Source organism: Tamandua tetradactyla, chromosome 14, assembly GCF_023851605.1.
Source record: "Tamandua tetradactyla isolate mTamTet1 chromosome 14, mTamTet1.pri, whole genome shotgun sequence".
In the NCBI taxonomy this organism is placed as follows: domain Eukaryota; kingdom Metazoa; phylum Chordata; class Mammalia; order Pilosa; family Myrmecophagidae; genus Tamandua; species Tamandua tetradactyla.
Genome location: NC_135340.1, coordinates 31,055,750 through 31,116,697, shown reverse-complemented (window position 1 = coordinate 31,116,697; position 60,948 = coordinate 31,055,750). Strand labels below are relative to the sequence as shown.

At 42.8% G+C, this 60,948-nt stretch overlaps 2 long non-coding RNA genes and 1 pseudogene across 2 annotated transcripts; 2 read left to right on the top strand and 1 right to left on the bottom strand.

The window, feature by feature from the left end:
• The first annotated feature begins 7,225 nt into the window (after positions 1-7,225).
• Positions 7,226-10,054, top strand: LOC143655741 (uncharacterized). The gene is made up of 3 exons (XR_013162241.1): positions 7,226-7,437; positions 9,578-9,709; positions 9,996-10,054. It is a non-coding gene; the product is annotated as an uncharacterized LOC143655741 (long non-coding RNA).
• A 12,354-nt stretch (positions 10,055-22,408) lies between these two features.
• LOC143654877 (large ribosomal subunit protein eL39 pseudogene) lies at positions 22,409-22,652 on the bottom strand (annotated as a pseudogene).
• Positions 22,653-24,920: 2,268 nt separating this feature from the next.
• On the top strand, positions 24,921-30,737 carry LOC143655742 (uncharacterized). The gene is made up of 3 exons (XR_013162242.1): positions 24,921-25,126; positions 25,219-25,336; positions 27,818-30,737. It is a non-coding gene; the product is annotated as an uncharacterized LOC143655742 (long non-coding RNA).
• Positions 30,738-60,948: the final 30,211 nt, after the last annotated feature.

Sequence of the window (60,948 nt, the reverse complement as noted above, 5' to 3'; positions counted from 1 at the left end):
AGGTCTGCTCCCACACCCACTTATGTGGGTGGCAGGCCTCAGTTCCTGGCTGCCTGTTAGCTGGAGACTTAGGATGCTCCCAAATGGATCTTTCCAAAGCCCTGCTCGCAGCCCGGCAGAGGGGAACGATCAGCCAGAGAGAGAAAATGAAAAAAAGAGAGACTAAGATGGAAAACTCAACCTTTTATAACCTAATCTCCGAAGTGACTATATTCATTCTTCCTTCGAGTTCTCAGCCACTTTGAGAAGTGTCTTCTACTTATGATTGTTCATTCCCAAATCATTCTCCTGAAGGCGTACTCCCACTCCTGAGCTCCGGAACTATTTATCCAGTGGCCTGGGTATCTCCTTGGAAATACTCCAGAACCCTCAGCATGGCTTTTACCAGCTCCTCCTTGGGTCACCTGCGAGCCTCATACCTGCTTCCACCTTGACCTGTGTCCCTGTGTATTGCATTGACTTGATTCCTCCACTAGGCTGTGAGCTTATTGAAGGTGGAGACCGTGCCTTTGTTATTGTGGTGCTCTCAAGGCTTGGCCCAGTGCCCCTGGAAATAGTTGCTCATGAAATATTTGGGCCCAGGTGGACACTGGGAAGAGGAAGGGAACCTGGAGCTCTACAGCCGTGGTTCTCCTGGAGCCAGCGCCAAGGGCTGGTCCGTGGGGGAGGTTACCTGAACAGCACCAGCTTTGGGACTGAGACCTGAAGTCTCTTTCTGGTGCTGTTATAAATGTCTTGGTGGGTTTGGCTCCAGCTCTGCCTCCACAGCCAGACATGCCTGTGGGCTGCCTGTCCTCTTTCCTGCCCACCTGCCCAAACCCCTTCTCCACTCCCCACTCCAGTGTAAAGTCTGGAGCCCCTCTGTGTTCAAACTCATGGATCCAGGAGTCTGGGTGTTTCTGTTGCATGACAACACCTTTGAGGGCAGCTGGATTGACAGGACTGGGTCCCTCATAACTGGTGTGGGCAGCATTCTATAAAATGAATATTAAATATTACTCAGAAAACAAGTCTTGGACTTCTGTCTCACCCCCCTCCCCACTTGTGGGTGAGGCCTCTCCTCACCCCTGCCTTTCTCAATTTAAGGGCTGTAAATTCTATGAATCCTGGATCCTGGAGCTTTTTTCAGATAGAACAGCAGTGCTGGAAACGTAGGCTGTTGCTTACTTATATCCTCACACTCAGCGACACACGCAACAGAGGGGCTCCTGAGCTGGACTCAAGGATACAGGAGCGCGACCAGGTAAGGCTGAGCTGGCATCACTATCCGTCCAGGGCAGGGATGGTGCAAACCTCTGAGATACTTGGATTAGGGTTGACCTGTCCATTTTCACTCCTTTTTAAAACTTTTTGTGATGATGTTTCTTTCTCCCTGGCTCTGTGTCTGCAGCTCAGTCTTTATTTCTTTTCTGGTTCTGTTAACAGAACTCTTATAACCACCCAGCTCAACCCTTCACCTTACCAAGGAGCAGACAGAAGCCAGAGCGGGAAGCAGACTTGCCTTAGATGGGGCAGTTTCTGTTGATGTTACCTTCTCTTTCCCCACCTCCAATGTTTCTCACTATTCCGTGTGTCTGTCTCGCCCCTGATCTTTATATTCTTTCCTTTTCTTTCACCCTTCTCTTCTTTCTCTGGGTCCAGGGCTGAAGGCCACCCATCTCCGAGATGGGAGTAGGTTGAGGGTTTGTCCATTGAGCGTACCCACACCCACTCGTGGGCATCTGAATGGCTGTCGGGCAAAGTGGTACCAGAGCTGGCAGTGCCAGGCTCAGGGGCCACTCCCAGCTTCCAGGACCTTCAGTCAAATCTGCCCTAGCTGACCCAGCTGATTTGCTTCAGAGGAGAGCATAAGTGAAGATGAGGGGAACGTGAGCTAGAGCTTGGGACCTTGGAATCTGTTCAATCTCAGGCCCTGGAAATGAAGGGCTTTGTGTGGGGAAGGGAGCAGGGAGACAGGGGATAAGGTCTGACTGGTCTTCTCGCTTTACTTGCAACTGTCAAGAGCTGCCTTACCAATAGGCATCGTTCTTTCAAATCAACACCAGGCACATTTAGACAAGCAGGGTCTGGTGAGAATTGCTGTAGTCTAGAGGGGGAACAGTTAAGACTTGCTAAGAGAAGGGAACAGCCCTCAAAATGCTATAACTCTGGCCTTCCAGCAGGGGGTGCCCTTTCCCGACAAAATGCAAGTCTTCTTGCTGCCCTCCCAGCCAAGAGACAGATTTCCCTGACACTGATGGGGGTTAATATGTGTTTGCGGCTGGGGGCTGGGGCGGGGGAGGGGGGAGGGTTCCCCAAGGCTATCACAGAGTTTAGAACCTGTTGTCTCATGTAGGAAAGGTAGGCCAACTAGGAACTGAATTCCCTCACCCCCTCCCAACGTAAGGCTGCAAATACGACCTTGCAGAAAGGAGACAGTGTATGTGAGAGTGAAAGTGCAGGGTGAAACCAATTAAGAGGAAAAAGGGAGGAGGAGGAAAAAGGGCCTGTTAGGGGTGTTTTTGGATATACGACATCAGAAGAGACATAAATTGGAAGCCATCCCAAAGGAGAGCACTTGGTTGCTTTCATGATGACACTGAGTACAGACTTATATTTAATCTAATTTTTTTCCCACAATACTTGAGCAATTCCCATTTGCTTATAATTTATAGATACTGACCTCTAACCTGAGGGAACTGGGTTATGCAAGTGTTGCTAAGGAACGAGGAGATGCAGGAAGTAAGGCAGGGGTTGCTTAGTAACCAGGAGTCCCTTGGAGATGGAGTGGCCAGAGCAGGTCTGAACTGATGAGGGGTCTGTGGACAGAGTCAGCCCCTCCAGAGCCTCCTGAAAGTTCATGTCTGTTGGCCCATAGCCCAGAGCTTCCAGAGCCTGCCTCTCTCCATCTGCTGGCACTGCACTGCCCGAAAAGTACACCCCCAACCCCTGAGTGTCCTGACTAACCTCTGGCGCCAATCACTCTCTCTCCCTTCCCCTCCCAGGCAGGAAGCCAAGCCATTCAGGAATGGACAGGCTCCCATGCCAGGTCCTTGCCCTGCCTCACACCTGCGCTTATCCACTTTGGCACACCCCTTCCCTTCCCGAGGGGTGTCCTGAGGGCATGGAATGCCAAGCTGCAGCCTGGCTTGGGCTGCCTTGGCTCCATGCAGCCACACAAGGGCATGGGGAGGCATTATCTAGGCATTCAGAGCCACAGAGCTATCTATCTATCTATCTACCCACCCACAACCCATCCACCCATCCATCCATCCATCCATCCATCTATCTACCTATCTATCTCTGTCTAGTATTTCTATCATTTGTATATGTCTTAATGAATCCCATGTAACCTCAGTCAAGAAATGGAACACTGCTATCACCTCAGAAGCCCCGTATTTTGCCCCTCCCTGATCAGAATCCCCCCTTTTACACCAGAAAGGCCCATACTCCTGACTTTGAGCTAATAACTGCCTTGCTCTTTTCTGTAGTTTTATCACCTGTTTGCTTTTCTAGGCAACAGTTATTTTGCCTGTTTTTGAAACTTATATGTGTAGAATCATACAATAGGTGTTCTTTTGTGCCTGGCTTCTTTCACTCAGTCATATCTTTTTTAGATTCATTTATGGTGTTCAAGATAACTACCGCCCATTAATTTTCATTGCTGTATAGTATTTCATCATAGAATTGTAGTGCAACTTATTTATCCATTCTACCCTTAATGGACATTTGGGCTTGTTTCCAGTTTAAGGCCACTGCAGAGAATGCTTCCATGAGCACTTATGTCAGTTTCTTGGTGCACACGTGACCATACTTCCCCAGGATGCGAAAGTGCAGAATCACAGCTGTATTTGTAACTTCCCCAGGTAATGCCAAATGGTTTTCCAAAGTGATTGTACTTACATTCCCTCCGGCAATGAGTGAGAGTTTTTGTTCATGGTTGCTTTTTCAGCTAGAAGCAGTTCATTAAAATTAATAATTGGTGTAATGATTTGTGTGAGGTCTGGCGTCCTCACCGGACTAGGAAGCTCCTTGGGGTGGGGGTGGGAGGCGGGGCCTGTCGTTCCCCACAGCATCCCAGAGTCCATGGCCTGGCATGCTGCTAGTGTTCATTGCTTGCTTATGGAATTAATGGAAAGATAATCCGCGTCTGTAGAATGGTGGGTCTCAAATCCCAATTTGTCAGTTTTATAAATGGAAATTTTGAAGGAGATGCTTCCTGACTGGAGGCTCATGTGTTTGATGTTCCACCTGGCCAGCCTGACTGTCTGCTCAGGCCTGGTCTGTCTGGAGGAGCTGTAAGTAGATGACCACCACACCCACTGAGTCTTGGTGAGGAAGAATGGCGGGAGAGAGCTGAGTTGGCTTGTCCTCTCTGTCTCTGCTCCGCCATCGGCTTCATCTTCGCCTGGTGCCTGACCCAGGATGGGGCCCACGTGATCAGCTGCAGCTGGGAGCAACAGAACAGGGCCCAGCTGCTGGGGGAGGGACTGAGTGCAGTGGGCACTGGGTGCCACATGCGGTGGGGGGTGGCCCGAAGACCGGGAGCAGCTGGCGGCCATAGGGAGAGGCCACCGGACTGGGAGCGCACAGAAGGAACACACAGACCCCTTCCCTCACGCTCTGCCCTTGGGCCTGTCAGGGACACTCTCCTATCACCCAGAGTTTGGTTTTCACAGCAGCTTGGGACCATTCCTGGTTAAGCCTGGTTAATGCCTACATGCCCCTCACACTGGGGCTGCTCTGGAGGGTCAGGCCTTCTTAGGCCATCTCCACACTCACCGTGTCCTTTGGGTTGGTCCCTCCTCTGCAGGGTGGAGCACTGTGGGAGCTTGACTCCCTGGCGTTCACTGTGGCAGTTAACCCCGGTGGGAAACATTCTGGGAACTAGTGAGTGGATCCAGGACAAGAGGAGAACAAACTCCCCACCTCCTCTCTTCTCCTCCCTTCCAGGTAATATCCTCAGAATGTGCTTTGTTTGTTTTTAAAACTGGTTCCTACCCTGCTTCTGCTTTCTTTTCTCTTCCCAACCCTTTTGTGTTTATTCATTCAGCAGATATTTGTTGCGTGCTTGCCATATGCTTGCCTCTGTTCCAGTTTCTGAGGATACAGCTGTGAACATATAACAAGGTCCTAGCTTTCCTTAAGAGACAAGAATTTGCATTCTTTGCATCCTTTAGTGGAGGCATAAATTGGTACTCATGCTCCTCTTTGGTGACAGGTGTCTGCTGCTGCAGTCCCCTGCAGTCCTGAGATGATCGTGTTGCACCTGGGGGCACTGGTCTACCTGTCAGCATTTTGTGGGCTCAGAAATTCTCATTCTCTTAACAGTTCTGTCCTTGTGTCCACAAGGGTCCAGGAGAGACCTTGGAAAATACTTGGACATCCATCTTGGGCTTTGTTATTTTCCCGTAATTCCTGTTCCATTCACACCCATGTCTTGCTCTCTATTCCCACTGACAGATGTCAATAGAAACTGAGTCATCAAATGGTAATCAATAATCAATAAAGCAAGTTTATTGAAAGAAATTGTTCGAACCAGGAGATCTCAAACACAAGTAAGAGTCTCAAATGGTTAATAAGTTACATTGGCTTATAAGGGTACTAGCAGATTTTCAAAGAGGAAGTTTCAATAATTGGTTGACATTTATGCTTCTTATTACAAAGGAGGGTCTTACAAAGCAGGGAATGAGCACAGATTGGTTACTTTAGTATACTTATTTGTTTCTAATAGGCTATCTCCACTGCACCAGAAACAGTTTATTTTCAATTGTTGCTTAAACCATAACTTTTGTAGGATACGTTGTTTTCTCTGAAAGCCCTTGCTTTATTAATTTTCAGAAGATCCCTGTCACTTCTCGGAAAGGCTGTTGCTCCTTCCAATGCCAATGCAGGCAGCCATTTTATTTCATATAACAGATAAGATAGAACCACAATCAAGTCTTGTTTATCTACCCTTGTTAGTGTCCCCTGCTCTGCCCTAAGCACTGGTCCAAAGCCTTTCCACTGGGCTAGCCTTGGTGTGTTCTGCCCTCCCCAGCTTTCTGAGCTCTAGTTTGCTGACATCTTTGTCAGTCTGATCCCCACCTTTATCTCTGCCCTTGGCTGTGCACCCTTCAGACCATCCACAAAGATGACCTGAAATCTGAGCTCCCTGCAGCAACTGCCTAGCCGCCTCACAGGCTCTTTAGCTTCAGTCTTAATGCCTCTGAAGGATTGTTTGCTAATAGGTAGCTGAAATTTCATTGCTGACAGTCTTCTAACCCTCCTGCATCATTTCCTTTTTAGTGTTTCAGTTCATGAGATCATGACTCTCTTTTTCTCAGAACTGTTTGGAAATCTTCCCTTCTGAAGCTGGGGAGGCGGGGGTTGGGGAGTGGGGTGGGGGCAGGATACTGACAACACCGAGCTGGCTTTCTCTGGTGCTTCCCTTTTGTACAAGGGCTTGGTGCTCAACGAGCAATTCTGCACCACTGGACAGAAATAGTTGATGGAGTAATTGTTCCCCAATCACATCTGCCATTATCTCAGAGGTGAAGTTGTCAGAAAATGAGCTTAGTATTTATCAGATGCTCTGTTTTAACTGAATGCAATTTTCCTGTGCCCATGTTGAGAATTCCTTATTACTCATCTTATCCTTGGGCCAGTTTGGAGACCTTTTCCAAGCAGACTTCCATCTTTCAACCTACAACTACAACCATATCTCCTCTACCCCTTTCCTTAGTACTACCTAGCACCCTCTTTCAGGCTCATGGAGCTCCACTTGGGACTTCTTGGCACACAGAGCTTTTCTAATAGGGCAGCTTTCTTCAGCATGAAGAGGAATCTCATCTTTCTCTTGACACAGCTCATGTTTGGCCCCCAAATCTGAGGTGGGGGTGGGGGACTCTCTTAGCCCATTGCCCAACCTGGCACTCACAGAGCTTTGGGCAGATATTTTGGGCTGGTGGGGCTCCATTTTGAATAGAGAGTAACCAGGGAGACCTTAGCATAACCTTCTTTTTAGACATTCTAGCTACTTCTTGCAGTTATGGGATTCATCCCTAGTGCTGGTAAAATGGCATCCAGGGGACCATGGCATCCAGGGGACCATGGCAGAGCTCAGATGAAGGGGTCCCACCCGTAGCCAAGGGGACAAGTGGGTGTGAGATGAAGGGTTCAAGAAACGGGACAGGCTTGGTCAGTTTCAGATGTGCAGTGTCATTCCGTAAAGGGGTGGAACACAGTTGACCTCATAAAAGGCAGGTCTCCACAGGCAGGATCCCTGGTGTCACTTCAGTCCCAGCTGGCGCTCTGTCCCAGCCCCGAGGCTCGGGGCCTCCATCTTTCCTTGCCAATTCCTCTCTTACTTCTCCGCTGCCCTCCCACCAGATGGAGTCTCGAGACAGAGTGTTAGGGGCCCTAATCTTGGAGCCTAGATCCAGGCAGGCTCAGCTCAGTGACCTAACTCCTAAAATGGTAATTCTCTATTGTGTCTGTGTCTTTGTTTTGGCTTTCTGATGTCCAGCACTGAGTCTACAGTGCAGCCACAGTGTGTGTGCAGGTCCTTACAGCATGCGTTTGTGTGAACATGTAACAGACATAGCCCAAATCACGTGCTGTGAACTGCAGGCGTCAACCTCACTCGTTTTTTCTTATTTTTCTACCCTTATTTTTCTTAATCTCCTTTTCTTTAGGTACATAATACCTATTCGATTTGTTTTATCCTTCTCAATTGTGAGTATGACTTAGATTCTGATGGGATGAGGCAAGAGCATTTATCTAATAAAAACACAGAAAGATACAGACAGCTCTTCCAGAAGTCTCCTTTGCTCCCAGCATTTGCATCCCCTTCACCTGCTCTGCCTCCAATCTTGTCCCAGCGGCCTCTACTTACAACCTCTACTTGCACAACCAGAACATAATGGAATAATATTTTATTCTATTATTTAATTTTCAAAAGGTTTGAACATTTCCTTCTTGCATCCCAGTCCTATACAATTTGCATTTGGGGTCCTATGCTCACAGGCTTGCCACTTTGCCTGCCTGGAAATTCAGAAATACCTCTTGCCCCAGTCAGAAGTCTCTGAAATCTGTGTGCATTTGGGTTTGCTGGAAAAAGAATGGGACCCACGTGTCTTGTGAGAATAGGCCCCGAGCTGACCGTGTGTGGGAGCTGACCCTCCCCCCCGCCCCACTGCTCTGGTTTCAGTTGACTGTGAAGTCTCCAGCCCTGCTGCTGAGCCAGGTGCGGCCCCACATGGAGAAGAGGGGCATGGCTGCAGGGTGGAGGTGGGCTCTGGTTGCGGTTGGGGAGACTGAGGTGCAGGAGTTCTGTCTGGAGAGCACCCAGGCCCTGTGGGAGGCGGGGAAAGACAGAAGTCCCTTTGGGGGCTCCACATTCCCACCTCTCACTCTGCCCTGCCTCACCCTTTGTGAGGCTACAGCTTCTCACTCCCGGGGCTGCAGGTGGAAGGTGCCGTTCAGGGCCCCAGGCTCTCTCTCCTTGTCCTCCATGTCACCAGGTTTGGGAGAAGGCTTTAGGTCCTTGACTTTGTGGGCTGCTCGTTCTTGCCCTCGCCCACTCCCTGCTCCTCTGACAGCTGGACGGTCCCCTCAACCCCACCTTAAAACCCATGACAGGGTCTGCCCCATCTCCTTCTATAGGGAGAGGCCCATTCCCGACTGGCTGACCACCCTCCCCGGGGTCCCTGTGACCCCTCCTCATTCCCTGGGTCTTGGTCTCCATGGACACTACCTCTGCTCCAGGTCCTATGTCTCTTACCGTGTTGCCCAGGACTCACGTCAGTGGCTTGGGTACCGTCTTCAGGACACAGCTTCTCCTGGGGCTCCTTCTTACAGAACATACCTTTCAGGAACCTTTAGGAACTGGTTGGAGGCTGTCCTGGGTAGAAGGGAGAAGTTCCCGGCTATCATTTCTTGTCTCCCCTGCCCAGTTTTAGACATTCCCCATCAGTCCCGAGCACTCACCAAGCCCACTTGCCCTCTCCCCCAAGCACCTGCCCCAGAGAGGAGCAGAAGAAGATAACGGCTGTGAGCATGGATATTGGGTCAGTGAGACAGAGCTGGAGCCCCAACTCTGCCATGCAGTGGCTGTGGTACTGACCTTCTTTGAGCCTCAGTTTCCCTACCTGTGAAGTGGGGCTAGTAATAGGACCTGCACTGTTGTTGTGAGGGTGGGGTTATTTAAGGACCTCAGTAAATACTGAGCTGTCAGCATCACGTCTCTTCTTGTGCCTGCTTGTCTCCTCACAGGAGGGGTGCTGTCATCCTGGCCTCTTCGGTTTCGGCTTACTCACCCTAAGTAGTAAGTGCTTGGTCCTTGTGCTCCTTTTGGGTTAAGGAGAGGGGCAACTTTCCTTTTCAGAGCCCCATGTGACAGTATGGGGACAGATTCCTGCTTTTATCCTGCTGCCTTGGGATGAGCTGTGCCCATGTGGCTTTGGCTCAGGTCCAGCTTCTGCCTCCAGACAAGGCCGGGGGCGAGTGTGTCTGAGCTCCGGGCTTGGGACAGTTGTGATGCTTCTTAGGTGAGTGCAAAATAGTGATACTTTGCCCCTGCGCCCCCATCCCAAACCCTCTCTTGATTCCCTTTCAGGAACTGGGCCTACAATGTCAGTAAGATGGTCCTCCTAGGTCTCACCAGGATACTGGCATTGGAGCTGGCCCCCATGGACATCCGGGTGAACCACCTGGTTCCAGGAATGACCAAGACTTACTTCACAAAGTGGTAAGGACTCAGGGGGCAGCCCCCGTCCCCCAGCTTGGCTCAGTGGAGACCCTTCCAAATGGCTAAGGGATAAAGAGTGCTGAAGCCTCAGATCAATGTCCTTATCGCTGAGGTCCTCACTCACCTCTGAACTCAGCCACACTTCAGTCCACTGAGCCTGAGAAGATGTTGCTTCTCCTGAGAAAGACAAACCTGCTATGGGTGCTCCGATAGGTGGCTACTGTGGAGCCCTGTTCACCTCTTTGTTGCAGCAGACCTGAGCCTTTCATCTCTTCCCTTTGCCCAGATGCATAAGAATGAGACTTTCTGGAACCAATTTAAGGGCAACCGGAGACTGCAGAGGCAAGTGGGGTTTGGAACTTCAGTGGTCTGGGTATAGCTGGGAAAGAGACTGAGTTTATCCCAAGAGTAGACCCCTTCCTTGTCTGCTGACCATTCTTTTTACTAAAATCTAGGTCAACACAGTCCTGGAGGATGCAAATGGCTCTTCTGAGTCTCCCCTACCCCCTGTCCCTCTATGACCCACTCTTTCCTGTGGCCTTTGAGCCCTAGAATTCCGGGGGTGGGAGTGGAGGGTGTGCTGGCTCTCCTAGAGCAGCAGAACCAGAGTCCAAGATCACTGATGCTGTCCTATTCCTTTTCCATCCAGGATTGGATAGCCTGAGGGCTGCATGGGGATCGTGTCCTTCCTGTGCTCTCCAGGCACCAGCTACATCACCGGAGAGTCCATTGTGGTGGCCAGTCTTCTCCTCTCAGCTCTGAGAATGCTGGAGAGTTGTGGAGCTGAGGGCCTGGCCCCACATCTTGGGGGTGGGAATCACTAGGGTCTAGATATAGAATGCCACTTTGGGAAATTGCCCATGGCAGTCTTGAAGAAGAAGAAAAGCCCTTTTGTATTCTCAACCTCAGGTCCTCTCTGCATGACTACCATAGATCCAGCTTCTGTGATTCAAGCAACACATGGGAGTATGTGGTGTGAGGCTGTGGAGCTTAAGAATTTCAGGGGCTGGGTCCTTTAGAGGAACCTTATGGGAAAAGAGGAGAGGCTCAGTTCCCCAAAGAATCCCCCTTCCTTATCTCTGTAATTCATGCTTTAAAAATTTCTTTCCTAATAAACTCAGATTTATCCTCAAGTCTCAAAGGTGGAACCAAGGCCTACAAGGCTGAGGATAGAGCCTCTCTCATCTCCTGCCTTCTTTTGTTACCCTGAGCCCAGCACAGTCCGGTGGTGGTAGGGATGGAGTGGGGTGTTTCACAGCAAGGTTTGCACTTCATTCTCTGAGTTGGGTCTGGTGGAGCCTAAGTAACGCTGTAGGGAGTGGCAGGAGGAGGTGGAAGTTTTCTGGGGTTCTCTCTGGGTTCTCCAGGCTAGTAATTCCTGACCTTTTCAGGATCACACAGGTCTTTCAAAACCTGAAAATAGCCACAGCAAGCCTTCATTCCTGATTTAGAAGAGAGCAGTCAATGCTGAAGTTCCTCCTAGGGGCTGGGCTGAGAGGTGGTTCTTTTTGGAAAAGACCTTTCCTACTAACCCAGGTCATATTCAGGGGCACCATCCATCTGTGTGTATGTGTCCAAGGCTCAGTAAAGTTGAGGAGAAATGGTGGCCTTCAAGTTAGTTGTGACCTACAAGTTACTTGTGACCTTCAAGTTACTTTTGACCTTGAGCAAATCTCTGTTTTGTCCCTAAATCTCATCTAGGCATCCTCTCCTATATAGACTCAAAGGGGGAACAGAGCCAAGGCTTCCCAACTGGCCACTGGCCTTTATTTCACTGGAGCTCCTCACCAGTGCCCCCTTTCTGTACCTCAATTAAAAAAACCGTCATTGCTTCCTACATGAGCCATATATTGTGCCTGGTATCCACGAGAACGCAAATATAAATAAGACCAAATTTCCTTCAGGTGCCTTGGGCATGGTGGGGAAACAGTAAGTAAAATTCTCATCAATATGTGAGGCAGAATTTATTTGTTTATTCATTCTTTCATTTAATAAATTTGTTGGGTACCTCTCTATGCCAGCAACGGTTCTGGGCACTGATGTGAACAAAACAGTCAAAGATCTCTGCGCTATGGAGTGTACATGCCAGGAGAAGGAGACTTAAATAGCATACATATTAAAGAAGGAAATTATTTGTATGTTAGTAGGTAAGAAGTATAAAGAAACACAGACCAAGGGTAATGTGAGGGGTTTGGATGGACAGGGCTGGGAAGTCTCCTTTAGAAGTGGTGGGGGCAATAAAGCCAGGGTAAGCTGATGCATAAGCAAAGTGTTAAGGTTGAGCAAAGGATCACGAATCCTGGTTAAGCTGGTGGAGGTGTCATTTGAGCTCAGACCCAAAATATTAAACATTATAAAATCTGGGTTGCTGAATGCTGCCTTTCAGTGGGGAAGTGTGGTGGATGGAAGCTGCATGCACCCCCCAAAAAACATTTTCTTAAATCTGATCCATTTATGTGGGTGTAAATCCACTGTAAGTAGGACCTTTGATGCGGTTACTTCAGTTAAGGTGTGACTTACCTCATTCAGGATGGGTCTTTATCTTATTACTGGAGCCCGTCATAAGTAAATGAGAGTCAGACACAGAGAGAAAATAACAGGATACAAGATGCTGGACAGAACCTAGAAGAAAAGGGAGAGACCAAGAGGGGCTGCCGTGGGCATTGCCATGTGACAAGCTAAGGCCCAAGGATTGCCAGCAGTCAGCCCCAGAATTCCAGTCTTAGGGGAGAAAGCATTGCCTTGATGATGCCTTGATTTAGATTGTCTCAGCTTCGTAACTGTGAGCTACTCAATTCCCATTGTTTAAGCTGACCCATGCAGATATTTGCCTGAGCAGCCAAGGAAACTAAAGCTGGAAGCAGGGGCCTAACAGGTGGGATTGGTGTTAATGGTGACAGGACAAGCACACATCTGGGCTCCTTGATATGTAAGCAGAAGCACTAATAAATATCCAGCAGAAGCACTGGATATTCTCTCTGCTTCCTGCTCTCTCAGATCTACTCTCCCCACCTTCTCAGCCCTACTCCATGCTGTGCCTGCGGAAGCTGATCTCGATACTTCATGATGGAAGCTCCTTTTCCCTCTGGCTTCCAGCTTGGAGCAGATTTGAGACAGGATATTTGTTTCCCTGAAGGGCTGCAGTGGGGAGTTGTTGTGTCCTTCTACCTAAGGCCACAGCCCCTGTTAGGCAGCACCCCACCCCCACCCGCCCAAATGATGGTTCCTACCTGGTTCTGGTGCCAGCTCCCTTCCCTGGCCTCTTCAGGTTAGGAACCACTGTGGCCAGTTCCTGGTTGCTTCACTGCCCTTTTTTGGTTCCTGCAATCTTGCCCACATTTTTATTCCTTCTTTAAACTCTCTCTCAATGACCCCTTCAAAAGTGAGTCTAATGGGGAGCAAGACCCAGGTCAGATTGAGACAAGACTGATAGGTTGAACTGTTGCTGTATTTCCATACTGGGTGGAAACCAGCCTTTGCTTCTACCCCCACCCCCAACCACTCCAAGCCTGGCTGCCCTGGCCTCTCCCTTGAGACCCCCTAGGCCTTTCCACAATTCAGCAGCCAAAACATTCATGGCTGGCATAGCAGGGGCCTCCAGAGCCTGTCCACTGCTCAGCCTGATGTATTACCCTTAGAGAGGAGGTGATCGCAAGGAGAGCCTTGCAGATGGCTGTGACCTGCCTGTGGAAAGGCTTCCTGGAAGCATCTCCCTCCTTCTGGCCTTCTGGCAGCCAGGCTCCATCTCCTTCCCAGGAACCCCATGGCAATTAGGAGAAACAAGGTCACATAGAGGTGAGAGGTGATTTCTCCACATTCAAGAGCAGAGAAGGCTTTTTTTTTTTTTTAACTTTTTAAAAAATTGAATAATATAACATACATACAAAGCAAAGGAAGAAAAAAGCAATAGTTTCAAAGCACTCTTCAACAAGTTCTTACAGGACAGATCCCAGAGTTTGTCCTGGGCTACCGTATGATCCTCTCAGATTCTTCCTTCTAGCTGCTCCAGAATATAGGAGGCTAGAAGGAATAAATATTTTTTTTGTCATCACAATCGACTTTTTTTGTGTGAAAAAATAACATTTATACAAAAAAGCAATAAATGTCCAACCAGAGACAACTTTTTATAGCTCCCTTGTGTCTCTGTCTGAACCTGTCTCTGGTGGGAAAGGGAGAGGGTTTTCCCAACTGCATAGGGCCTGGTTCCACTGCTTCTCCTTCCCTTCCCACTGTCTAGGTGTTTTCCTCCCCCATCCCTCATGCTATTGGGCCACCCATCGCTCGTGTGTTGCACCACGCTAAAGCCAGCTCCTCCCTCCGTTTGGACATCTCTTTTACACACAGGCTGCACTCCAGCTTGTCTCATGAAGTAGAGATGGCCCAATTCTCCCTGGGCTACCCAAGGAATGCATTTGTAGAGAAGCACATGTGTCCTGCTGTTGTCTGGGTCTCCCTGAAAGCAGAGCCAGAGGCAAAGGCTTCATGTGATTTCTGGAGGAGGCAGAAAGAGCCCGACTTCCAACGTGCTTCCCTCTCCAGGCCCTCAGGGAGCACACTGCTGAGGAAGGGTCTGTGAAAAAGCATCAAGGGGCTGAGAAAATTCTTCTGGTAGAGGTCCCACCCCAAATCTGCCACTGACTATGTGGCAGAATCCAGCAGACTCAGTTTCCACATTTGAGAAATAAGATACAAGGGTCGAAGAGGGATTTGGACCGACTGCTGGGCTGAGGCAATGTAGAAAGAATCAGGGCTGAAACAGAACTCTCAGGTGACTGAGAGTTACCTGGAGCCCAAATAGGTTTCGGTAGGTGAATTTGTAGTGGAGCTGGGCAACCCAGCTACATGACATTTACAGCCAAGCCCAGCATGCTGGAGTTGGGGACTGGAGAAGAATGGACAGTGAGGTCTCCCTTGAGTTACTTGTTGAGGCCTAAGGTTCAGGGCCAGGGTGCTCACTTGGGGGGTCCCAGGTAGGGAATCAAGATTCAACAGTGAACCAAGGGCATAAAGTCCCGGGCCTGAAGGTTTAGCCAGTGTTGATAGGGTCCAAGGGCCTGAAAGAGGCAGGAAGTGGAACAGGGGGAGGAGGGCAGTGTGAGGTGGGAGAACAGACAGGTAGAGCAGGACCAGATTCTACAAGTGAGGAAGTGATTGCTCAAAGTCTCCCCAGCTACCTGGGAAGCAAGGCAGTGAGCAGAGCCCTGTCACCATACTTCCAGCCCCATCATGTTCTGTGCCCTGCAGGGGCTGAGTGCAGAGAAGACAGTGAGGGAAGTCACCAGGCAAGATGGGCCAGCGCTCTCCAGGCCTGTGGGACAGGCATTAAGAGCAGAGCAAAGGGGTGGCATGGGCCCCCAGGGAGGAGTTGCAGAAGGATGGCCTTTGGAAAGTAGGACCAAGGGGCTTGCTGACCTTCCCAGAATGTCAGTGGAAGAAGGCTTTGACTTTCTTGGCAAGAGTGTGAGGCCATGTTACCAAGAGGGAAATCTCATTCTTTGTACAATGAGGGAGGACGGAAGTCCATGCATAGGGAGAAGAGGACTTTGCTCAGAGGGAGATTCTGTGTCCCTGTGATGTGTGTGTACATGTGTGTGTATTTTAGGTGTGCAAGTGTGTGCATGTGCATGGTGCACATGTGTATCTGTGAATGGGATTTGTGAGTGTGCATACCCGTGTTTGTGTGTGTATGCATGTGTGTGTGGATGATTGGGTGGGAATGAGTTCAGTGAGGGAAAAAGGTGTAGGGGGTGGGGGTGAGGGACTGGGGGACATGAAGGGCAGTGGGGGACAGGGTTGCACTTGGTTTAATGGTTCTTGCCCCTTTCTTCTGTTGAGAAATGTTTGGAAAAGCATCAAGGCACAAACTGCTGAGAGCCTTGGGTGGGGGGTGGTGGTAAGAGCATGCCCTTGATGGGAGGGGACTGACAGGACTGACAGAAGGGCCCTGACTCTGAACCAAGACCCTCTGCCTGTCAGGCCCTGTCACTTATGCTGCCCTCCTGTCTCGCAAGTGGAGACTGAGTCTCAGCCTGACTGAGCTGGGATGAGGAAGAGGGCCAGGACTGCTTGGTTCTCCCCATGGTCTTTTTCAGGCCAAATTTCCAGTTCAGAGGTGATGGATTGTGGGTAAGCTGACATGAGCACTCCCTGGGGATAAAGAACTGAGATTCTTTTCACCTGGACTGATAAGCGACAAACAAAAGATGACCAAGTTGGCACATCAGAGAGTTTCTGATGGCTTGGAGGTCTGAGCATGTGAGGACTGGGACAGGATGAGGAAATGGAGCTCTACTGGTGATGGAAGGCAGAGAGTGGTGCTAGTTAGTTTACAGCTCTCTCAGGTGTGGGAGGGCACATTCCCAGGATGGGCCATGCTAGGCAGATCTGGGGGAGTTAGAATATCTGACTCTCCGTGGGGAGCATTTTGCCATGTATTTATATACTTCCAGTTAACCTCTTCAGTAAGATCTGGAATAAAGTCTGGGGGTAATGGGGAATTCCAGGGTATTTGGGGGTGGCTGTGGGTCAGGATTGTGATAAACTGGCATGATGGCACTCCAGCCTGAGGGCTTTCTGTTTTGGGATCCACTAGGGTACCCAAACTTGTTTGGATATTGTGGCCCCCCTGGGACTGAAAACTGGTGCAAACTGCAGCCCCCGACCCAGTTTAGTTTTTCTTGTTTTCCCAGTCCACTGTGGTGGTAGCCTCCTGTCCCACCACGGTGCAGCCCTCACCCCTGCCCTGAGTATCTCGGTGTTGTTTCTGCCCATGTTCCTCTCTGGGGCTGAGCTCACTTGGCAGAGGGGCAGCTTGGGGATCAGTGCCAGCATGGAGAGTCCGGTGCCGAGCTGGAGCATGTTCTAGCGTCGCCTGAGATGGTATGGCTAGGCTGGAGAGTCAGACGTGAGGTTCCATGGAGCGGGGTTCTGTGGGGTAAAATGAGGACAAAAATGGATGAATGCCCAGGCCTAGGTTTGTCTGCCGCTGGCTTCACCAGGGGGCATTAGGTAAGTGTTCTAGTTTGCTAGCTGCCGGAATGCAACACACCAGAGATGGATTGGCTTTTAATAAAAGGGGATTTATTTTGTTGGTTCTTCAGAGGAAAGGCAGCTAACTTTCCACTGAGGTTCTTTCTTACGTGGAAGGCACAGGATGGTCTCTGCTGGTCTTCTCTCCAGGCCCCTGGGTTCCAACAACTTTTCCCGGGGTGATTTCTTTCTCCATCTCCAAGGGCCTGGGCTGAGCTGCAAGTGCTGAGATGAGGAATGCCAAGCTGCTAGGCTGTGCTACGTTGTGATCTCTCATTTAAGCACCAGCCAATTAAGTCAAACGTCACTCATTGCAGCAGACACGCCTCCTAGCTGACTGCAGATATAATTGGCAACAGATGAGGTTCACGTACCGTTGGCTTATGTCCACAGCAACAAGATTAGGTATGCTCACCTGGCCAAGTTGACAACTGAATCTAACTAACACAGTAAGTAATTGTTGATTGACGGAATCAATGAAAGATGGAGAATAAGATGGAAATGGAGGAAAAGAATGGTCATGGAGGGAGGTTCAGAACTAAGGCCCCAAGCTGCAAGTGTAACCCAGCTTCCGATAGGGCTGGGACACCAATCGAGGCAGGTGGAAGGACCTGAATGCGGTGTGCAGAGCTGGACTGTTTTGAGTGCCCAAGGTGAAACTAGCAGCAGACAAACTGATTCAAATTTAAAATTTCTATCTCTTTGTCCATGAAGGCTCTAATTTGTTGTTCCTAGGAAGCAAGAGTTTTTATGAGTCACAGTGGGTATAATGTGTCAACTTGGCCAGGTTATGGTGTCTGTTGTTTGGTCAAGCAAGCACTGGCCTGATTCTTAATGTGAGGATATTTGGTAGTTTTAACTCATTAGCCATTTGATTACAATCTACAATCAACAAAGGAGAATGCATTCAGCAATGAGAAAAGTTTTATCCAATCAATTGAAAGATTTAAAGAGAGAACTGATGGTTTTAGCATCAGAAAGAATTTCTGTCTGTACTTTAGCCAGCCAGCTTCTTTTGGGGAATTCATTGTAACCTTCATCAGAGTTCCCAGCTTGAGAGCTGCCTGCAGAATTCAGACTTGCCAATCCCCATGTTCACATTCCTATAATAAATCTCATAATATTTGCTGTATTTATTTACTTAAATATATTTACTATATATCTCTCGTTGTTCTGTTTCCAGCTAGTCTGTTTTAGTTTGGGTTTTCCTGACAGCAGAGACTCAGACAGGGACTTAAGGTCTGGAACTGCCAAGGGACAGAATGAGGGAACAAGCCAGGGAAGGGAAACAGGGATTCTGGGAAAGCCAACACATGGTGCAGAGGTCGTCATGGGTATGTGACAAGCTTTATTTCCCAGGACTTCCCAAGAAAATGTCCTCCATAAAAGTCTGTTCAAGTCCTATCCCCCAGTCCTGTGGGTGTGAACACATTTGTAAAGAGGGCCTTTGAAGATGATATTATTATTTAAATGTGAACTCTTTTGTGGATAGGATCTTTGATGATCCTTTTTAGATGAGGCCAAATTGAATCACGGTGGGGCTTAATCCAGTATGACTGAAGTCCTTACTGAACACAGAAGTAGAAGCCAGAATACAGTGGAAACTAGAGCAACAGACATAAGGAAAGATAGGGGATTTCCAGACCACACAGACTCCAGAAGAAAGCAAGCCCTGTCAATGTAGAAGTCCAATGATGCTGGATTTCTAGCCTCTAAAACTGGGAGACAATAAATTCCTGCTTTTTAGCCAACATGTTTGTGATATTTGTCATAGCACCTCTGGCAAATCAAGACAAGTACAGAATGCCTCCCAGAAGTTTGGTGTCCAACCCTAGGGAGGACAGGTGGAACTTTTTACTGTGGGCTGTCACCTCTCATCAATCCTGGATTGGCCTGGGGGTTATCAAGTCTCATATGCTGCCAATCAAAGAGGAGATGCCTTCAGCAGTGAAACGAGTTGAGGCCCACAGGAAACTGCCCACCCCAGCGGCATCTGTGATCAAGGTGAGGAAAGAGGTGTGAATGAGGGCACCGAAGTGTTCTTGCTACAGGGCTCTAGGAAGTAGTAGTCCATCATCTTAAATATGTTTAAGGAATAAAACACTCAACCCTTGTTCCTATGAGGCTCCAGGGAGAAACGAACTCTGTCCCCTTTCCAAAAATGACAATCAGTCCACTTCCTCCAAGGGATAAACAGTTTTCAGAATTTTTCATGGATGGTTTGCAGAAGCCAGATCTCAAATCTCTGATTATCAGTTTGAGCAGCCCATGTGTCTGTCTCAAATGGTTACCAGAAGATTAAAAGGATTATCTTTATAGTTACCAGAAGTAACTTTATGGTTACCAGAAGATTACAGAGGATTAAAAGGATGGGAAGGCAGGAAAGGAGGACTAGGGAGGGAACTCTTAATTAACTAAGAACACAAGAAAAGAGCTGGCTTTCCATTGAATATCCTACTTAGAAAGGGAATAGGATTATTTAAATGCAACACTTCTAATACCATAACATTTACATATTTAATTTTAAAGCTCCTTTTAATTTTAATTTTCCCCGAGGAGAAATCATGATACCTTTAGAATATGAAGACCAGGAGGGAAGGAATGCAGGGCCTCCTTTTGCCCCGTTTCTGGTAGCACAGCTTCTGGAGACAATTTACAAAAGACACTGGGGATGATGTTGGGTCCTTGAAGTTCTGAAGCACACCAGGTGTGGGACTGAGATGCAGAGCTTGGATACCTCAGCAGTAACCTTGACCGGGGCACCTAGTAGTTTGGGTCTTGAAATCCTGGATCAGATTTTGCCAAGAAGATGCACTGGCCCTCGTCTAAAGCAAATGGTCTCCTTAGCCAATGAAACAGCTTCCTGAGAGCATAGTTGGTCCACATCTGGAGAGCTCCTTTTAAAAGGCAGGAAGAAGGAGTATGGGATGCCAAAAGAAGAACTCCACTCCTACCACTACCCCTAACACAGATTCCAGCAGCCCACATCAGATACAGCCATTTCCAGAATCCTCCTCTAACTTCTTCCTTCTTGCCATCCTCCTGAACTTTACTAGCTAACTCCATGCCCAGACTTCTGACAAGGCTCAGTTCCCTTCCTGCTTCGATGCACTGGTTGAGTATTGAAGTTGATGCAGGTGTCAGGATGTAAAGATTCATAAGCTCCAGGCCTACTTGCTTGTCATGAGGACTGTGGTTCTCCTGCCAAATTTGCTGGTTTCTCTCCAGTGCACCTGGTCTCTTGCCTTTTCCAGAAGAGGCTTGTTTTGGTTTCCTGGCTGCTAAAACAAATGCCATACAATGGATTGGTTTTCCAACAGGAATTTATTGGCTCATGGTTTCGGAGAACAGAGTTTCCTTCAGGGGTTGGTATTTTCTCTCTGGCCAGTAATCTTTGGGGGTTGTTGGTTTTTCTGTCACAAGGCAATTCACATGATGATGTCTTCTCCTTTCTCCTACAAGTTCCCTTGACTTCCAGCTTCTGACTGTCCCCATGGTTCCTCTCTTTGACTTTCACTTTGTTTATAAAGGACTCCAGTAATTCGGATTAAAGCCAGCCCTTTGTGGCTGGTTGGGCCACACCTTATCTGAAATAATGCCTTGAAAAGATTTTATTTACAATGGGTTCACACCCACCAGAATGTGGACTGAGACCAAGTATATGTCCAAATGGGCATGCACAATTCAACGCGTCACAAGGTTGGAACCTGCTCAGTACAGCCTTGTCTTGGGAGCAGCTGCAACCCAGAAGCAAAGCCAAGAAAACTGGAAGAGATTATACAAAATTACCTCTACCTGCCTTCTCCCCTGACACTTTACAGATGAGAAAATTGAGACTCAGGAAGGGGAAGGGACTCGACAATGTGGTGAGCTTGTGGCAAAATGGCCCAGAAATGAAATTCCTTGATCCCCAGTTTGGGCTTATCCATGAGAAATTCTCATGCTAGGTTCACCAGCCCCTTACCTCTTACTTTGACAATGCCCTAAGAAGTTCTCTTTTCCAGGGTAGGAGCTTCTTGATTTGAGCAAGGCGAGTCCTGGATCCCAAGTCTGGTGGTGTTAACTGGTGGCCAGAGAGCTGGGCCAATCCCCACTAGAATCCCAGATGCCAGCAGGTCCGCCTTCAGGGCCCCTGTCCCAGCTGGAGCGTTACTACGTGTTCTATTAAAGGACACTGATGCTGGCTGGAGGATATGGGTATCACTTACTTTTCATTTTCTTTTTCTTTTTTTTTTGGTGTGAGCAGGCACCGGGAATCGAACCTGGGTCTCTGGCATGGAAGGTGAGAATTATGCCACTGAAGCACCATCGCACTGCCCCACATTTATTTTTGAAGAGTAATTTAAATGAACATGGTAAATTTTAAAGATATTTCAAAAGGGCAAAAAATGAAAGGTAAATCTCCCTTCTGCCTTTGAACCACTGAACTTTAGAATCCAGTTCCCTCTCCAGAAGGAAGCAATGTTACAAAGATAGTTTATGAATGAATAGTATAACAATATGACATAACATAACAAACAAACATAAGATAGTTTATGAATGAATAGTATAACAATATGACATAACATAACAAACAAACATAACATAACAACATAACATATAAACAATTTTATATTTATATGTTTTCTATAACAATGCCTGGCACACAGTAATATATGCCCAGTGAATATTTGTGGAATAAATGAATTTATCCATGTAGGCACTTATTCATCACTATTACCATTGTTTGTCTTTCATTCCATTCATCTGTCCATCCAGTATTTATTGTACACTTGTGACTCCCCCAGCAATGCTATGACCATCTTAGCCAGTGCAATTATAAAGGTGACTCAGAATAATGTGTAGACAATTTTTCAATATGCAAAGGCAGGGGAGTGAAGTTCTTGGTTGCTGGTGGAGATGTCAAATTTTATTTACAGAAAATAGTATTGGTTGCCTTTAATTCTCCCTTTACTTACAATATAGATCAGAAATTCACTGCTGCTGTAAAAGCTGCAGCTTTTACACCAGTGAGGAGGAGGACTGAGGGTGTAGAGTAAATCCTTTGGCATACCTTTCCAGCAGCTTCAGGATGAGGGCCAAGCTTCTCTGTGTGGTATACAAGGCTTTTACAGCCTCGTCTCTGCCTCCTTGCCAGTCTTGTTTTATTTATTTTTGCTGCAACTCGTCCTTACAAGCATTGCTCCTGGCTATCAGGATTCATAGTTTCCCCATATGTACCATGTGCTGTGGTCTCTTTCTCCACCCCCCAGGGAAGCCTCCAACATGAACTTACCATGGTGCCTGGGCAGCACTGCTGTACTTTTCAGGCTTCTCCACCTTGCCTGCACACCTTCAGATCAGGGATTGTCTTTCCTTTTTGAAGTCCCAGCCTCTGGCAGGGTCTTGGCACATGGAAGGTCCTCCAGGAAGGTTTGTTGAAAGAATGAATGAACTCTGGATGAATGAATTTCTCTTTGGAAGTGTTGGCCTGGTGTTTTTATCTCTTCCTGCATCTGGAGAACCCCTGCTTAAATGATAAGTTCCTGGAAAGGACAGTGGCAAACCAATTAGGAAGATTGTTCCTTTTTTTTTTTTTTATTACTGAACCAATTTATTTATGCAAAAGCATAAAAACAAGGAAAACTCAGGTTTTTGCCCAATAAAATTAAGTCCAAGTATTCAGAAAGGATGACTTCTTCACCTTAAAGGTGCTAGTGAACATGGTACAGCATCAACATGTGTGCCATCATGTATGATTCCTTACAGACCCAGCTTGGTTCTTCTCCAATGTCTCCTCTTGGAGTTGTACCTGATTTTATTGCCAGTTTTCATTCGAATCCATTGAGGAATCGGACGATTCTGTTTTTATTTCTTGGCCAGGAATCGCTTGATTCTAAAAGTCTTATGAGAAGACATGTCGAAGGTAACAATCAAGCCCATACACAATGATGGCGGACGAGGAGAAAGCAGATTGTTCCTTCTTAAAAAGCAAAGGACCCTGCCCCTACGGCTGCCCCAGAGCTGTAGCCAGATCTGCCTTATGCACTTCAGGCTTGATGGCTCTTTCCTTTAGGAAATGAAGGAAAATCTCTCAGCAGAGTTTTCTAGATCTGGAGCTCAGGCTCCTTCCTTGGGAGCCATTTGCTGGGTGACTATCAGTGCCACACAATTTGGGTCTTGCTAAAGAGTTGGGAGTGGAGGGTGGGGGAAATAAGGGAGGCAAAATGAACTGTTGGTGTCTTACAGCTCAATCGAGAAATTTCCCAGTCTCCAGTCACAGGGCAAGAAGAGAATAACAGCTGTCATTTATTGAGCGTTTACTCTGGGTCAGGCACTGAGCTGAGTTCTTCTCAGCTTTCTTTTAAAGATCACAATAGCTCTACGGGGTAAGGTAGTTCTCATTCCCATTTTACCTGTGTAGACACTGAGATTCTGAGAGGTTCAATAACTTGCCCAAGGGCTGTCACATCCCCTTGGCCTACCTCAGATGTCAACTGAAGCCCAGGTGGACATATCACTGGGAGCACGAACCCACCTCATACACGAGCCACAAATTCTTCCGCTTTCTACCCTGGGCTTGTTTGATTCAGTGAAAGCATGCCTGGGCAAATAGAGCCCAGAAGTGCAGGGTTAACGCAGTGAGAAGCAGGAGCTGGGAAATGTAGCTCCTGTCCTCTGAGAGGAAGAATCTGGAAGGCGTTGCGTATGCCTTTAAGTTAGACGCCTGTGAAATTGGCCCCCAATTGCCCACAGTGGTGACATCTACAATCCTGTCCCCCCCCAGATCATATCACAAAGAATTTACCTGCCCATAAATCCATTCTTAGGCTCTATTTTTGGAGGAACTCAAGCCAAGACAGTCACACAAGAGAAATAAGTGGCAGAGCTGGTACTTGGACTCGGGAGTATCTGATAAAGATCTTTTTGATTATTTTTAGTAAGTGAGAGGTCCCAGGAGAAACGAGGAGGTGAAAATGAGAAGCAGGATGGTGGGCTACTCTAGTACAATGTTAAGACTTTTGCCCTGGGGCTGCTGTATAGGAAGAAGCATGCACACTGGACAGTGAAGCTAATGTCCCATTATGGTAACTCCACATCTTGCTTCTGTGTAATAGAAATTGCTTTATGAAATTATGTTCCTAGGCTTTAAAAATAGGGGCTGAAAGAAAACAATTCCCTTTATCATCAAGGGTTGTCAGCAAGTGTAAAGCAATGCTTTGGAGGAAAGAAGACCCCACATTATGTCTATCTTTTTACTCCAAAAGTGAAGTCCAGACTCTACTCTGGTAGCACTAGTACTTGAACAAGTGCCAGAAATTCCTCACAGTTTAACTTCTGATGTCCCTGGGGGGAAATGACTTTAATGTTATTAATCACATTCAAGTGTGGATTGATTTCTGATTCTTCTTTGGAAGCCAGTATTGATAGGAAGACATAAGGGGTTGCGGATGTTGGGGGGAAGTGGGGAAATGGCTCCTGCCTAGGAGGCACGATTAGAACAGGTGATCTTTCTAAATTCCACCTGGCCCAATTCCAGCCTACAAGTGCCAGGCACAAGGAATTTCAAAGAACCCAAGTGACCTCCTGGCTACACTCTGGGTTTATGCAAAAGTCAAGATTCTTGGTAGGAAAGGCAAAAGAGAAAGATACAAGCAAGGGGAGAGAGAGGTTTACTAGACTATTGGGGACCAGTAGGGATGTTTATTGTGCTATCAAATGTCATGTAATAGCACCAATATTTGGTGGTGGTGGTAAGGATTGTTATCAGCTAGTACCTTATCATAGAAGAGTGGGCCAGGAGTTCTGTGGGAGTGGGAGCAAACGTAAGTTCTAGGGTGACTGGGGGAAGGGACAGGGAGGGATCCTAGGAGAGGCAGGTGGTGTGTGGGTGGATCGGGAGTGCCTCCTGGGAAGCACTAAAAGGACTTGGTGCATCCAGGAATCTAGAGTTGGCATCCTCTGATTATAGCCAGAGGGTTGACGGGGAGGACAATGTCACCAGTTAAACAGCTGGGTTTCCAAGGTCAGTGGAATGGCTAAAGAACTGAGTCGGGGGAGTCTCTTCTGACCACCGCCGAAGAAGCTTATTTCCCAGGAGTGTTCTTGTAAGTTCATTTCCAAGGCTAAATGTGCTTTCTCCAGATTCTTTTTATTGCCATGGAGACAAACTGCTGCTCTGTCCAATCGAGTTTGAGCAGTAGGTGCCATGACAACCCGTGGGGGTTGGAAGGACAGCTCCAAAGCATCCCACAGATGAGAGCAAGGACAGAGATCCAATGCATTGTGATTCTCACAAGGGTGGTTGATGAAAGCAGGGCTGCTTGAAAGGGAGGCTGCTTGACTCTTCACTTCTATCCTCTGTGAGCAGCGAGATAGGGGTGGTGTGAGTCCCACCTAGTTCAGCAGGTGGGGCTGGGCCTGCTGGGGGTTGAAATCCTGAACTGCTGAAGGTAGTCAATTTAATTCTTTTTCTGACCTCATGTTTTGTTTTTCCCTAGACAGGCCAGGCTGTAGGTACCTAGACATACGACAAAGTGAGAGCCCGGCAATTCTGTCTAGCCCTGAATGGGGAATTGGACTGCAAGGTGTGGGAAGAGGGAAGCAGCACACCTCCAGGTGACTTTTGCAGAAATCATCCCACCCCTCCCAGTATGGGGGAGATGAAGAACTTGCTGAACAAGCTGAAGCAAAAGCAAGCCCTCGTCTCCATGTTGGGACATCTTGGCTCATCCAATTGGTGGGAATTGTTTCTGTTATGAGGCACTGACTGTCCCTGACTCCTCCTGGAGTCTGCTTGACACAAGAGCTCCAATTAGCCCACAGCTCGTTACTTTGTAGAGCTGGGATAGAAGTCTTATCCATCTTCTTTGTTCCTCCTGGGTCCTTTCCATTCCATCTATTCCCTAACCTTGGACTTCTTGACTCCCAGTGCAGTGCTTTATCTCCAATTACTCTGTGTTTGGGTTATCCAGAGCAGCTTGGATCCCACTGCAGCCCTCACCCAGGAGGCCAGGGAGAAGCAGAGCAGTAGTGAGATTTGCCTGTCCCTGGAGCAAGGTAGTGACCTGGGAAAGGTACAGACATGGCCTAAAACAAGATGACCCTTTGTTTGGGGTTAACCTGTGAAACCATATCTTAGAGGATAGCTGACAATCTGGGGGACTGGACTGATGATCAAAATTTGATAACAGGTGCAAGTTACATGACTCCAATTCTGGAGGATCAACTTCTCGGTGACTCTGTATTCTCATGTGTTAAATAGGGATAAACTTGTAGAACTGTTGTGAGAATTAAATGAATTAACCTCTGGGCTTGGCTTATGGTGCATATTAGCTATTGTAATGATGTCCTCATATAGAGCATGGGAACACATCCTACTGCCACTCTCTGAAGACTCACCCATCTCACCCAGCCAGTGGGTTGCTTGTTTCAATTAATTCCAGGGCTGAGCTCCTCTTCCACCATGTGCACTGATTGTCTGGGGAGGGAAGGTGCCACGTTGCCAGTCCCACCCCAGATACAAAAGCAGAGAGAGATCAGACAGTGACCAGGCAACCACAGCAATCCTGGAACAAAGTGCTATAGGACCACAGAGGAAAGCATATTTATTTTAAAAAAATGTTATTGCAGTAACATAGACAACATAATATGCCCCATGTTAACTACTTTCATGTGTACAATTCAGTGGTGGTGATTGTATGCACAACATTGTGCTACCGTCAACGCTATTCATTCCCAAAACTTTTTCATCACAACAAACAAGCAGTAACTCCCCATTCCTTGCCCCCACCTTATGACTGTAATCTACATTTGGTTTCTATGAGTTTGCATATTGTAGTTTTTTCATAGAAGTGAAATCATACAATATCTGTTTTTCGTGTGTGTGACTGGCTTATTTCATTCAACATGATATCTTCAATGTTCATCAATGCTGCATGTATCAGACCTTCATTCTTTTTTTACAGTCAAATAATAGTCCATCGTGCATATGTATACCGCATTTTATTTATCCATTCATCTGTTGATGTACACTTGGGTTGCTTCCACCTTTTCACCATGTGAATAATGCTGCTATGAACATCAGTGTGAAATAAATCTGAAAGCCCTGCTTTCAGTTTTTTTTTTTTTTTGGTATGTACTGATAAGTGGAATTGCCAGCTCATATAGTAATTTATACTTCATTTTCTGAGGAACTTCAAACTTTTCCACAGTGGTTGCACCATTTTGCATTCTCACTAACAATAAATGAGTGTTTCTATTTCTCCACAACCTCACCAACACTTGTTTTCTTCCAGTGTTTAAATAACAGCCTTTCTAATGGTTATGAAGTGATATACCACTGGTTTTTATTTGCATTTCCCTAATGGCTAATGATGTTGAGCATCTTTTCATGTGCTTTTTTGGCCATTTGTGTATCTTTGGAGAACTGTCCATTCAACTCCATTGTCCAGTTAAAAAATTTTTTTCTTTGTTTTACTACATTCAGCTTTGCTGGAGGGGTCCAGGGCAGGGTCCAGGAATTGTTCATCAAAGAGGCCACATTTGAGATCTGGGTTTCACAGGGTGAGAAGAAACAGTTCCACCAGAGAAGAGACATCACACCAGGGAAGGCACAGGTTTGGGGCCCTCTGTCTCTACCATGGGACTAGAGAGCAGAGTGTGAGGAGGGGAAGGCAGTCCCCTTAGTTGGAAACAGTATTGAGGCCAAAGATGAAAGGCACCAGTGCCTCTCAGCCACCAGAGCTTTGCCCCCTCTTTTTTTCTGGTGGTTACTTCCTTGAGACCCTGCCCACTTCAAGCTGCTCCAGTGAAGTCTAGGGCAAAAGTACTGGGGGATTTTATACAGGAATGTTTTGGGTCTTTATTTTCCAGCCACACATACCCTTATATCATGTTAGCTGGGGAAGTAGCAGCAACATGTGTTTGCTAGGGTGGGAGTGTGTCTAGTCTATATGTTTCTAATTTCTGCAGTTACCTCTAGACTTTTTCTCCCTGAAAAGATTCACTCTGAGGATTTGTATAGATGTTCTGTTTTCTCCATCAATTATATATCTGTCTATAAAATATAGATATGTTTCTCTTTTTCTGTTTAAGCAGGGAAGGGTTGATGCAGGAAGCTGATTGAACCAGACACTTCCGGAAGAAGAAAGATCTGGAAGGACTGATTGGCCCTGGTGGCAACCCCACACCCAGCGGAGAGAGATTTGACGGTGGGTTTTCAGATGATGGATTAGCCAAGACTGAAGGAGAGAGCTGAGTGTGCAGCTTCCCTCCCCGTCTCCTGGGCGACGCTGCCTCCCAGTGACCCCGCCAACAAAATGAGATGAAAATGAAGAACACTGCAGCATAACGAGCATGATAAAAATAGAGACATTGCAAAAGAATGGGTCGACCATGGCTGTAGATCAGGAGGAGCGGGAGGCAAGCCCAGAGAAGACGGGCTGGGCATTGCAGTGCGTTCTCTGAAACAGCCTCTCTGCCGTGCCACTGTGACTCCACCTGGTCATGGCTAGTTTTGGCTCCCTAATGTGGCAAGATGTCCAAGACAGATGAAAAAGTGGCTTAAATGAACATGCTGAGTAGGTCACTGCAACCCTGACCTACCCCAGGGAGGGACAAAAGTGTGGTCAACACATGCTGGTGGTGATGGGGAAACTGTCATCTTTACTATGAACCTCTTGCCTGTCAATGAGTATCAGAAAATGCACCAAAGTCTTTTGAAATATTGAACCTTCTGTCTGTATAGTGTATAGTGAAAGAAACCTGTTAATCTTGCCTTTGTTTGTTTGTTCAGCTACAAGCTCCTGGGAAGGAGGGACTTAGGTGCTGCAGGGAGAAGAGCATGTGAAGCCTTCTGACACCAAGTCCCTCTGCAGTCTCTATTTTTTAAAAATTAAGTTAAGCTTCATCTTTGGACATGTAATACACACGTATAGGACAAAATTCAAAAGGCACAAAAAGGTATGCAGTAAGGAGAAATATCTCTTCCCTCTGCCCCAGTCCCAGCCACCCAGCTCCTTTTCCTAGAGGCACCCACCGTGAGCAGTTTCTTGCGCAGCTTTCCAGAAACATTCTAAGCATGCATACGTGCATGTGTCTCACACAAAAACATAATTTTCTTTTACACAAATGCTAACACACTGTATCAGTTAAAAGTCCTGACAGAAAACAGATGGCACACATAAAGTGAGTCATCTGAGTAGAGTTTAATAAATGGACTGTTTACAAGGTGTGGGCAGGGATGTGTAGTGACCAGGGCAGGCAAGAGTTGAGTGAGTTGGCATGGTGACTTAGTGTGAGGGACACTGCCAGCCTGTGGGGGTACCAGGGAGGGAGCCAGGGGCCCAAGTATCCAGAACTAATGTTCCCACATCCCTCTGATCTCTTGCTGGAGCACCCCATGGCTAAGCCTGAGTCAGAGAATAAGAGGGCTTACGGATCTGGTTTACAGACCTCCCTCCTGGACAGGGAGCAGGCTGGAGAAGGGTAGAGAGTGGACAAGAAGGGGCTGACTATGGGCACCCAGCATACGCATTCAGCACCTCGTTCTGTACTTCGTTTTTTTCACTTAACGTATGGCCTCATTCTTTCTGCCAGCTTTAGGGTATTCTGCAGTGCTCTGTTGTATGGATATACCATAATATATTTGAGTCCCCCCACTGATAGATTTTTAAGACCGTTTCCAATCTGCAAAGCTTATCTTTTTACTAAGTCATTTCACATGCGAGGACACTTATAGAATAAATTCCTAGGGAAGTATATGCTTTAAAATTTTTGATAGATATTGCCACAGCCCCCTGCATGGAGTTGTTGCCAATTTACATGCACATCAGCAGTGGCTGAGATTCCTGTGCCATTTTTAAACATCTGGGCTACAAAGACTTAAAGAAATTTATTGGAGCATTTTCCAGCAGTGTCTGTCATCTTCACAAAACATAAGACGATGATGCTTCATGAGATGATGAAAATGCACATTTCCCCCTTGTTTTCTGTTGTATCTTTTAGATTTATTCAGCAGTGTAACACTCATCCACTGCTGAATGGAAACATGGGCAGGTATCACAGTTCTTCTGCTTCTCCTTTGGGAAGAAGGCGATGGTCATTTTATGTCATAGATAACCTCAATTCACAGGCTAAAAACTTCGAGTTTTTCTTTCTGGTACAAACAAACCAATTCTAAAAAAAAAGATGCTATCATGGTTTCTTAGGCTGCTCAGAGCAGATATTATGAAACAGGTTGCCTTTAAACAATGGAAATTTATTATCTTACAGTTTGAAGCTGAGAGAATGTCCGAATCAAGGCATCGTTAAGGCCATGCTTTCTTCCTAAAAATCAGCTGCCGACGATCCTTGGCTCTTATGCACATGGCAAGGCACGTGGCAGTATGCTGCTAATCTCTTCCTTCTTTTCAGGGTTTCATTGATTTCAACTCCTTGCTCCCATGACTTTTCTCTCTGCCTGTATTCATTCCATTTATAAAGGAATCCAGTAAGATAATTAAGTCCCATCCTCAGTGAGGTGGGTCACACCTTAACTGAAGTAGCCTCATCAAAACACCTTACTTATAATGGGTTTACACCCACAGGAAGGGATTAAGTTTAAGAACATGCTTTTCTGGGGTACATAGAGCTTCAAAACACCATATAAACCACGGATACAGGAAACCCATATATATATATATGGTTTTATATATATATATCAGGCTTCAAATGATCCCAAGGGATTGCCATTAATGCCCCCCCACCATGTGTGACAGAGTTGCTGTGACATGCAAGAAAACATCCCTATGCTCAGAAGAGGCAGTCTGTAGTATCCAGAAATGTGAATGCCACATTGTCAAGAAAAAGATGAAGTAAATATGGCAAATGTCAACAATCATGAAATTTAGGTGATGGACGTTTTCTTATATGCTCAAAAAGCCCTCATAATAAGAAATATCATGTCCAACCAAGATAATAATCAATGCTTCAAATTTCATTCATAGATAAGGACCTCTCTCCTCCTCTTCTTGCCCAGCCAGGGCTGGTGGTAAGAGCATTTGTGATCTTGGAAGGAGATTGGAGTTGGTTTCTGTTATTTCTCTATTTCCCTTGTTCCCCACCAGGGCTGAAGAAAGAAGCAGGGGGAGAGGAGGTAAGAGAATAAGAGCGTTCTTATTTGGCTGGATGGCTTTATGTTATCATAGCTTGCCAGATGTTTAAAACAGGCTCTTTCTCTAGTAATGCTTTCTTAGGTTCACAGAGCCCAATACCATAGTGAAAATGGATTCTTTTCCTTGGGCTGCTGCTGCCCCTCAGCCCTGGTCTAAACCACTCATTAGAATCTTGTCTTAGCGTCCAAGCCACTATGACAAATACCACACGATGGATTGGCTTAAATAACAAGAATTTATTGACTCACAGTTCTGAGGCTAAAAGTCCCAAGTCAATATATTGGCAACGTTTACTTTTTCCTGAAGTCTGTAGAGCTCTGGTGCTGTCATAGCTGGCAATCCTTGAATTTTCTTGGCTTGTACCTCGGCCTCTCTTCACATGGCAATGCCCTCTCCTTTCTCATTTCTGTGAGTTCCAAGTTCTCTATATAAGATGGCTAGTAATATGGATTCAGTTAGCCACATCTTAACTAAATATAACGTCTTCAAAAGGTTCACACGCACAGGGATAGGATTAAGATTAAGAACATGTTATTGTCTGGGATGTATAACTCAGTCTATCACAGGCCCCTCACTCTTCATTCATCCTCTTGGGCAGGACTTAAAATGGCTTCAGCCTAGCCTTCCCCTCCCCTGACCAGCAAACACTTGTTCCATGGCAAAACCTCATGTATCCTCTGCCTCAAAAAAGCCTAACAAGGCAGGCCCTCTGTCCTGCGGTCATAGGCAGCCTCAGCTCTCTCAGGCCTGGGTTAAGCACCAGCCTGGGCTCCCCCTTTCCCAATTGCAGAGCACACATCAAGCTCTCCCAGTGTCCCTTGGAGGCTCCCACTCACTAGATTTTTGTTGGAAAGTAGAATCCTACCCTCTTCCTGGAAGTGGGGCATGGGAAATCACAGTCCAGCACTATATTTTATATAATACTACTTGGTATATATAATACATATAGCATTTAGTAACATTCCTAAGAAATACCCTTTAAATTCTCCCACTATCACTCTTGGATAATATAGTTTCTTCCTCTATTTAAAATGTACTTTTCATTACATTTAGAGTTTAACTCGTATTTATATAGTACTATTTACTAGTTTAAATTTCATTTGTTTATGATTATCCTAAAAGAATGATACATTATTAGTTTCATATTGGGGCATAAAAAGTTACTACAAAACTCTAGGGCTTAAAACAACAAACATTTATTATCTCATATATTTTTTGGAGGTCAAGAATCTGGGACTGGGGCATAAAAAGTTACCCCAAAACTCTGGGGCTTAAAACAGCAAATATTTATTGTCTCATATATTTTTTGGAGGTCAGGGATCTGGGGCTGGCTTGCTATGTTGTTCTGGCTCAGGGTCTCTCATGAGGTTGCAGTTAAAATGTTGACCAAGACTGCAGTCATCTGCAGGCTTGCCTGGGACTGGAGGATTCACTTCCAAGAAGGCTCATTCACATGTATGAAACTCAGTTTCTCTCTGGTTGTATTAGGATGCCCCAGTTCCTCGGCATATAAGCCTCTCCACCTGGTTGCTCAAGACCTGGAAACAGGCTTTTTGTAGAGTGAGTGATCCAAGAGAGAGCAAAGGAGAAGCCATGATGCCTTTTATGACCTGGCTTCGGAAATGACATGCCATCACTCCTGCTGTATGCTATTGGTCACCTGGAGCAACCATGGCTTCATGTGGGAAGGGGCAAGAGTGTGAATACAAGAGTAGGGGTCATTGGGATGGTCTTGGAGGCTGGCCACCACATCTGAGGTCATCTTGCATACCCTATCAGAAAACAGAGGGAAAGCTTGGAACCGACCCACACCCACTTTGTGTGACATTCACTTTACTGCCCTGACCTATCAGTAGGCTTTTACCATTAATCTGCAGGTATTGGCAGTGGTTTTATCACAGGGGGTCATTCTCATGGAGGTCACAGTTGAAGCTATAAGAATAAATGAATATTCGGTTCTCAACTTGTCTGGGTCATTTTTGTTTTAAGTGTATCTCTTCTAAACAGTATATGGATGGATTTTTAAAAATCTGATTTGAGACACCCAGTTTTCAAACAGGTGAGTCTAGTCTGTTTCCAGTTTTTGCATTTTCTGATGTATTTGGACTTATTTCTACTTTCACCAAGGTTTTCTTTTCTGTGTCTTTTTTTCCGTCTTTTCTTCTGCTGCCCTATTTACAATGAGTTCACATCCACAGGCATATGGATTTAGGTTAAGAACATTTGTTGGGGTACATAATTCAATCTGTCACAATTTACATATCCAATTACAGAAACCATGACCTGCCAAGAGCAGACAAAATAAGGGTCCTGAAGGTCTGGGTAACCCTACCAGGCACCAACTTGGAGCAGACTAAATGCTGTCAAGGGATAAAGGAAATTCAGAATGGGTGGTGGAGAAAGGAGACAATGTCCAGCAACTGGTCCTTGGGACCAGTCACAACAGCAAGTGTCCTTATTGCACTGACTCCCTGGCTTAAGTTCTTCCAGGGGGTTGTAACTGGCCACAACATTAAAAAGGACTCTGATTGTTTGGACCATCAAGTTATTTATCCACCCTTCTGTTGATGGATAAACATCTTTCTTTCTTTCTTTTTTTTTTATTAGAGAAGTTGTGTATTTACAGAAAAATTACGCCTGAAATACAATATTTCCATATATCACCCTATTAATATCACCTTCATTAGTGTAGTACATGTGTTACAATTGATAAAAACAAATTTTTAAAATTGAACCATAACTGTATTCCATGGTTTACCTTAGTTTACTGTGTTGTACAGTCCCCCACAAAATGGAATCTCCCCAGTGTAATATTGGAATTGACATGACAGTAGAAATGAGTGACTCTAAGTAGCATGAGGGGTGGGTTATATTTGACTTAAATCTTGTGTACCTCCTTGGATTTCCTCAGCACTAACAGCTGCCTGTTTCCTGCTGACCATACCAGGGGCTGGCCATCACTTCTCAGGAACAGTGGACGCTTTGTCTTGGCCATCACTATGCAGCCACGTTGAACATTCATGAACCTCAAGTTTCTGGCGCTTCCCTTCACTTTCAGACTTTGATGAAATACCACACTGATGCTCACTGTAGAACAAGAAGAGGAGGGAGGAGCCAGGCAGGCAAATTCCCCTTTTTCCCCTTCAAGACCACTCAAAATATCATTTCTGTTTGCAGTTTGTTTGGAGTGTGCCAAACAGGCATGCTTGCAGAGATTTGTCATGAAGTGGCTGCCAGAATGGCAACATACCATTTCCCATTTTCTCCTTTCTTCCTTTGCTTTGCTTGCCCTTTACTCCTCCTTGCTGCCCTATGTTTCCACTTCCCGAAGATGGCTTCAGTGCTTCATCCTTATCTTAGTTTTTGTTTTGGAGGGAATTTGGGCCAAGACAAGGTCCTTGCCTTTTGTGGAATGAGGGGTGCTCATCTCCATCCTCATGTGGATATTAAAACTCCCAAGCCCCAGTCCCTAGAACTAAGGGCCAATGCTCCACTGAAGGCCTTCGTTTCAGCTCACTTTTACTATTCTGGCTGTGAGTTCCCTATTTCCTTCTGGGACTTGAGAATTTTTTATTTTGAATTCAACTATATATTTTAAAAAATTATTATACATTACTCAGGATCTCTGTGTATTGGTAGCAGGAAGGTCGCCTGCCTCTGTTTACATTGATGGGAATTCCTCATGCAATTTGCATGCTACCCTTTTAAACATAGCATAGTTTCACAAAGAATGACAAACTCTTCGTGTGTGTGAGACTCATGATTTCCACCATATGGAGGTTCCATTTTCATGACCATTTAACTAGTATTGGATATTTAGATTGATTTTCATCTTTATTATTATAAATAATTTTATGGTGAATATATTTATGAATGAAGATTTTTAAGTGTTTAGGATTATGGTTCTAGTATAGATCCCAAAATTAGAATCACTGAATCAAAGAAGTTAAACATTTAAAAATCTAAGTCACTCATTAATTAAGACATTTCTTGTGACTTTACTCTAGACATCTTCATTGAAGATTGGTATTGATTTGTGTCTTCCTAGTTTGATCTGTTCCCCAAGGTGAATTCTTTAGATAGCTTTTCTCATCAATTAAATATTTGTTATGTAGGTTTAAGTCTCAGAGGGCAGGCCTCTGCAAGTTTTATCTCTTTGGGCATAAGGACACAGTCATGTTAATTAACAAATACCAAAAAGTGATGATCCGACACACTCTTAACATAGTGATTGCTTTTGATGTCATCTTAAAATGTGTGGACATTTTACTTCAGCTTTCTAAGAAACACGTATTATGGCAGTGTTATTTAAGAAGCTGAGTCCTGGAGTCAAATATGCCTGGAATTCAAATCATAATCCACCGCTTACTAGCTTTGTGATTTTGGCAAATTACTCCTCACTGAGCTTTGGATTTTTCATCTGTCAAATGAGAATAGTAATAATACCTAACTTAAAAGGCTGCTATGAGAATTAAATAAGATAATGAACACAAAGTCCTGGATATACACGTAATAAGGCACACAGTGAGTCTTCACTGATTTAAGTGTTATTAATAAGTGGACCTCAATTCTGATGCCCCTTCCTGTCTCTCTCTTGACCATCCCTTCACCATGTCTCAACAGCAGAGAGTAGCTGTGGAGAACCTGGCTGCCATTGCCCCCATCCACTTTCCCATCATCCCAAATAGAAACTGTACATTTTAAGCCTTAACTCCTGTTCCTTTATATCCTATCCATGTTGTTGAATGTAGCATTCCTTTTTATGGCTGAATAATATTTCATTGTAGGTACATACTACATTTTGCTTATCAAGTGCTCATCAGTTGATGAACACTTGGATTGCTTCCATCTTTTGGCAATGTTTGAGTCCCTGCTTCCAATCCTTTTGGGTAAATGATGAGAGGTGAGATTGGTGGGTCTTATGGAAATTCTATTCATAACTTTCTGAGGAGCTACCAAACTGTCTTCCACAGTGACTGCACCATTTTACATTTTCACCAGCAATGAATGGGTGTGCCTATTCTCTGCATCCTCCCCCAACAACTGTTATTGTTTGCTTTTTTTTTTTTAATAGAAGCCATTCTAATGGATGTGAAATGATTATCTCATAATGGTTTTGATTTGCATTTCCCTGATGGTTAATGATGTTGAGCATCTTTTCATGTGCTTTTTGGCACAAAATTGGGCTGTCTTTTTTGTTGCTGAGTTGAAGGATTTCTGGATATTAAACCCCTTTCAGATATGTGGTTACCAAATATTTTCTGCCATCGTGTAGGTTGTCATTTTACTTTCACGATAAAGTCCTTTCATGCACAAAAGTTTTTAATTTTGTCAGGGTCTTATTTATCTATTTTTTCCCCTTTGTTTCTTGTGCTTTGGGTGTAAATTCTAAGAAACCATTTCCTAAGACAAAGTCCTGAAGATACTACCCTACATTTTCCTTTGGGAGTTTGATACTTCTGGCTCTTATATCTAGGTCTTTGATCCATTTTGAGTTGATTTTGTGTTTGGTGTGAGGGAGGGATTCATCTTCATTTTTTTTTTTTTGCAAATGGAGATCTAGTTTATTAGCACCATTTGTTGTAGAGACTATTCTTTCCTGGTTGAGCAGTCTTTGTCCTCTTATAAAAAAATCAGTTGACCATAAATGTAAGGTTGATTCTGAGCTCTCATTTCTATTCCATTTGTCTGCCTGTCTGTCCTTATGCCAGTACCATAAGGTAGTTTTGATTACTGTGGCCCTGTAATAACTTTTAAGATCAGGAAGTGTGAGCCCTCCAACTTCATCCTTCATTTTTCAAGATGGCTGGGGTATTTGGAACTCCTTACCCATCCATATGAATTTGGTGATTGGCTTTTCTGTAACCGAAAAGAAGATTGTTAGAATTTCAATTGGAATTGAGTTGTACCTGTAAGTCATTTTGGTCAGAATTGACATCTTAACAATATTTAGTCTTCCAATCCATGAACACAGAATGAGCTTCTTTCACTTTTTTGTTTTAAACCAGTATTGGGTAGTTTTCTGTGTATAGATCTTTTACATCTTTGGTTGTACTTATTTTTACATATTTGATAATTTTGGTTGCTATTGTAAATGAATTTTTTCTTTTCTTTTTCTTTCTTTCTTTTTTTTTTTTTTAACATGGGCAGGCTCCGGGAATCGAACCTGGGTCCTTGGGCTTGGCAGGCAAGCATTCTTACCTGCTGAGCCACTGTGGCCTGCCCAATGGATTTTTTCTTGATTTATTCTTCTGATTATCCATTACTAGTGTATTGAAACATTACTGATTTGGGGGCATTAATTGTTCCCCTCCACTTTGCTAAATTCATTTATTAGTTCTAGGAGTTTGTCGTGGGGTTTTCAGGATTTTCTGCGTATAGAATCATGTCATCTGCAAAGTTTTACTTCTTACTTTCCAATTTGGATGTGTGATGGTTAGCTTCATGTGACAACTTGGCCAGGTGATGGTACCCAGTTGTCTGGTCAAGTGAGCACTGGCCTAACCATTACTGCAAGGACATTTTGTGGACTTAAATTATCAGTCGGTTGATTGCGTCTATAGGACTGATTACATCTATGATCAACTGTGTCTTCTGCAATGAGAGAATCCAATCAACTTGATTCGATTCAATCAGATAATGTAATTCAATTAGTTGAAGGCTTTTAAGGGAGAGGTGACAATTTCAGCAGTCAGAAGAGAGAACTTTCTCTCTACTTCAGCCATCCAGACTCTCCTGGGGAATTCATCATAAACCTTGATCTTTGTTGCCATATCATGGCCTGCCTTGTGGAAATTGGACTTACGCACCCCCTTACAGTTGTGTAAGACACTTTTATAAAATCTTATTATTTGCAGATATCTTTTGTTGGTTCTGTTTCCCTAGAGAACCTTGACTAATACAGCTTGGTCCAGTGGTGTAGGATATATTGACATATCCCTTCTAAGGTGAAGGATAAGCTGTTGCAAATGGCCCCTCCTATGACCGAAAAAGAGGCACAATGCCTACTTGGCCTCTTTGGGTTTTGGAGACAACATATTCCTCATTTGGATGGGTTACTCTGTCCCATTTCCTGAGTGACCAGAAAAGATGCCAGTTTTGAGTGGGGCCAAGAACAAGAAGTTCTTTGACAGGTCTAGGCTGCTGTGCAAGCTGCACTGCCACTTGGGTCATAGGATCCAGAAAATCCAATGCTGCTGGAATCAGTGGCAAATAGGAATGCTGTCTGGACCTTTTGATAAGCCCCTAGGATAATCACAATGTAGGCTCTTAGGATTTTTGAGTAAAGCCTTCCCAAACTCTGCAGATAACTACTTTATTTTTGAGAACCAGCTTTTACCCTGTTACTGGGTCTTAGAAGAGACTGAACGCTTAACCATGGGCCACCAAGTTACCATGAGACCTGAGTTGCTGAGCTGGTTTGAAAGTGTTGTGTACCCCAGAAAAGCCATGTTCTTTAATCCCGATGCAAAGGGTGGAAACCCTTTGAATAGGTTATCTCCATGAAGATGTGATGCTCCCAGTTTGGGGTGTGACCTTTTGATGAGATTATCTTCATGACGATGTGGCATGCTCAATTGTGGGTCTGGCCTTTTGGTTACATGGAGATGTGACTCTGTCTATTTAAGGTGGGTCTTAATTAGTTTGCTGGAGAAAGCTCAGAGCAGATGTAGATGCTTGGAGAACAGTTGCTTCAGAGCTGACAGAGACACAGATGTTTGGAGATGCTTGGAGTGCCAACAGAGAGAACAGATGCCTAGACCCAGATGGAGCCCAGCAGATGTCCCCATGTGCCTTTCCGTGAGATGTTAAGTGTTCTAGTTTGCTAGCTGCTGGAATGCAATATACCAGAAATGGAACGGCTTTTAAAAAGGGAGAATTTAATAAGTTGCTAGTTAACAGTTCTAAGGCTGAGAAAATGTTCCAATTAAAACAAGTCTACAGGAATGCCTAATTTAAGGCATCCATGGAGAGATACCTTGGTTCAAGAAGGCTCATGAAGTTCTGGGTTTCTTTCTCAAGTGGAAGGGCACATGGTGAACACAGTCAGCATTCCTCTCTCATCTGGAAGGGCACATGGCGGACACAGCTTCATCTACTAGTTTTTTTCTCCTGGCTTCCTGTTTCATGAAGCTCCCCAGGAGGCATTTTCTTTCTTCATCTCCAAAGGTCGCTAGCTGGTGGACTCTGCTTCTCATGGCTGTGTTGTTCTGCTCTGCTCTCTCTGAATCTCCTTCATTCTCCAAAATGTTTCCTCTTTTATAGGACTTCAGAAGCCAATCAAGACCTACCCAAATGGGTGGAGACATGCCTCTACCTAATCCAGCTAAACAACCACTCTTGATTAAATCACATCTCCAGGGAGATGATCTAATTACAGTTTCACACATCCAATACTGAATAGAGATTAGAAGAAAAGGCTGTCTACATAAAATGGGAATAGGATTAAAAGATGGCTTTTCTAGGGTACATACATCATTTGAAACCGGCACACTAAACAAGCCAAAACATAGAGTTGTATCCCAGAGTAGCTAAATGAAGACCCACAGAAGCCAAGAAAAGAACCCCACAGGAAATAGAGGCTGAACGCAACAGACCCCAGGAGTAAGGGACCAACAGATGCCAGCCACACGCCTTCCCACCTAACAGAGGTATTCTGGATGGCATGAGCCTTTCTTGAGTGAAGGTAACTTCTTGGTGCCTTAATTTGGACATTTTCACAGCCTTATAACTGTAAACGTGTAACAATTAATTCTCTTTATAAAAGCTGTTCCATTTCTAGTATATTGCTTTCCAGTAGAATAGCAAACTAACAGAGTTAGCTATCATGAACTGGGTGTTGTCTGACCCATGAAGCCATAAAGTTGGGTATGCCCAGTAGCACTCCGTCATAAAATGAAAATGATATATACAAGATAGGGCTCAAGTGGATCCTGAAGGCACAAGTAAGTTACATGAAGAAGTGGCCCAATCGTCCATGGCCCACATTCCTACCTCATTACCTTCTCTTTCCCAGACAGAGCTATGGCCTCTTAGGGAATTCCTTACAGTCAATTGTCTGGGGAAGAGAAAAGTCAGGATCTGGTTCACAGATGGTTCTACATGAGATGCAGGTACCACCCAAGAGTGGACAGCTGCAGTACTACAGCCCCTTTCTGGTATGCTCTTGAAGGACAGTGGAGAGAGGAAAGCCTCCCAATGGGCAGAACTTCAAACAGTGCACCAGGTTGTTCATTTTTCTTGGAAGGAGAAATGGCCAGAGGTGTGTCTGTATACTGATTCATAGGCTGTTGCTAATGGTTTGTCTGGATGATCAGGGACTTCAAGGGAGCATAATTGGAAAATTGGTGACAAAGGGGTCTGGGGAATTGGTATGTGGATAGACCTTCTGAGTCAGCAAAAATCATGAAGATATTTGTGTTTCATGTGAATGCAGAGGGTGAGTTTAGCAGAGGAAGGTTTTAATAGTCAAGTGGATAAGATGACTCACTCTGTGGATACCAGTCATCTTTTTCCCTAGCCACTCCTGCATTGCACAATGGGTTCATGAACAAAGTGGTCATGGTAGTACGGATGGAGGTCATGCATGGGTTCACCAACATAGACTTCCATTCACAAAGGCCACTGGCTACAGCCACTGCTCAGTGCCCAATCTGCCGGCAGTAAAGGCCCACACTCAGTCCCCAATATGGCACCTGTGGTAGTTAGATTCAGTTGTCAACTTGGCTAGGTGAAAGTACCTAGTTCTGTTGCTGTGGACATGAGCCAATGGTAGGTGAACCTCATCTGTTGCTCATTACATCTGCAGTCGGCTTAGAGGTGTGCCTGCTGTAATGAATGATGTTTAATTTAATTGGATGGTGCTTAAATGAGAGAGCTCAATGTAGCACAGCCTAAGCAGCTCAGCATACCTCATCTCAACACTCGCAGCTCAGCCCATGCCTTTGAAGATGCAGGAAGAAAACACCCCGGGGAAAGTGATTGGAATCCAGATGCCTGGAGAGAAGGCCAGCAGAGATCACCCTGAGCCTTCCCACATAAGAAAGATGCCTTTCCTCTGAAGAACTAATGAAATAAATCCCCTTTTATTAAAAGCCAGTCTGTCTCTGGTGTGTTGCATTCTGGCAGCCAGCAAACTAGAACAGAACCATTCCCTGTGGTGATTACCTGTTACCTGGTGGCAGATTGATTATATTGGACCATTTCCATCATGGAAGGGACTGTGATTTATTCTAACTGGAATAGATGCATACTCCAGATTTGGGATTGCCTTCCCTGAATGCATGCTTCTGCCAAAACTACCACCTGTGGACTTACAGAATGCCTGATCCACTGTCATGGTATTCCACACAGCGTTGCTTCTTATCAAGGAAAGCACTTCACAGTAATGAAGTATGGGAATGGGCACATGCTCATGGAATTCTCTGGTCTTATCATGCTCCTCATCATCCAGATGCATCTGTGTTGATAGAACAGTGGAATACCCTTTTGAAGATCCAATTACAGTGCCAACTAGGTGGCAATACCTTGCAGCACTGGGGCAAAGTTCTCTAGGAGGCTGTGTATGCTCTGAATCATCATCCACTGTGGTGCTGTGTCTCCCAAAACCTGGATTAATGGCCCAGGAATCAAGGGATGGAAATGGGAGTGGCACTACTCACTATCACCCCTAGTAATTCACTAGGAATTTTTTTTGCTTCCTGTCCCTGTAACCTTAAACTCTGCTGATCTACAGGTCTTCATTCCAAAAGGATGCGTGCACCCACCTGGGGATACAACAATGTTTCCATTGAGCTGGAAGTTAAGGCTGCACCTGGCCTCTTTGGGCTTATGCCTCTGAATCAACAGACAAGGAAAGGGATTACTGTACTGACTGGGGTGATTAATCCTGACTATCATGGGGAATTAGAACTGCAACTACACAGTGGAGTAAAGAAGGGTTCTCCTGGAATACAGGTGATCCTCTAGGGTGTTCCTTAGTACTATCATGACCTGTGATTAAAGTCAATGGAAAACTGCAACAACCCAATACAAGGCAGGACTACCAATGGCTTAGAAACTTCAGGAATGAACGTTTGGATCACCCCATCAGGCAAAGAACCATAGCCAGCTGAAGTGCCTGCTGAGGGAAAAGGAACATGGAATGGGTAGTGGAAGAAGATAGTGATAAATGTGAACTATGATCACATGACCAGTTACAGAAATGAGGACTGTAATGGTATGTAAATATTTTTTCCTTGTTTTGTTATGAGTATGTTTGTATTTGTTCATAAAGCAAATATCTTTTCTTCTTCATCTTATCCCTTTGTCATATGACATAAGTTGTATTGTTCATGTTATAGCATTTAAGTTATAAGACATCAAGTTTAAGAGTGAATGTTACCCAAGTACTTGCACCCTATTCTGGAGAGATTTTGTGCATTTCCAATTGTACACTGGACAACTGAATATTGTTAGGTGAAAAATATGTCTGTTATTGTGTTCTATTTAGAGAGTAAGTATGGTTTAAGGTGATGTGTATAGCTACTAAATTGACAAGGGGTGGGATGTGATGGTTAGGCTTATTTGTCAACTTGGTCTGGTGATGGTGCCCAGTTGTCTGGTCAGGCAAGCACTGGTCTAGCTGTAACTGTGAGTACATTTTGTGGACTTAAATAATCAGTCAGCTGATTGCATCTATGGCTGGTTACATCTACAACCAACTGAGGGGAGTGCTTTCCACAATGAGAATCAAATCAGGTCAATCTCATCCAATCAGGCAGACATAATCCAATCAGTTGAAGGCCCTTAAGAGGGAGGTGACAATTTCAGCAATCAGAAGAGAGAACTTTCATCTCTACTTCAGCCAAATAGAATTTCCATCTTTACTTCAGCCAGCCAGCCTCTCCTGGGGAATTAATTGAAAATCTTGATCATTGTTGCCAGCTAGTAGCCTGCCCTATGGATTTTGGATGCGTGCATCTCCACAGATAATATATCTCATATTTACAGATATCTCTTGGTTCTGTTTGCCTATAGAATCCTGACTAATATAGATGCATTTTATTTATTTTTCTTGCCCAATTTCTCTGGCTAGAAACCTCTAGGTCAATTTTGAATAACAGTGATGACAATGGGCATCCTTGTCTTGTTCCTGTTTTTAGAGGGAAAACTTTCAGTCTTTTGCCATTGAGTATAATGTTACTTAATGTAGGTTTTTCATATATGTCCTTTATCATTTTGAGGAAGTTTTCTTCTATTTCTAGATATCTAAGTGTTTCTGTCAGGAAGGGGTACTGGATTTTGTCAAATGTTTTTATGCAATTGTGGAGTTCTTTGATGTGTTTTTTTCCCGTCATTATGTAAATGTGGTGTATTACATTGATTTCTTATGGTGAACCCCACTTGTATAGCTGGGATAAATCCAACTTGATTATGATGTATAATTCTTTAAATGTGCCATTGGATTCTGTTTGCTAGTATTTTGTTGAGGATTTTTACATCTATATTTTTAAGAGGTATTTGTCTGCAATTTTCTTTTCCTGTGGTATCTTTTTTAAAAATATTTTTATTATAAACAATAAACAAACATACAAACATTCTTGACATGGCTACAATCAATGGCTCATAATATCATCACATAGTTGTGTATTTATCACCATGATCACTTTTTTTGAACATTTGTATCTCTCCAGCAAAAGAAAGAAAAAAGAAAAAACACATACATGCTGTAACCCTTACCACTCCTTTTCATTGGCCTCTTGTGGAATCTTTACCTGGCTTTGGTATGAGTGTGATATTGGCCTCATAGGATGAATTAATGAGTGTTCCCTTCTCTTCAGTGTTTTGGAAGCATTTGAGTGAGACTGTTGTCAGTTCTTCCTAAACAGTTTGGTAGAATTCTCCTGTGAAGCCATCTGGTCCTGGTCTTTATTTTGTTGGGAGGTTGTTGATCACTGGTTCAATATGTTTGTTAGTTATTGGTTTGTTGAGATCTTGTAGTTCTTTTTTAAAAGAAATTTTCTAAAGCATACAATCCAAATTTCTCTTTCTTCCTGAGTCAGTGTAGTTAGTTTGAATGTTTGTAGAATTTGCCCATTTCATTTAGGTTATCTAATTTGTTGGCATGTAGTTGTCCACAGTCCCCTTATAGGCCTTTTTATTTCAGTGAGGTCAATAGTAATGTCCCCTTTTTATTTCTAATTTTCATTATTAAAGTTCTTCTTTTCTTTGCAGTCTAGCTAAAGGTTTGTCAATTTTATCAATCTTTTCAAAGACCTAACTTTTGGTTTTGTTGATTTTCTCTATTGTTTTTTATTCTTTATTTCATTTATCTCTGCTCTAATCTTTGTTGTTTCCTTCCTTATGTTTGCTTTGTGCTTGGCTTACTCTTCTTTTTCCAGTTCTTTCAGTTTTGAGGTTAGGTCTCTGATTTGAAATCTTTTTTTTTTTTTAATGTTGGCATTTAGAGCTATAAATTTCCCTCACAGCATTGCTTTAGCTGCAACCCATTATGTTTTCATACTGTATTTTCATTTTCATTCACCTCAAGATGTTTCCTAGTTTCTCTTGTGATTTTCTCTTTAACTCATTGCTTTTTTTAAGAGTACATTGTTGAATTTTCACAAATTTGTGAATTTTTTCTTTTTCCTCTGTAATAGATTTCTAGTTTCATTCTATTGTGGTCAAAAAAGATAAATTGGGTGATTTTAATATTTTTAAATTTATTGAGACTTGTGTTGTAGCCTAAGATATGGTTTATCCTGGAAAATGATCCATGTGCCCCTGAGAAGAATGTGCTTTTTTTTTTTTTTGGCTGCTGTTGGGTTAAGTATTCTATACATATTAAGTATTATTGGCTTAGAGTATCCTTCAAGTCTCATTTACTTATTGATATTCTCTGTAGATGTCTTATCCAAATTGAAAATATATTTAAGTCTACTATTACTGCAAGACCACCTATTGTCCCTTCAAATCTGCCAGTATTTGCTTAATATATTTTGGGGCTCGGCTGCTAGGTGCATATTTATTTATGGTTGTTATGTTTTCTTATTGAATTAACCCCTTTATCAGTATATAATGACTGTCTTTATCTTTTGTAACAGTTTTTTACTTAAAGCCTATTTTACTGGTATTAGTATAGCTACTCCAGCTCTCTTTTGGTTCCTATTTCATGGCATGTATATATATATATTTCATCCTTTCACTTTCAACCTACTTATATCTTTAAATTTAATATGAGTAAGCAGCATATAGTTTTGCCATGCTTTTTTATACATTCTGCCGATCTCTGCCTTTGGGGTGTTAAACCATTTGCATTTAAGTCACTATTAATAATGTAGGACTTCTGCCATTTTGCTATTTAGTCTCTAAAAGTCTTTTACCTTCACCCCCTCACTTCTCCCATTAATGCCTACGTCCACATTCATTTTATTTTTTTTGTACTGTACCATATCGAGTCCCTAATTTTTACATATATTTTTCATGTATTTTCTTTATGGTTACCATCAGATTAAAATTTAACATCATAAATCTATAATAATCATATTTATTTGATACCAACTTAATTTCAATAGCATACACATACATTCTTCCTATACCCTTTCACTTTCACCCTTTTTATTACTTGTTTGTCATGGTCAGGTTCATGTGTCAACCTGGCCAGGTGGTGGTGCCTGGTTGTCTGGCCAGGCAACTGCTGGCCTGCCTGTTGATATGAGAACATTTCATGAACTTAAATCATGACCATATTGGCTGTATCTACAGCTGATTACATTTGCAATCAGCTAAGGGGAGTGTCTTCTGCAATGAGTGATGCTTAATCTAATCACTGGAAGGCTTTTAAGGAAGATTCAGAAGAGACAATCACTTTTCCTGCTTCAACCAATCAACCTCCTTTGAGAGTTCATTGAAGCTGCCAGCTTATGACCTGCCCTACAGATCTTGGATTCTCACACCCCCTATGGTTGCCCAGCCAGCTTCTCCTGAGAGATTGTTGAGGACCTTCATTGGCGCTTCCAGCTTGTGGCCTGCCCTACAGATTTTGAGAAATCTAGAGAACTCTAGTTAATATATTGTTACAAGTTATATCTTTTCACATTTTATGTCCACAGCCAGATTTATCATTAGTTTATATGCATTTATATTTTAGCACCTGTAAGAAGTGGAATTACATATAAAAAGATACAACACAATAGTAATGGGATAATTTATAATTACTCACATGGTTACCTTTACTGGAAGTCTTTATTTCTTTATACCAGTTGAACCATTGTGTAGTGTCCTTTCCTTTCAGTCTGAAGAATTCCCTTTAGCATTGTTTCTTGGGCAGGTCTCATGGTGATTTATTTACCTGTTTTTGTTTATCTTGGAATATCTCAATCTCTCCCTCATTTTTGAAATACAGTCTCACTGGATATAAAGTTCTTTGCTGGCTATCATTTTCTTGCAGCACTTTAAGTATTTCAACTCACCATCTTGACTCCCTGGTTTCTAATGGGAAATCAGCACTTAATCTAATTTGTACTCCTTTGTATATAGCCCACTGATTTTCTTTTACAGTTTGCAGAACTCTCTCATCTGTTGCATTCATCAATTTGACCAGTATGTGTCGGGGGATATTTCCTTTCAAACTTATCCTATTTGGCATTATCTGGGCTTCTTAGATGTGTATATTCATGGCTTTTGCTAAGTTTGGGGGTTTTCTGTCGTTATTTCTTTCAGTTTTCCTTCTGCCCCTTTTTCCTTTTATTCCCCTCTGGGACTCCTGTAATGTGTGTATTGGTATGCTTCATGTTGTTTCACTGGCTTCTTAAGCTATTTTCTTTTTCATAGTTCTTTCTTTCTTTCTGCTCCTCACTCATTTCAATTGTCTTATCTTCAGGTTCACTGATTTTTTTTCTTCTGCCAGCTCCAATCTGCAGTTGAAACTTTCCTGATAATTTTTCATTTTAGCTATTGTGGTCTTCAATTCTAGTAGTTCTATTTGGTTCCTTTTTAAATTTTCTATTTATTGAGAGTCTCATATTGTTCATTCATTGTTTTCCTGATGTCCTTCAGTTCTTTCTCTGTATTTTCCTTCATCTCCTTGAGCATATTGAAGACGATTTTTTAAAAGTCCTTGTCTGGTATGTCTACTATCTGGTCTTCTTCACTGATGTTTTCTGGATTTTTATCATCTTCCTTTGGATGAACCATGATTTCCTGTTTCTTTGTTTTGTACATTTTTGTTGCACACTGCAATTTACAATTTTAAAATATTAACTCTGTGATTTATTTTCTGAAATGTCTGTTTCTTGAGTTTGTTTCCAGCTAGTGATATGACAGAGATTTTTTTTTGGGTCAAGAGCTAACAAAATCAAGTTAACCTAAGTAAAAATCCCCTTATACAGTCTTTGCAAATTTGGTTTTACATGGGCTGGTGCTCTCTTTCAGAGTTCATCCTCCTATCAAGAAAGTCAGTCCAAGGTGAATGCAAAGTATAGGGTCCTCCCAGTCTTTTCTCTGCCTGTGTCTTGTCCTGGGTTGTGCTTGCTAGTGGCCTTAGGGGTTTCCCTGTTCTCAGGAATTTGGATGCCCCTCTACTCCTCAGGATATAGACCTTTACCCCCTCCTGGGTGTTCCATTGCAGGACTTAAGGTAGGTAAGACTCTATCCCAGGCAGACTCAACTGTTATTTACTCCACTTTCACTGTTTCCAGATGCTTTTGCATGGAGGGAAAATTCTGGGAGGGAGAATGCTAGAGAGGTATTGCCCACGCCATTCTTTCTCAGCTGTAACAAGCCAGGAATTCACAAAGAGATTGACAGCCAGCTCCGAATTGCTATGGGGTGAAGGTGGGGCCAGGAGGTGTGCCAGGAGCTTCTCCCACAGCTTCCCAAATCTGCATTTTCTTGACTCAGGCCCTGCCCAGCAAACGCAGTGCTTCAACTGGCCTCTACAGCTCTGAAGAAGCATATCTTTAAGTCTTCTCTCCTACCTTAGTCCTGGACAGGCTGGGGCAATGGCCACCCTCAGAGCCTGAAATAGCTCATCAAAAGCAGTGATCAGCAATCTGTCAATACATTTCCAGATGTTGGGGGACTAGGTCTTTATGTCCTACCCTGGCACCACCATGCTGTCCCAGGTGTCAGGGTTGTGTTCCTCACTGCAGTGTGATACTAGGAAGTTGCCACAATGATTGCCCCTGTCTGGGGAGTGTGATTCACCAACCTCTTCCCTTCCTCCTGCTCTTCCCCGTACAGTGTTCTATCGGATTCTGGGGCTTTGAAATAGTTAACTCAGACTGTTCCTGCTTGTTCTGGTGGAGGGACGGATTCCTGGAGTTTGCTACTCTGCCATCTTCCTTTTTGATAAGTTTCTGAAACTTTCAAATACACTAAAAAATTTTGAAAGTTTTAAAATTAAAAAAAAAAATTTTGTCCAGGTGTTCTGGGGTTTTCTGAGGTTTTCAGTCCTCGGGGGGAGTGTCGATCCTGGCTTTGTTTGCAGCTCTTCATTATGCAAACTGAGTAGTTAAGGAATATGCCCATGGAATTTTTTACAATATCAGTTCACAAATAAAAAGTCAGTATAGGGCAGTGCAATGCTGGCCAGTGGCAGAAACCTCGCCTGCCATGCTGGAGATCCAGGCTCAATTCCTGGTGCCTGCCTATGCAAAAAAAAAAAAAAAAAAAAAAATCAGTATAATTTTCCACACCCTTAGAAAGAGAGAATGAGCCAGCCACATTTTCTGACTTCAATTCTGCAAAATCAGAAGTAAAAATAGCTAACTTTATAGAGGACTTAATAAATGCCAGACATCAAGGTGTTTTCCACATATTAAACTACTTAATCTCATTTAATCAACACAACTATCTCACAGGGTAGGTACTATTATTATCAACCAAGTTCTCACAGAGAACAAGTGGTGGAACAAGGGTTCATAACAAAGTAGTAGTCTGATTCCACAGTGCATAAATCACTTCATTACATTGCTGTACTGAAAGCAGAATTAGAAAAAAAGAACAAGTACTTGCAAGTTAAAAATAAAAAAGAGAATAAGAATGGTGGAAGAGAATACAGAAGGTTCTGCAGCACAGAGATGCAAACAAAATAATTTGTAGAAAACAGGCTGAAAAGCTCAAATACATAAACTGGAAAATCTAGGAGACTAACTTCCTGAATGAAGATATACTGAGAGGGTGGATGGAGGAGGCAAAAATAAAGCTAATTATCGAATTTTGTAAAATATTTTGGTAAATATAATTCAAAATTGGCAGTTCCTTATTAATATGTTTTTTGTATTTTTTTGAAGGTGGAATAAAATCTCTTAAGTAGTGGTATCCAAAAGAGGGTGCATGCTCCCAGAGGGTTAGCAAAATGATCTCATGGTGTTCAGGTGGAAATATAAAAACTTTCACCTTTATATTCTATTTCTTTACTTTTATATTTTTGTATATATTTCATAATTTATGTCATGTACTGATAAGTAGTACATGTGTATAATTTATACATAAGTGAATATACATATATTGCAGATGGGTGCTGAAAATTTATTGATCGGGTATTTGAAAAGTCTGAAGATCATTGTTCTAGACAAAATAACAGGGAAGATGGGCTTGGGGGCTATTCCACGGGCAATGAAAATATGCTAACTTTTTTGTTATTTTTAATGAAAGAATAGGGATATTGAAAAAATTTAGATTTTCAAAGAAAATTTTATGTCTATATATGTTAAATTTTTTTTTATTAATTAACGGAAAAAAAAGAAATTAACCCAACATTTAGAAATCATACCATTCTACATATGCAATCAGCAATTCCTAACATCATCACACAGATGCACGATCATCGTTTCCCAGTACATTTGCATCGGTTTAGAAGAACTAGCAATACAACCGAAAAAGATATAGAATGTTAATATAGAGAAAAAAATAAAAGTAATAATAGTAAGAACAAAACAAAACAAAACAAAAACCTATAGCTCGGATGCAGCTTCATTCAGTGTTTTAACATGATTACTTTACAATTAGGTATTATTGTGCTGTCCATTTTTGAGTTTTTGTATCTAGTCCTGTTGCACAGTCTGTATCCCATCAGCTCCAATTACCCATTATCTTACCCTGTTTCTAGCTCCTGCTGAACTCTGTTACCAATGACATATTCCAAGTTTATTCTCGAATGTCGATTCACATCATTGGGACCACACAGCATTTGTCTTTTAGTTTTTGGCTAGACTCACTCAGCATAATGTTCTCTAGGTCCATCCATGTTATTACATGCTTCATAATTTTATCCTGTCTTAAAGCTGCATAATATTCCATCGTATGTATATACCACAGTTTGTTTAGCCATTTGTCTGTTGATGGACATTTTGGCTGTTTCCATCTCTTTGCAATTGTAAATAATGCTGCTATAAACATTGGTGTGCAAATATCCGTTTGAGTTTTTGCCCTTAATTCCTTTGAGTAGATTCCCAGCAATGGTATTGCTGGGTCGTATGGCAATTCTATATGCAGCTTTTTGAGGAACCGCCAAACTGCCTTCCACAGTGGTTGCACCATTTGACATTCCCACCAACAGTGGATAAGTGTGCCTCTTTCACCGCATCCTCTCCAGCACTTGTCATTTTCTGTTTTGTTGATAATGGCCATTCTGGTGGGTGTGAGATGATATCTCATTGTGGTTTTGATTTGCATTTCTCTAATGGCCAGGGACATTGAGCATCTCTTCATGTGCCTTTTGGCCATTTGTATTTCCTCCTCTGAGAGGTGTCTATTCAAGTCTTTTTCCCATTTTGTAATTGGGTTGGCTGTCTTTTTGTTGTTGAGTTGAACAATCTCATTATAAATTCTGGATACTAGACCTTTATCTGATATGTCGTTTCCAAATATTGTTTCCCATTGTGTAGGCTGTCTTTCTACTTTCTTGATGAAGTTCTTTGATGCACAAAAGTGTTTAATTTTGAGGAGTTCCCATTTATTTATTTCCTTCTTCAGTGCTCTTGCTTTAGGTTTAAGGTCCATAAAACGGCCTCCAATTGTAAGATTCATAAGATATCTCCCTACATTTTCCTCTAATTGTTTTATGGTCTTAGACCTAATGTTTAGATCTTTGATCCATTTTCTTTTTATTTTTTTTTTTATTTTTTTTATTAACGGAAAGAAAAAAAAAGAAATTAACACAACATTTAGAAATCATACCATTCTACATATGCACTCAGTAATTCTTAACATCATCACATAGATGCATGATCATTGTTTCTTAGTACATTTGCATCGGTTTAGAGGAACTAGCAACACCACAGAAAAAGATATAAAATGTTAATATAAAGAAAAGAAATAAAAATAGTAGTAATAGTAAAAAACAACAACAACAAACAAACCAACAAGCAAACAAAAACAAAAAACAACCCTATAGCTCAGATGCAGCTTCATTCAGTATTTTAACATGATTACTTTACAATTAGGTATTATTGTGCTGTCCATTTTTGAGTTTTTGTATCTAGTCCTGTTGCACAGTCTGTATCCCTTCAGCTTCAATTACCCATTGTCTTACCCTGTTTCTAACTCCTGCTGAACTCTGTTACCAATGACATATTTCAAGTTTATTCTCGAATGTCCGTTCACATCAGTGGGACCATACAGTATTTGTCCTTTAGTTTTTGGCTGGATTCACTCAGCATAATATTCTCTAGGTCCATCCATGTTATTACATGGTTCATAAGTTTATCTTGTCTTAAAGCTGCATAATATTCCATCGTATGTATATACCACAGTTTGTTTAGCCACTCTTCTGTTGATGGAGATTTTGGCTGTTTCCATCTCTTTGCAATTGTAAATAACGCTGCTATAAACATTGGTGTGCAAATGTCCGTTTGTGTCTTTGCCCTTAAGTCCTTTGAGTAGATACCTAGCAATGGTATTGCTGGGTCGTATGGCAATTCTATATTCAGCTTTTTGAGGAACCGCCAAACTGCCTTCCACAGTGGTTGCACCCTTTGACATTCCCACCAACAGTGGATAAGTGTGCCTCTTTCTCCGCATCCTCTCCAGCACTTGTCATTTTCTGTTTTGTTGATAATGGCCATTCTGGTGGGTGTGAGATGATATCTCATTGTGGTTTTGATTTGCATTTCTCTAATGGCCAGGGACATTGAGCATCTCTTCATGTGCCTCTTGGCCATCCGTATTTCTTCTTCTGGTAGGTGTCTGTTTAAGTCTTTTTCCCATTTTGTAATTGGGTTGGCTGTCTTTTTGTTGTTGAGTTGAATAATCTCTTTATAAATTCTGGATACTAGACCTTTATCTGATATGTCGTTTCCAAATATTGTCTCCCATTGTGTAGGCTGTCTTTCTACTTTCTTGATGAAGTTCTTTGATGCACAAAAGTGTTTAATTTTGAGGAGCTCCCATTTATTTATTTCCTTCTTCAGTGTTCTTGCTTTAGGTTTAAGGTCCATAAAACCACCTCCAGTTGTAAGATCCATAAGATATCTCCCAACATTTTCCTCTATCTGTTTTATGGTCTTAGACCTAATGTTTAGATCTTTGATCCATTTTGAGTTAACTTTTGTATAGGGTGTGAGAGATGGGTCTTTTTTCATTCTTTTGCATATGGATATCCAGTTCTCTAGGCACCATTTATTGAAGAGACTGCTCTGTCCCAGGTGAGTTGGCTTGACTGCCTTATCAAAGATCAAATGTCCATAGATGAGAGGGTCTATATCTGAGCACTCTATTCGATTCCATTGGTCGATATATCTATCTTTATGCCAATACCATGCTGTTTTGACCACTGTGGCTTCATAATATGCCTTAAAGTCAGGCAGCGCGAGACCTCCAGCTTCGTTTTTTTTCCTCAAGATGTTTTTAGCAATTCGGGGCACCCTGCCCTTCCAGATAAATTTGCTTATTGGTTTTTCTATTTCTGAAAAATAAGTTGTTGGGATTTTGATTGGAATTGCATTGAATCTGTAAATCAATTTAGGTAGGATTGACATCTTAACTATATTTAGTCTTCCAATCCATGAACACGGTATGCCCTTCCATCTATTTAGGTCTTCTGTGATTTCTTTTAACAGTTTTTTGTAGTTTTCTTTATATAGGTTTTTTGTCTCTTTGGTTAAATTTATTCCTAGGTATTTTATTCTTTTAGTTGCGATTGTAAATGGGATTCGTTTCTTGATTTCCCCCTCCGCTTGTTCATTGCTAGTGTATAGAAAAGCTACAGATTTTTGAATGTTGATCTTGTAACCTGCTACTTTGCTGTACTCATTTATTAGCTCTAGTAGTTTTGTTGTGGATTTTTCCGGGTTTTCGACGTATAGTATCATATCGTCTGCAAACAGTGATAGTTTTACTTCTTCCTTTCCAATTTTGATGCCTTGTATTTCTTTTTCTTGTCTAATTGCTCTGGCTAGAACCTCCAACACAATGTTGAATAATAGTGGTGATAGTGGACATCCTTGTCTTGTTCCTGATCTTAGGGGGAAAGTTTTCAATTTTTCCCCATTGAGGATGATATTAGCGGTGGGTTTTTCATATATTCCCTCTATCATTTTAAGGAAGTTCCCTTGTATTCCTATCCTTTGAAGTGTTTTCAACAGGAAAGGATGTTGAATCTTGTCAGATGCCTTCTCTGCATCAATTGAGATGATCATGTGATTTTTCTTCTTTGATTTGTTGATATGGTGTATTACATTAATTGATTTTCTTATGTTGAACCATCCTTGCATACCTGGGATGAATTCTACTTGGTCATGATGTATAATTCTTTTAATGTGTTGTTGGATACGATTTGCTAGAATTTTATTGAGGATTTTTGCATCTATATTCATTAGAGAGATTGGCCTGTAGTTTTCTTTTTTTTGTAATATCTTTGCCTGGTTTTGGTATGAGGGTGATGTTGGCTTCATAGAATGAATTAGGTAGTTTTCCCTCCACTTCGATTTTTTTGAAGAGTTTGAGGAGAGTTGGTACTAATTCTTTCTGGAATGTTTCATAGAATTCACATGTGAAGCCATCTGGTCCTGGACTTTTCTTTTTAGGAAGCTTTTGAATGACTAATTCAATTTCTTTACTTGTGATTGGTTTGTTGAGGTCATCTATGTCTTCTTGAGTCAAATTTGGTTGTTCATGTCTTTCCAGGAACCCGTCCATTTCCTCTAAATTGTTGTATTTATTAGCGTAAAGTTGTTCATAGTATCTTGTTATTACCTCCTTTATTTCTGTGAGGTCAGTAGTTATGTCTCCTCTTCCATTCCTGATCTTATTTATTTGCATCCTCTCTCTTCTTCTTTTTGTCAATCTTGCTAAGGGCCCATCAATCTTATTGATTTTCTCATAGAACCAACTTCTGGCCTTATTGATTTTCTCTATTGTTTTCATGTTTTCAATTTCATTTATTTCTGCTCTAATCTTTGTTATTTCTTTCCTTTTGCTTGCTTTGGGATTCGTTTGCTGTTCTTTCTCCAGTTCTTCCAAGTGGACAGTTAATTCCTGCATTTTTGCCTTTTCTTCTTTTCTGATATAGGCATTTAGGGCAATAAATTTCCCTCTTAGCACTGCCTTTGCTGCGTCCCATAAGTTTTGATATGTTGTGTTTTCATTTTCATTCGCCTCGAGGTATTTACTAATTTCTCTAGCAATTTCTTCTTTGACCCACTGGTTGTTTAGGAGTGTGTTGTTGAGCCTCCACGTATTTGTGAATTTTCTGGCACTCCGCCTATTATTGATTTCCAACTTCATTCCTTTATGATCCGAGAAAGTGTTGTGTATGATTTCAATCTTTTTAAATTTGTTAAGACTTGCTTTGTGACCCAGCAGATGGTCTATCTTTGAGAATGATCCATGAGCACTTGAGAAAAAGGTGTATCCTGCTGTTGTGGGATGTAATGTCCTATAAATGTCTGTTAAGTCTAGCTCATTTATAGTAATATTCAGATTCTCTATTTCTTTATTGATCCTCTGTCTAGATGTTCTGTCCATTGATGAGAGTGGTGAATTGAAGTCTCCAACTAAAATGGTATATGAGTCTATTTCCCTTTTCAGTGTTTGCAGTGTATTCCTCACGTATTTTGGGGCATTCTGGTTCAGTGCATAAATATTTATGATTGTTATGTCTTCTTGTTTAATTGTTCCTTTTATTAGTATATAGTGTCCTTCTTTGTCTCTTTTAACTGTTTTACATTTGAAGTCTAATTTGTTGGATATTAGTATAGCCACTCCTGCTGTTTTCTGGTTGTTATTTGCATGAAATATCTTTTCCCAACCTTTCACTTTCAACCTATGTTTATCTTTGGGTCTAAGATGTGTTTCCTGTAGACAGCATATAGAAGGATCCTTTTTTTTAATCCATTCTGCCAATCTATGTCTTTTGATTGGGGAATTCAGTCCATTAACATTTAGTGTTATTACTGTTTGGATAATATTTTCCTCTACCATTTTGCCTTTTGTATTATATATATCATATCTGATTTTCCTTCTTTCTACACTCTTCTCCCTACCTCTCTCTTCTGTCTTTTTGTATCTGACTCTAGTGCTCCCTTTAGTATTTCTTGCAGAGCTGGTCTCTTGGTCACAAATTCTCTCAGTGATTTTTTGTCTGAGAATGTTTTAATTTCTCCCTCATTTTTGAAGGATAATTTTGCTGGATATAGGAGTCTTGGTTGGCAGTTTTTCTCTTTTAGCAATTTAAATATATCATCCCACTGTCTTCTAGCTTCCATGGTTTCTGCTGAGAAATCTATACATAGTCTTATTGGGTTTCCCTTGTATGTGATGGATTGTTTTTCTCTTGCTGCTTTCAGGATCCTCTCTTTCTCTTTGACCTCTGACATTCTAACTAGTAAGTGTCTTGGAGAACACCTATTTGGGTCTAATCTCTTTGGGGTGCACTGCACGTCTTGGATCTGTAATTTTAGGTCTTTCATAAGAGTTGGGAAATTTTCAGTGATAATTTCTTCCATTAGTTTTTCTCCTCCTTTTCCCTTCTCTTCTCCTTCTGGGACACCCACAACACATATATTTGTGCGGTTCATACTGTCCTTGAGTTCCCTGATACCCTGTTCAGATTTTTCCATTCTTTTCCCGATAGTTTCTGTTTCTTTTTGGAATTCAGATGTTCCATCCTCCAAATCACTAATTCTATCTTCTGTCTCTTTAAATCTATCATTGTAGGTATCCATTGTTTTTTTCCATCTTTTCTACTTTATCCTTCACTTCCATAAGTTCTGTGATTTGTTTTTTCAGTTTTTCTATTTCTTCTTTATGTTCAGCCCATGTCCTCTTCATGCCCTCCCTCAATTTATCGATTTCATTTTTGAAGAGGTTTTCCATTTCTGTTCGTATATTCAGCATTAGTTGTCTCAGCTCTTGTATCTCATTTGAGCTATCGGTTTGTTCTTTTGACTGGACCATATTCTCAATCTTCTGAGCGTGGACCGTTATCTTCTGCTGCTGGCTTCTGGGCATTTAGTCAGATTTCCCTGGGTGTCGGACCCAACAAGGTTGTAAGATTTTTCTGTGAAATCTCTGGGTTCTGTTTTTCTTATCCTGCCCAGTAGGTGGTGCTCGTGGCACACGTTTGTCTCACATGTTTGGAAGGGATCCCCCCGGTCACCGATCTCTGCGGCCTTGGGATTTCCGATTCAATTCTCTCCGTTGGTTCGGGGGGCCACGCGTGGTGGGGGCGTCAGCCGCCGCAGCTTGAGGGGACCCTGTGGCTGGTCACCGGCCACAGCGGGCCCGGGGAATTCGCCACCGGACCAGGAAGTCGCCCGCGGGGGAGGGGCATCGGTCACCGGCCGCCGCGGGGGAGGGCCACCGCGGCTTGGGTAGCCCTCTGATCCGAGACTCGTAGCCGGACCAGGAAGCCGCCTGCAAAAGAGGGGTGCTGGCCGCCTCGGCTTGGGAAACTTGCCTCTCCGAGACTCTCAGCCAGCCCGGGAAGGAGGGAGGGAGGAGCTCCGGCCACCACAGTGCCGCTGCTCGGGAAATCGCGCGCCGCTCGGGCATCTCACCACAGCCGAGTCTCGCAGTCAGACTAGCCAGTCCAGACTGGGGTACGCTGTGTGTCCATTCCCTGCGGTAGCCCCGGGAGCTGTTCTGCACTGTTTCAGTTCACCTAGTAGTTGCTGTTCCAAGGGAGACCTGGCTCTGGAGCTCCCGGGGGTGCCTTCTTTCCCAGGATCAGGTCCCTGCCACTATATATGTTAAATTTTAAGGATACCTACTAAATTGATGTAAATATAATCTGTAGCATCTGAACAAACAGATGTAAAAATATGTTATAGAGAAATTTATCAATCTGACATTTAGTCAGGGAAGGAGAAAAAAAAGAAGCAAAGAATAAGGAACAAAGGTGGTGTAGTTGGTTGAATGAGGCCACCTCTCCCCACACACCCCCCCACCATAAGTTATGTACACAGCTAGTCCTTGGAGCATAAGAGTGACCTTATTTGGGAAAAGAGTCTTTGCAGATTTAATTATGTTAAGGATGCCAATATGAGATCATTTTGGCCTACCTGGGTGGACCTAAAGTCAAAGGCAAATGTTTTTATAAAGGACACACAGAGGAGAGACAAAGGGAGAGGAGGAGATGACCACATGGAGATGGAGATTGGAGTGAGCAGCCACAAACCAAGGCTTGCTGACAGCCATCAAATGCTGGGAGAGACAAAGCACAGAAGCTTCCCTAATGCCTCTGGAAGGAGTGTGATAGTGCTGCTACATTGATTTAGGAGTTCTGGCCTCCAGGATAGTGGGAGAATACATTTCTGCTGTTTTCACTACCCAGTTTGTGGTAATTTGTTATGGAAGCCCAAGTAAACTCAGAGAGATGGTAAACAAGAAAATGATAAAATATGGTAGAAACGAGTCCAAATGTAACACTAACCACAATAAATGTGAAGTAGATCAACTCATCTCTTAAAAGACTATCAGATTGGATCAAATAAAAGAATATAAAATCATTATATGCTGATTACAACAGATGGAGTACAAAAAAAAAGGTATTGTAAATAGAAGGATGGAAAAAAGATATATTGGGTGTGGTGGTTTGAATCTATTGTGTACCCCAGAAAAGCAATGGCCTTTAATCCTCATTCAATATTGTTGGGTGGGACCTTTCTGATGCTTTCCAAGGAGAAGTAACCCATCCAGCTGTAGGTGGTAACTTCTGATTAGATGGTTTCCATAGAGATGTGTCTCCACCATTCAAGGCAGGGTTGCTTACTGGAAACCTTTAAGAGGGAACCATTTTGGAAAAAAGCTTTAGAGTCATGAGAGCCACCAGAAATGACAGAGCCAACAGAATGGCTCAAACCCCTGAGAAGCCACTGAAGAGAAAGCTACCAGATCTCATCATATGCCTTTCCAGCTGAGAGAGAAAACCTGAACGTCATAGGCCTTCTTGAAACAAGTTATCTTTTCCTGGATGCTTTACATTAGACATTTTTATAGCCTTGCTTTAATTTGGACATTTTCACAGCCTTAGAACTTAAACTTGCAACTTAATAAATTCTCCTATTTAAAAGAAGTTCCATTTCTGGTATTTTGCATTCTGGCAGCTTGCAAACTAGAACACTGGGAAATTCTAACCAAAAGAAAGCTGGTGTAGCAATGTTAAAAAACTTAAGACAAAAAAGAATTAAAGAGAATGAAAAGAGAAAGTACGTAATTGAATAGAGAAGAGTCTACCAATAGGACTTTATTTGTAAATAAAGTTAAAATACAAGTAAAAAACCAGAGGAAAGTATTTACATCTCATATTATAGGTTAAGGACTAATTTTCTTAATGCATAAAGAACCTCTACGGATCAATAGGAAAAAAGACAAACCTTAAAAATATCAGCAAAGGTTATGACTAGATATTAACAGTAAAGAAAAAAAGCAAATGACTCTTGAATACATGACAAATGCTCAATTCTCACTAATAAAAGAAAGAAGTGAAGTTTTAAACTATGCTGAGATACACTTTTAAATTATTAGATTGGTAAAAATCCAATAAACTGATTAAATGTTGGGTTGGCCAGAGTGTGATGGAACATGTTCTCTCACATATTGCTGGGGGCAGTGCAAACTGCTGCATCTATGGAGGAGAATTTAGCACTATCTAATAAAGTAATGAGAGCATCTACCTTTTGATCCACTAATTTTACTTCTCCCAAGTTTATCTTACAGATACATGAACAAAATGATGAACAATGTTATTAATTATACTACTCTTTATAGAAGCAATGATATCAGTAGTACTGATACTGCAATGAAATCAGTAAAAATCCATACAATACTAATACTATGTAACTATTTAAAAGAATGAAGAATTTCAGTATGCAGTGACTCACAATGATTTCCAAGATATATTATTAAATGAAAAAAGTAATGCACATGATTATATATTTAAAATTTATTTATATATATTTAAAATTTATAAATGTATGTATATATTTGCTTATGCACGCACAAAATCTTTCTGAAAGGATATAAAAAACAGATAACATTGGTTACCTCTGCTAAGGTGAACTAAGAGACTGGTGAAAAGAAGTGTGAGAGAGAATGAAAACCAACCAGCAAACCAAACAACAACACCTACGATACCAAAACAATCCACCACCACTGTCCTCTATGCCCAAAGAAAGAAAAACAACAATAGACATGGTCAGCAAAACTAAGAGCTGACTCTTTAAAAGTAACTAGTAAAGTAGAGAAACCTCAGAGAAAATCTCATGAGAGAAAAGAGAGAATGCACAAACAATATATTGGTGAGGTATGTTCCTTCTTGGTTCCCACCTATTGTAATTTGGGTTTCTGGATGAATTCCATCTCCAGTAGAATGGGTTAAGGGGTAGACTTCATGGGGAAAGGCAACACTTGGAAGGCTCATTCACCAAGAGAAGGCATATGTCCTCGAACCATCCATCATCAACGGAGAGGCAGGCTAGATATTGCTGTGCCTACAGTGTAAGTCTGCATTCAGCCGAGGCTCCTCTCCCCTTGTCACTCTCCTTTCTTAAAAGTGCAAATATGAGAGGAACCTTATCAGTGGGGGAGTAAACAGACTGCTAGGCACCAAGAAAACTTGAGAAAATGCGATAAATGATGCTGAATCAATAGTTGGTAAAATTTCATCTCCCTGCTCCCTCATAATAAAAGTACTAAGAAAAAGATAATTTTATAGATGTGTTTTGCCAACCAGAAATGTGTTTATACAAACTGTTTCGTAGAGTAGGAAGAGAAAAAGAGACAGAGACCTACCTAATTCATCTACATTCCACAAATTTTGATATATTGTGTTTTCATTTTTATTCAATTAAAATGTTTTCTAATTTTCTATGTGATTTCTTTTTTGATTGATGGGTTACTTAGAAGTGTGCTGATTAACTTCCAGATGTTTAGGAATTTTCCATGTATCTTTTCCTTATTTACTTCTAATTTAATTCTCTTGCGGTCAGAAAAAATACTTTGTACAATTTCAATCCTTTAAAATTTTTTGAGATTTATTTTATGGCCCAGAATATTATTGTAATGACTGTTCCATGGGTGCTTGGGGAAAAAAAATGTGGTTGGATCGTTCTATAAATGTCGGGTCAATTTGATACTGTAGTTCAGGTTTTCTATATCCTTACTGATATTTTGTTTATTTGTTCTATCAATTACTGAGAGTGGAGTGTTGAAGTCTCCAACTATAAAAGCATATTTTTCTATTTCTCCGATTCTATCAGTTTTTGCTTTATGAATTTTGAAGCTCTGTTGTTAGATCCATACACATTTAGAATAGTACATCTTCTTGATAATTTGATTCCCTTTTTATTATGTGATCTTTCTCTTTATTATTTCTTTTGAAGTCTACTTTGTTTGATATTAATATAGCTCTTTCAGTTTTCTTTTGATTAGTGTTTGCATGGTTTATCTTTTCCCATTTCTAAGCTTTTAACCAGTTCATTGTTACTCGTAGGAAATACATAGTTGGATCATATTTTATATCCAATCTGACAATCTCTGCTTTTTAATTTGGGTCTCTCATCTTCTGTCCTGTTCCTGTTTTTTTCTCATAAGCATTTGGTGGCTGCCCATGAAAATAAGATTGCAAGTGAGGGCAGATTCACCTTGTGT